The sequence below is a fragment of the Schistocerca serialis genome, unplaced genomic scaffold (genome assembly GCF_023864345.2).
Source record: "Schistocerca serialis cubense isolate TAMUIC-IGC-003099 unplaced genomic scaffold, iqSchSeri2.2 HiC_scaffold_1362, whole genome shotgun sequence".
NCBI lineage: Eukaryota > Metazoa > Arthropoda > Insecta > Orthoptera > Acrididae > Schistocerca > Schistocerca serialis.
The window spans coordinates 8736370-8808458 of NW_026047583.1; the positions used below are offsets into that span (position 1 = coordinate 8736370).

The 72089-nt window shown below is 45.5% G+C and overlaps 1 protein-coding gene across 1 annotated transcript; it reads right to left on the minus strand.

Moving 5' to 3' along the window:
- Nucleotides 1-574: 574 nt before the first annotated feature.
- LOC126440356 (translation initiation factor IF-2-like) lies at nt 575-56657 on the minus strand. The gene is made up of 2 exons (XM_050090646.1): nt 56610-56657; nt 575-1120 (listed from the first exon to the last, which is right to left on the minus strand). Exons 1-2 carry the CDS (start codon nt 56655-56657, stop codon nt 575-577), a joined length of 594 nt encoding a protein of 197 aa, XP_049946603.1.
- Nucleotides 56658-72089: the final 15432 nt, after the last annotated feature.

Genomic DNA, 72089 nt, shown 5'->3' on the forward strand with positions numbered 1-72089 from the left:
ATGACATGGCGCATCTAACAGTTGCAGACGTGATATGCCCGACACCTTTCACTACGGCGACGTGGAGCACGTCAGGCTGGCCGCGATGGGAGAGGACGGTGAGGTCGTAGGGCCCCAGTACTATCGCGTCATGCCGTTGTGTGGCGCAAAGGAGGCGGTGGCCGCTGGCGTTGGTGATGCGGCAGTTCCAATGCGTGTGCTTCGCTTTCAAGTCGACCGCAATGAAGATCTTGGCGCGCAACGCCAGCAGGGCGTCGAAGTCAGCCTCCTGGAGCAGTCCCCTCGGCGGCGTATAGGCCGCAACGAAGGTGATAACCCCCGCCGCAGTGGTGACAGCCACCCCAGTGGCCTCCACTATGGTAAGGGGTGGCAGCTGGACTTCGTCATGTTTGAGGGACGCCTCGACGTAGATGGCCGTCCCGCCACGGTGGGTCAGCCTGTCGGATTCAGGAATGTCTCGCAGACGAGGCAAATGTCAATTGCTTCGTCCCTCAAGAACGCCCTGAATTCCCCTTGCTGGGGTACCGAGCTGTTCGCGTTGAAGGCGCAAACGGTGAAGTCGTGGATGTGACGGTTATCCGTGGCGGGGAGAAGCAGCAACGCCGGCCCGCAGGGCCGTCGTGACCGCGGTGACTAGCACCGGGAGTTGCTTGAGCAGCTGGCTCGACGACCGCAAAAGCGATCGGAGCTCAGCTGCGTCGGGAGCCGAGGGGGCGGCGGGGGCCGCTGGGGCGGTCTCCGCTACGGGGGCGGCTCGTTGCGACCGCTTCGTAGAAGGCGACTGCCGTGGAACATCGGCATCCAGTTCCAGTGGCGGCGCAGCACGAGTTGCCGGCTGCTGCCGCGGCAGAGTGTCGGCGGCAGTCGGTTGCGCAGCGGCAGGGGAAACCCGGCCCCCGCGACGGCGACGCCTGCGTGGGGCAGCATCCCGCGCCTCAGGCGTGGTTGCCGGGGTTGCCACCCGACCGGGCGGAGCCGTGGACGGCGCAGTCGGCTGCTGCCGGTCACCAGCGGCCTGCTGCAGTCGCTGGGTGGAGGAGGCAGACGGTCCCCCCTCGGTGGTGGCAGCAAAGCTGGTGGACGGGTGCACTTTACGAGAAGGAGCAGACACGTCCCGGTGCTGGTTTTGGCCCCGTTTGAAGGCCGAACAGCCTCTGTAACTTTAACGTGCGGCCCGCCGCAGTTGCAGCACGTCGATTTTTCTTCTTGGGAGAGCCCACAGGATTTGCTCTCGTGCCGTCCCGCGCACTTTACGCAGCGGGGCAGCACAGAGCAGTAGCGGGAGACGTGGTCCAGCCTCTGGCACGAGAAACACTGGGCCCTCTTGCCCTTGCCCCGAGCGATTCCACAGCGACCTCGACAAGGCCGACCCGCTGCACCTGGAAAAACTTCCGGTTTTCCAGGTTGTCAACGAGCATAACCTGGTACAGCGGCATGTCTCGGCGAGTTCTAGGGGACTTCATCGGGCCTGCACCTGATGGTAAACCGTGGTCCTCGAGATCCTCTCGGAGGTAGTCCGTGCCAAACTTGAGAGGAAGGTGGCGGAAAACCACCTTCAGAAGTTTGAGTGGCTCGGAAGGGCGCGTGTAGTACGGGAGGCCATCCATCCAGGGGGTGTCCATCACCGGGCGGTACTCTTCATTGGACGTCACTCTCACCTTGTGCAGGTCACGGCCGACAGCCTTGACAGTAGTGGACGTTGCCACCCTCTCAAGTTTCTGCTGGAAATGCTTATAGACGCCGTCCCATTGGACGACGATGGGCGGCGGGGTCGGCGGGTTCTTCTGGGGCGGCGCCAGAGGTGCGTCCCCGTCCCCCGGCGCGTCTACGCTGGCGCCCGCAAACGTGTTGGCGTTCGCCAGCGGCTGCGTTTGCTGCAGCGCAGATGCCGTGGCGGTGCGCCACCTGGGTGGGGCAACAAAGCCGTCCGCATCAGGCTGCCGGCAGGCAGCAGGCGAACGATGGGGTCGCTGCGTCCTAATACCCGCCTAACGGACCCCAAAAGGAACTGTAGATTGGGACAAACTGACAAATGAGCTGTAGCGGAACATGTTTTCAAAGACGGTGTTCAAGAAATAAAATTTCGTGAGACAAACGTGATAGCTAGTACCTTACATTATTATACCCGCATGAATAGAGAGGCTATAGAGATCTACAAGCACGATAATAATTTTAATAAAAAAGAAGAAGGATTAAAACTAGACAAGATATGGCGGTCGACTTTGCACCAACGAAGTGACAATCGATTACCTGTAATCGAGAGAGATGGCACTAGCCGGAGATAGCTTTAAGTCGAAAGCACGTGATGAGTGGTGGTGCTATCTAAGCGCTCTATACAAGCGGGACCTCCAGCAGCCAGCAGCCAGTCGCCGACTCGCCTCGGAAGATGTTGCCCGCACTAGGCAACGAAACGTCAGGAAGGAGATGAAGTTTTATATATGGACCACGGTAATTCAGCCCGGAAGCTTTAATTAATGCAGACGCCGGCCGTGAAAGCTTACATGTTATGATTAATTCCCATTTGATTTACCGAAACATCTCCGTAATACTTGGGTGTTTTTCGTACCTATCGATAACAAATCTAGCAGCGTGCCTCCTAATTGCTTATATGTATTCCTTTAATGTGACCTGGTACGTATCCAAAACACTCCAGCAGTATTCAAAAATACGAATCACTAGTGCCCTATATGCGGTTTCCTTTACAAATGAATCACACTTCCCAAAATTCTCCCAATTAACCGAATTTCTTCATTCATCTTCCCTATCACGCTCCTCAAACAATCATTCTGTGGTGTCACCGCCAGACACCACACTTGCTAGGTGGTAGCCTTTAAATCGGCCGCGGTCCGCTAGTATACGTCGGACCCGCGTGTCACCACTATCAGTGATTGCAGACCGAGCGCCGCTACACGGCAGGTCTAGACAGACTTCCTAGCACCCGCCCCAGTTGTACAGCCGACTTTGCTAGCGATGGTTCACTGACAAATTACGCTCTCATTTGCCGAGACGATAGTTAGCATAGCCTTCAGCTACGTCATTTGCTACGACCTAGCAAGGCGCCATTACCAGCGACTATTGATTGTAATACATGTACCGTCAAAAGCGATGTTCACCAATTATAGATTAAAGTTAAGGATTCCAGAAGCTACGTACCTTTCTTGATAGTATAATTACTTTCCCTGTTCCAGACCTCACGTCAGACTACGTGAGCTTAAACGCGTGCCTTTCGGTCTCCTCTCATTGTGGGTTGGCACTCTGGCCAATCCACAACACATTCCATTTCATGTCGCTTTGTAACTTTACTCCTGTATATTTAAACAATGTGATTGGGTCAAGCAGTACACTACTAATGCTGTATCCGAACACTGCATGTACACTTTCCTTTCACCCGCATTAACTTACATTTTTCCTCATTTAGAGCCAGCTGCCTTCCATCACACTAGCTAGAAATTTTGTCTTATTCATTTTGTATCCTCTTACAATCAATTGACTTCGACAGCTTCTCAGAATCTGTACTAACCTTTACCGTCAAAAAAAAAAAAAAAAAAAAAAAAGGTTCAAACGGCTCTGAGCACTATGGGACTTAACTTCTAAGGTCATCAGTCCCCTAGAACTTAGAACTACTTAAACCTAACTAACCTAAGGGCATCACACACATCCATGCCCGTGGCAGGATTCGAACCCGCGACCGTAGCGGTCGCGCGGTTCCAGACTGTAGCGCCTTTAACCGCTTGGCCACCCCGGCCGGCCCTGTACTGTCGTCACTGCGCATTCCATTTTGGACCCAGAGTGCAACAGCCTCTGCCTCTACATCATTTTCAGAAGTTTGTTGTTAAAAAATCATTAGTCTTTTCCGTCCTTAATCCACCTACTACGTTCATAGTTCTCCAGACCACGATTTACAGTCCGCTTACACTTTCTCCATAAAAACTTCACATCCATCTTACTGGAACTACGTGATGTCATATCACTGACTAAGTGAGATGCTAACGACTGTTTATCTGCTCTTTGTAGCAGAAATACTCTCCTAGCCTTCTTGACTGATTGAATAACTTCCGTAACCATAGTCGTTATGATGTCATCATGATCCCCGTCTCTATACTAACGCTATCGGCAAGGTCCGGCCTGTTTTTACCTACTGGATCTGAGAGACCTCCATCGCGTGTGGTCTGCCGAAGTAGGCGCTCAAGACAGTTTTCAGAAATCATATTCAATAGCCTGAGATTTGGTAGTCTCGGCACACTCTTGACACTGAGGGTTACGGAATATTAAATTCCATAACGATTTCCGAAATGGAATTCTAGCTCCAACTACAATTCCGCGTTCAGAGTCTGTTAATTCCTGTCGCGCAGCCATAATCACGGCGGAAGCCTTTTCATGTGAATCAAGTGACTAAAACTGACAGCTCCGTCAAAGGATTGCCCTTTTATACCCTGTGTATTTGATATTACGGCCATCTGTGTATGTGTACATCGCTACGCCATCTTTGTCACCTCAGTGTAAACGAGTCTGAGGTGAGAATACTTTTTAAATGACTGTAATATGATTTTTATTATTGAACCCAGGACCTGTAGTTGTACAGAAGTAACTGAAACATCGAGAACCAGATGGATCAGCAGAGCACAGTGTGTTGGTAGAAACACCTGAAAACCAGTCCTCCATTTGTTTCATACAGACGTAACATAATTACTACACTGCACATTGTCTTGTATTGAAATGGAGAGCTTTTGTCTTAAAGAGAGAGTTGTAATGGTGGGCTGTACTGATAATATACATTGGTAGCTTAAAATGTTTGTCAAGTTCCGTGTTTTGCTTGCGCTTAGAAAAGTTGTCATATACTTCTTACATTTGTTTTCAGTTTGAATTTAATGTTGGATCATGAAAACATAACCTATTTCCATACATGCAGCGTTTCGTTCTTAATAAAAAAAAAAGCTTAGAAATAAATAAGCAATCAATATGTTGCGGCGGCTCCGGTACTAGTTGACTTTTCCGATATTATCGAGGTATCGAGAGAATTTCCGATATTTGTACTGATACCAAATATCGCATCGCTTCTGGTTCCGAACACCTATAACTGTGAATCAGGGCTGGCCCGAATCACAGTGCCGAATCAACAATAATTTGACGTTCACATTACATTATCCCTACTCCGTTGACACCACGGGGAAGGTTCTGGGACCTGCAAATAAGTCATGAAATTTCATTTTGTGTAATTGTAATACAATGAAATTACTAAACATTGCGGAACAATGCATATTCCAGGCTCACAATGGCGAGTTTATTTATGTCGTGGTCTTTTTAGCCCCACATTGTTATGATGTGTAGTGGCACAGTTGTTAATCACTTTTGGAAGCTATTTCTGTCGTGACGTATTTATGGAAAGCGTAACTGCAGCCTTTGGAATCAGTAACATAACGGCTGCACTCGCTCCACTAGCTACACCAATGCTATACACGAACATTATCACTGCATTTATTTCCTCGAGATGTATATATTTCGGCCGTAACTGTATTGACTGTGGTTATCCTTTAGACGCCTACTAAGTGATTCTGATGGTTTCCCCAGTTTTAGTGAGTGCCTCGAACCATTTTTAATTTATTTATTGCTACGTTGTCAGGACCTGCCCCCTTGAATCTCTATTTCAAATCATTTAACACGCAAGTGGCACAGTACTGCAGCGCAACTAATAGCATTGAGTGCTGTAGATAGCAAGTTCAAACACAGCCACTAACATTGATTTGCTATTAAGTATCTATAAGTTGAGGAAGGTTCTTGAAATGTCTAATGTTCGTGATGTCTATGTATTGCGGAATATTCAATGTATATGTAAATACCAGCATTTTGAAGTAGTCGCTGTTTATATCAACACCAGCGTTCTTCAATGCTTGATGTCTGTATAAGTAGCTACACTCTCCGTCCAGGAGGTCACTTCTGTTGTAGCTCCACGCTGACGTCAGTAATAGAAATTGTTTCACTTCTAAGTGGTCTATTTCGCTGATGACCCTGCCGTCGGATTTGGACTTGACTATGGTTTCGACGTGACAATATTGCAAAAAATTTGTGTTCAAATTGCAGCCGTAAAGTAATCTGCAGCGAAGCGACTTGTTAGTAGAACATCGCTCTGTCATTATTCCGGATTACTAATATGTGGGGTTTTACTAGTCACGCAAGATGCTATCACATCCAGTTTGCAAGTATCGGGACTTACGGACTTCCGGGGAAAAAATGTCTTTGAGACAAGGCTCTAAGAATCGGAACATAAGAAGCACGTAAATTAATATTTTCTTATAACTTATTATGAACAAAGTTTTACACTGATACAGCTACACTTACATGCAAAATATAGGTTTTTTATAGTATATATATATATATATATATATATATATATATATATATATATATATATATATATAAAAAATCAGTCATTACCTTTCACCACAGACAACGCTGTGGCCGATATCCTTCACTGAATGACCGACAGCAGCGGCGTTTCCGTAGAGTTGTCAATGCTGACAGACACGCAACACTGCGTGAAATAACCGCATAAATGAATGTGGGACGCACGACGAGCGTACCCGCTAGGACAATACGGCGAAATTTGGCGTTAATGGGCTATGTGCAGCAGACGACCGAGGCGAGTGCCTTTGTTAATAACACGACATCGCCTACTGTGCCTCTCCTGGGCTCTTGACCGTATGTACACGCATACCAAGTAACAGGCCACGCAACACAGTAACAGGTACATTATTGACCCAGCAGAGGTATACCGATTCTTATATTATTCGTTTCTTGCCCGTTTCTGTCGGTATTGTTATTAAGATAGAACTAATTGTTTTTCCCATTTTCTATTATAATACAATATTTCAAACCAATGCTAATTTTACTAATAAAAACACTCGTTCCTTAAAAAAGGTGTTATTTAAAGACAGTCGGTTTCAACATTGCTGCAATGGCTAATTGATATTTCGATTACTTCCACCCGGTTATTAGTAAAAAAATAAAAGCACCTAATATGACCAAGGCCAAATAAATACCGAAAAATACCCGTATCGGTTTTAGCCAATCAACGAAGCAAATTAGCTTTTTGGAAAAACTTTTACTCATCGGAAAAAAATATAACATCACATATTTCGGATTCGCATGTTTTCTTCGCAATGCAATTATTCTCAAATGATAGGAGGAGATTTATTGGTTAAAAGTACTTCATTATTTCAAACTGTAAGTGTCTCATCACAGCCTGATGATGAAGTGGTTATCTTTTCGCCATTGCCCATATTTATTATGATACTTCAGGTTTGAGTGACTGACTGCCCATTGTTCTAGGAATTTGCTGTGAATTGAGTGTGCGAACTGCGATTGCTAATCTGGAGAAAGCAGGCATTAGCAGATTGAAATTGTAGCCATATTTCGAAAGGCGTATCGCCAGTCGGATATCAGTTGTATTACAGAATGGAACCATTCCTCGTCTGGGGTATTTTACGAAGTCCATTTGCTTTAAAAGATTAAAAATGGGAGAAGCTACAACAAACTTGCGATATCATGTAACGAGAAAACTTGGAATTTAACAGTTCACTCATAGTTTAAAATAAAACCACAAACCAAATCATTTACTGCCTGTGTACACAAAACGCCTTTATCTCATTTTAACAATTGAAAACGGACAAATTAACACGAAAAATAGAGTTCTTCAACCTCAGTTTTCACTCTATAGCGCTGACTGTTTGCAATGCCCAAGTAGTGGTACGATCCGCTATTACAACACGATTTTTGAGCAGAGTTACAAAAATTTCCAATCAATAGGAGAACACTGGGGATTTTTTGTAGTAGTCAACCACGTTTCACTGTTCGAGAAAAGCGGCGAACCGTACATGGACTGAGTCTTTTTCTGTTTGCCTATTAGTTCAATATTTTAATTCTTTGTGTTTTGAAACTGAGAGAGAAAAAAATATTTCAATCTTTGTTCGATTTCCATCCTTATTTACAGAACATAATAGGAACAAAAAACCGAAAATCGGTTATTTCTTAAACCAGTTATTTTGAGTGGTTTTCACAGTCCAGTTAAACTGAACTTGAAAAAAAAAACGATATAACCGAAAACCAGTCGTTTCAGCCATAATCGCCATCGTTACTGTCGGCCTTCTGCCTTTCTTGAATCAAACCCGTACATGGACGCAGTTATCTATGCGGTAGAGAGAGTCCTCGCCAAAGAACTGCAGCAATGAGCCTCGACAATTCATCACAGTGGGTGCTAAGCTTCACAAGGGAAGTACTGTTAACACAAAATAAACAACTCCATTTCGCCAGTTCCTCATCTCCTTCCTTCCAAACTTCACAGACGTTCTCCTGCGTAACTTGCAGGGCTAGCACTCTTGGAAGAAAGTATACTGCGGAGACATTGCTAAGTCACAGCCTGGAGGATGTTTACAGAATGAATTTTCACTCTGCAGCGGAGTGTGCGCCGATATGTAACTTTGTGGCAGGTTAAAACTGTGTGCCTGAACGAGGCTCGAACCTGGGATCTTCGCCCTTCACGCAAAACCGCTCTACCAACTGAGCTACCCAAGTACGAGTCATGACCAATTGTCTCAGGCTCCAGTCTCACTCCAGCACACAGTCTTAACCTGCCAGGAAGTTTCATATCAGCGCACACTCCACCTCAGGGTGAAAATTCATTCCATAAACGAGCTAAACTTGTATTATCATGCGTGGTTATTATTATTATTTATTTGCGTCACCTCTGCCAGCCTCTGACACAAATTTATTCATTCACACACACATGCACCCATGATTCGCATACAGTTTTTGCATTCGTTGTAAACATATTTCTAACATCACGTTGTGCTCCCATTATTGCCATGAGATATCACTCCAACCGCCAGTTCAATACAGAACACGTAGCACTCATGCCTCCAGTCAACTTTTCTGTCGTGTGCCACTTACATCGCATAAGTTATACGGAAGTGACGATATTCAGTTAGTCAACGATGTTCTCTGAAATTTGTTCATAACTCCACGCAGTACCCCGCTAGCAAAATACGCTACGCCACACAAGCTGTCTGACTGTACATACTTAATGCTACCTGTGCGTAGTCGGGCTGGGTCACTGGTGTACGAAGGCAAATCAGAAAGTCTTTGCCCCTATTTTCTATTAGCCAAAGTAAGGTACATACAGGTAATGACAAACATACATCTAAATCTACATACCTTACACTCTTTTTCCACATAGTCTCCACACCGACATATTTTCCCATTGCAGCTCTAAATTTGATGTGCCTCTGCAACAGAATTCGTCTGGCCGATTATGGAACCACCTTCAGATTGCTGTATTGGTTCATGGTTATTTGTGAATCGCTCTCTTGCCAGAAACTTCTTCCGTGGTGCTAAAACGTGGAAATCAGTAGGGGCGAGGTCTGGATTGTATGGTGGGTGGTCCGGAATGGCTGGAGCTTTTTGCCAGTTCTGAGTGCCACATGTAGTCTCGCATTGTCGTGCAGCAGAATCACGTTCACCGCATCGAGGATCCCTCGGCCGTCGCCTGACGGCAGCCCTCGGATGTGACAGTGTGGAACAATAACTGTCGACATTGACGGTTGCACCTTGTGGCGTGAAATCCAGCAGGAGCAGTCCACGGCTAAGTCAAAAGGCCGTTAACATCGCTTTCCCAATAGATGGCGCTGAAAGGAATTTTTTGTCACAGGCGAACCCGGATGTTTCCACAACATGCCCCGCTGCTTGAATTCCGGTATGAAATGCAGTATCCGCATTTTATCGCCAGTAATATGGGGGTCCAGGAAACTTTGACCCTCCTTGGAGTACCATCGCAGATGATTCAGTGAAGACGTCATTCGCTTGCCTTCCATCATCTCGTCCAACTGCTTAGGCTCCCACTGACATGGAACCTTAAGGGACCATAAGGGCCCTTGAACGATGTCGTAAGCACTCCCATACAATATGCCAAGCTCCCGGGAAATGGCCGTGATGTGCACGCACCGATCTGCTTTCAGCATTGCATCCGCGCGGAATTATGGTCATCAGTCAGCGGCGAACGTGGCCTCCACGATCGCCCATTGTGATGAAATGGCCTTTGTCGAACTCACAACACCACCACGACCTCACAGTTCTCAAAGCGAGTCAGTTTTCCCCACATGTGGGCTGCATTTCCCTGTAGATCTCGATGGGTGTTCGTCCCTTGCTCCACAGAAAACGAGTCAAGCTTCGTTGCTCTAACGCCGCGGACGTGTGAACCACAACCGCCCCCTTTAAGAACTCATAGCAGTGTCGTGCGGTGGAGCTACTGAAAGGTAAGGCCGGAACGAACCAAGATGGGTCGAACGCTGGGAATGGATATGTTGACTTCGCATTTACAACCGTAACATGGCTACAAAAAGTAGGGGCTAGGACTTGCTGATTTGGTGTCACACATGTTGTGTCCCCTGCAGCGTTTTTCAATCTGTATCTGAAGGATAATTTCGAGAACCATTGTAGGGATTTTGATACGGTTCTCATTCATAGACAGACTGATTTATTTACGAGGAAGGCTTGTGTCTAAAATTTATTACGACTATGCAGGACAACTCGTCCGGCTGTAGGTACAAGGGGAACTCGCCGTATGTGGTTCTCTGACACAGTGGAAACTTGGTAGGTTGAAAGAGGAGCGAAAATAAAGGGACTCGTACTTCGACATACACTCAATAATTTTCGAGAAAATCACACTCCAGCTTTCGACGCGACTTCATCAGTTCACTCGCGCATCGTATATCCAAGTGAGTACGTAGCGCACTATCTACGTGGAGAGTTTCAAACTTCCACGCCCCGCGTTCAAATGGAGTTATATGTTTTGTTTTTATTTTGTTGTCACGAAAACATGTCACATCAATATTTTTCGTGAGAACGTAAAATAAAGTCGAATTATTGACAAAACAAAAAGGCATTTTAAATCTTATTACAATAGACTGCATCACCCCAACTCTCATATAATCATACATGACTAACAATAATTTAAATTTAAAGACATAAAAATTCTAGTATTTCGACTTTTCTTTGTACTTCACATTTACGATTTAACAGAACCAATGCATCAATGCATTCGTAGCAACATTCCAGGCGAACAAAAATCGGAATTGCACGAGCAACGTGCCAAGGCACATGTACCATAGTCACATTATTTTGTGTGAATCTCATTAGGAAATCAACCTCGGGATCTGGCGATAATTTCGTGGTAAGCCAGGCGTAACGTAGCACTTTCTCTAAAGCTGGTGTCTGCTGTTGATTATGGATCAAAGTGTGTATTTTAATTGCTTCGCTTCCACTTGTGATTTCCCTTTACTGTGCGATGAGAGCAGAGCACTTTCATAATCGGAGAATGTAGTCCTTCAACCGTTAATAAAAGTAAACCTCGCAGGGTTTACGTAACTGTATACACTTTGACGGAATTACTTTCAATGAACATGTCGGTATTCCGAGCAAATCGACAAACAGTCCACCGAATAAGGAAGGATCGTTTTACCCACCCCAAGAGTCAATAACGTAGTGAAGCTGCTACATTTTTACATAAAGTCGAAAAACTTTGTGTAGGAACTGATGATAAGTTTCTTTTGTGAGCTTTCCAGATTTCGTAGCTTTTGCGTACACATTCCGAGGTTCCATTAATTTCTGATGTCATTCAATTAACTGTTTTACTTCTTGATGGACTCTAGGGACCAATTTGTCACTTAGTTCTTCGAGACAACTGAAAACTGTTGGTACCACTTTCACGGAATATTTTAATCCGTGTCAACTGTGATGATAAAATGTACTTTTAGTAAGATTTCAAATCTTTATTTCCTTTGCCATTGCTTCCACTACATTTGACGAAAAACATAGGGACGTCACATATTCCCACAAAAACAAAATAAAAAGAAAGCACAAGACTGGATCTGAACACGGGACGCAAAATCTCGACTCTTTGTCCCTACTCAGTGCTCTACCAACGCCGTTGCAGTTGTGTCACGCGAGTAGCCTGACGAAGAGCACCGAAACTTTGACCGTCACATACTTGGAAGCTATTGCATGCTGAAATAGCCGAAATAGATGCCCCTTTATTTTTATCTTTCCACCATGCTGTCAAGTTTCTACTGTATCAGAGACCGACCAACATCGGCTTTCCCTCGTCAGTGCTACTCGTGCATAATTGGGGCAGGTCGCTGGTATTACACAGCACTAACTCAGCGGCCGCTGCTTCGCTTGCGTCGACTGTATGGCTGGTAGAGGGTCTTTTGCTTTTGTTCTTATTTAATCGAGTTTTTATGTTGTTCACAAACTGCAACACCTTCTAAGCTTTTCACGCTAATGAACGCCACATGAAAATCATCTTTCCCGAATGTACTTCAGCCAAAAAAGCGATTCTGGTAGCTGGAGTCCAAAGTTTTCGTTAATCATGCCTTTTGCGTTTTTGTAGAGATATTTCTATATAGTTTTCATCCCACAACAAGTATTTCTTTATATCTAAACGAGAAGTGAAATATTAACTGTCATAAATTTAGCCTTAAGATATTTTAAAGTAACAAATATTTTCTTAAATATTCTCATCCCTATTTCACTCCCTTAGGGGATGAATTCCCAAAAACTGTGACTTCACCCCCTTAGGTATTCAGTTTCCAAAAACAAAGAAATACGTATTCTCTTATTTGTAACCGAGAAGTCAAACACCAATGTTCGTAGACACAGCTTTAAAAATACTTTAGTAATTCTTTAATAATGATATATTTTCAAAAAAATTCACCTTCTATTTCACCACAATAGGATTAAATTCCCAATAATACTGAAAAATTTATTTCTTTATTTCTTACCGAGAAACCGAATACCAATTTTCGTATCTCTAGCCTCAAAATTGCCTTAACAGCGACATTTTTGAAGAAAACCCTTCATCTGCTGTTTCCCCTCCTTGTGGTCCCGCATAACGTTGGATATGAACCTGCTGATCCTATCAGTTCCATAGCCTCATGACGGTCGAGGGATTCGGAATAGCTCAAACAGCAATTACCTGGAACGATAAGATGCAATTTCGATGAATCATATCGTGATGGTCTCGACGTTCAGCAGCAAAAGAGACATTTCTACTTCTTACACGACGCATAACTCAGTCATCTCAGAAACAAACAACTTGTGAATTCTGTTTGCGAATGAGAAACCCCCTGCGTGCTCGTCAGTTATATTCAGTACTTAGCTGATGTTATTCCCACCTGCGTACGTGCGTTTGTGCTGATATGACGACCGTCTCCAAGAAAAAGCATGCAGTGCACTTCAGCCAGTTTGCCGTTTGTTGCTTGCCACCTTCGTGGTCGAGATCCTGCAGTTTTTAATAGCGACCAGTGTACATTTGTTTCTTCCGTATTAAATTACAACCTACGTGGTAGACTGACATTCATCATTGAATATTATTACGTGCGAAACTAGTAACGTCCTCCCCAAGAGGACGTAGTCGCTTTGCGTTGGCGGTTACGGCTGAGGCTTCTTACCACACCTTCCTCGGCAGTTGCGATCGCAGAAATAATAACTGGCTGGTGACAGCTAGTACACAATATGATTTAAAGTATACTGACACCTGGCTGAAAATGACTTAAAAATTCGTGGCGCCCTCCATCCGTAATGCTGAAATTCAATATGGTGTTGGCTCACCCTTAGCCTTGATGACAGCTTCCACTCTCGCAGGCATACGTTCAGTCTGGTGCTGGATGGTTTCCCGGGGAATGGCAGCCCATTCTTCACGGAGTGCTGCACTCAGAGGAGGTATCGATGTCGGTCGTTGAGGCCTGTCACAAAGTCGGCGTTCCAAAACATCCCGAAAGTGTTTTATAGGATTCAGGTCAGGACTCTGTGCAGACCAGTCCATTACAGGGATGTTGTTGTTGTGTAACCACTCGGCCACAGGCCGTGAAGTATGAACAGGTGCTCGATCGTGTTGAAAGATGCAGTCACCTTCCCCGAATTGTGCTTCAAAAGTGGGAAGCAAGAAGGTGCTTAAAACATCAATGTAGGCCTGTGCTGTAATGGTACCACGCAAAACAACAAGGGTTGCAAGCCCACTCCATGAAAAACACGACCGCACCATAACACCACCGCCTCCGAATTTTACTGTTGGCGCTACAGACGCTAGCAGATGACGTTCACCGGGCATTCGCCATATCCATACCCTGCCATCTGATCGCACTTTGTGTACTGTGATTCGTCACTCCACACAACGTTTTTCCACTGTTCAATCGTCCAATATTTATGCCCCTTACATCAAGCGAGGCGTCGTTTCGCATTTATCGGCGTGACGTGTAGCTTATGAGCAACCGCTCAACAACGAAAACCAAGTTTTCTCACCTCCCGCCTGACTGTCATAGTACTTGCAGTGGATCCTGATGCAGTTTGGAATTCCTGTGTGATGATGTGGTTAGTAGTGTGCCTATTACACATTACGACCGCTTCATCTGTCGGCGGTCTCTGTCAGTTAACAGACGAGGTCGGTCTGTGCGCTTTTGTGCTGTACAAGCCCCTTCACATTTCCACTTCACTATCACGTCGGAAAGAGTGGAGCTAGGGATGTTGTGGAGTGTGGAAATCTCGCTTACAGACATATGACACAAGTGACACCCAATCACCTGACGACGTTCGAAGTCCGTGAGTTCTACGGAGCGCCCCATTCTGCTCTCTCACGATGTGTAATGACTAATGAGATCGCTGATATTGAGTACCTGGCAGTAGGTGGCAGCACAATGCACCTAATATGAAAAACTTATGTTTTGGGGGGTGTCCGGACACTTTTGATCACATAGTGTATGTTGGCTCCGTGAGAAAGGACGCAGGTGGTTTGGGCAATCTCTAAATTGTGCCTTCGTAAAGGACATGACAGATAATGTTTAATACACGAAAAATCAAGTGGTCTGAAATTGGCATAGTACCGGAAGGAAGTAATATTTTTTAAGGTGGCCATCATTTAGAAAGACACTGCAAGAACTCTGGAGTCAGTAGAGGTGGTTAAAAGCAAACACTTTTCTTTTATTTTCTAAATAATTTCTTGGTTTGTGTACTTCAATATTTCGTGTTTATTTACTTATTGAGTATTTTTGTCACTTAGCTGTAAAATAGCATATACATTGTATCTGAAGATTCTCATGTAACACGTAGTATGTTAGTATATTCTATAAAAGTGGTAAAAGATGCTGAAGATGTTTTATACATGAGAGATTGATTCTTTAACTGGTCTGGATTTTTTAGATTGGTGTTGGGTGGGGGAGAGGGATGAAGGGGCGTTACTTGGTTCCTTCTATGAAAAAAGGAAAAGTATCTAGAAACTAAGAGTGTCAAGGGGAATAACCTAAATTACTTGTTGTCGGAGTAGATTACTATGCTTACTGTGGATTGATCCTCTGACGCACAGTCATTCACATCCAGAACTCAGAGAGCACACTACGTGCTAGTGCGCTGCACTACTTTCCCCCATTGCTACGCCACATATTCTTAAATTTAGAATTCGGCATCAAACTAAACGTCACTGCTGCAGTGAATAATTTAATATCTCTTGAAGTAGACGTATTTTAAAGTGTTTGATATAGTGTCTCGGCAGGTTCAAAACAATTTTTACCTTTTGTGTATTTATCTAAACCTTTTATATTACATAAACATATCGACGATTTGATAGATTTGGCTGAGAATAACCTTTCAAATGTGCCACGCTAGTGCGTGAGTGTTATTGGCACTGATTAAATCTTCTCGGGTTTCTGTCCGTGTGGCTTCGTCGGAAGTCCCCAACGTTTCGATGAATTTCCCTCTCTTCATCTTTTGGCGAAATGCAGAGATTGCGTGGGTGTCCCATATATAGAGTATAAAGGGTATTCGTGCACATACTTTTACACGTGGTACCTTAATATCCACGTTCGTCAGCGTGTCGGTTGTTTCTCGTCTGCGTAGAACAGTCCTCTCACAAACACGTCATAAACTTTGCGACCTGATGTTTTCTGCAGGGTCGTAACTGCACCATTGAGTGCACCACGCTTTTCGGTATACAGTGACTATTCTGCGTCCCACCGAGAGAGGTGGCGCAGTGGTTAGCACACTGGACTCGCATTCGGGAGGACGTCGGTTCAATCCCGTCTCCGGCCATCCTGATTTAGGTTTTCCGTGATTTCCCTAAATCGTTTCAGGCAAATGCCGGGATGGTTCCTTTCAAAGGGCACGGCCGATTTCCTTCCCAATCCTTCCCTAACCCGAGCTTGTACTCCGTCTCTAATGACCTCGTTGTCGACGGGACGTTCAACACTAAGCACCACCACCACCACCATATTCTGGGTCCAAGCGTCCACACTTCAAAACCTGACCTGCTACGAAGGGGAAAAAGCATTAATGGCTCGCTCTTGCTACCCATGCTTCGAGGTACTAACCAACCTACGAACGTATCACTTGTAATACGAATAATTTTTAGCCTGCAAATGAGGTAATTACTGATCTAATGTCGCTAAATACACCGTCCTCATTCGGCAACAGAAATATCTGCACGACTATTTATTTGGAAGCAGCTTTAGAACAATCTAATCCTGTTAATGTACTGTGAGAACGTCTCATAATCCTTCAGGATATAGCTTATTAATCAATGTCTGTGCAAAACTATCGTATTTTATTAAACACATTGCCACTAACTAGAGTGGCGAACCATTACTTCAAATTAGAGAAGAACTGATTACCTGTCATCCTTGCACTGCCATGTTCCAGATATTTTCCAAGTATCAAGTCATTTTATCCTTCGCCGTGAATTCTGTAACATATTAGACAGCATTAGATATACATTACTCCATAGACCTATATTCAGGATGTCCTAAAGGATATATAATATCTCAGGAAAACAAGAATACACAATACATATTTACAAGGAAAAAAAATGTAATCTCCCCTCCACATTTCCCAATCGATATGGTGGACAAAGTCGAAAATTTTTAAACGTATTTTCGTTTATGAGGTAATGCCTAACTTTTCACAAAGCATGTAAATATATTATAAACAGGGGTGCAAATAATAGTTCATAGACTATTTTAACTGTTGAAAAAAGTATAAAAAGTGGTATAGCGTGATGTAAAAGATATGTTAAAGAAAGTAATAAATACATAAAAGATTATGATACCAGGAAGATATCGAATTGTTTAGCATATTAAAATGCAAATAATTTATATAGTTGTGCTATCAGTCAATACTGATCATAAGGTGGATATGAAGGGAATGAATGAAATAATTTTGATATTACAAAAATATGTAAGATTTAGAATATTTCTAAAATTGAGTATATGTTTGAACCAGATCTGTAATGTCCAAAAGAATTGTGTGGAATACTTCCACAGTAGAGGTAGGTGACCATTCAGATTTGGCACAATTCTTTATTAAGCATCATGCGCTTAAATATTTTATCGTCAGACTGAAGCTGTGGAATGAACTGTACAAAAAATTAATGACAGAAAATATTCATAAGTGTGTATCTATGTACGTATTCCAGTACATAGATATTCCAAATTGTATCGTACTTACATAAATGACAAATTTTAGTACAAGTTCACGAAAGCGAGCACATGAAATGAATACACTATAAATCTCATGTCATGGAGGCTATTTTTCAGTCCCATCGTCTATCGAATAGAAGCAGTGCCAAACAGTGTGTATGGCGATTGAACTTACAAGAGGTAAACGATGGCCAGTAGGTGGTGCTAGCATTGACTGAAGAATACAAATCAAACGGTAAATTTACTGGTTAGTGTACACTGCGATTAAATACATGTCAGCACCGTGTGATCAAATTTGACAAAAAAATTGTTACCCTTATGGAAGAGATACTCGTACTAACACCATGAAAAGTGCGTCGTTAGGTAACATTGTAAAAAACGTTGCAGAGGTAGTCTTTAGTCAGTAATCAAAACAGAAGACAATTTTAGGCAGTAACTGGTGTGGTACAATGTAAACGTAAAATCAATATGGGCAATAAGTAAGATGTGAGTGTGAAGGAATAAGTTCGCAAGCATCACAAAATAAATATAGATAATTATCACAAAATGACATAACAGAATCATTTAGGTGAGCGAAGTTGGTGGTTACAACTTGAAATGAAAGAAGTGTTACACAATACATGTTTTTTTTTAATATTCTTTAACTTAGTGTTAGATCGTGCAGCTATTATCAGGTTACAACTATCTTACTGAGAAATGGTACATAAGTATGACCAACTTTAATCACTACATTAGTCGAACAAACTATGAATGACGTTCAATGTAACCATTTAGGTAAGCCTAGATGAATGTCAACAATTTGTGTGTGTGTGTGTGTGTGTGTGTGTGTGTGTGTGTGTGTGTGTGTGTGTGTGTGTGTGTGTGTGGTTTGAGGTTTTCTGGCGCTAAACAGCGTGACAACAATTTGAAATGAAATATTACAATTTTCCTTTATTTTATAAGTATATTAAAACATAAAGGTACAATATCAAACATGTATAATAACTCTCTTTAAGCAGATGCATGAGGACGTCCAAAACGTCCTAGAATACGAGTATTGCGACCAAAGATGTAAGGTTAGGATCATTCGGTGACAAAAATGGATGCCTAGGCAATCGTAATAGCGCTCATACTATTTCGGACTTATACGGAATGCGTTGCGAACGTGTATAACAGTATGGGACTGTAGAGCTATACATAACAAAATAAGCTCTTTGAATCGCTAGCGAAACCCGAACTTCCATCTTTCGTTTTTTTTTCTGTATTGTTATTTCAGTCTCTCAGTCCCATTGGGTAGGGGAGGGCTAGTACGGCACAATCCGCCGCTCTTCAGCAGAATGATGCGTTACTAAAAAGATAAAACCTATAAAAGGCGATAAAATGGAAGACATAAGAACATAATAAGGAGAGACAATGGGGGTTAAAATATAGACGTACACAGAGACGTTCATTGTAGGACATCTAAGAAAGTCCACATAAAGATAAAAAAACACAGTTGGCGATTTGTGTAGCACATAAAAATACACTGAAGTCGCACAAACAAGTCAAAAGTTGGCCACAGTATTACAAAACACCAGAACGACGACACTTTAAAACCACAGCACGAGATGAAGTACACATGACAAAGATTAAAAAGTGCCAGGCGGGTTCTGCAGAGGGAGGGGAGGCCTGAGAGGCGGGAAAAGATGGGACAGAAGACGGCAGTGGCGGAAGGGGTCTAGAGAAGGTGGTGGAAAGGGAAGTTGATCGTAGGGCGTACCAAGGGATGGGAAAGGGAGAGAGAAGGCAAGCGAGCAGGGAGTGCAGAGATGCAGAAGAGATGCACTAGAAAGGGAGGGGGCATGAGAGGGAGGAAAAAAAACACTCAGGGGAAGGGAAAAGGAAGAGAATAGGAGCCCTGAGGAAGGGGTGGATGGTGAAGTTAGTGTTCCTAGGAGGAGTAGACATAAGGGCGAAGCTCATCATCTGGGAGGGGTAAGCACTAGAAGGCATGTCGGTAAAGGAGTTTGAGAATGTGGAGATGGAGAGAGGGTGGCACACAACAGTAAAAAGGCACAGCAATGGGCTGTGGGTAGGGAGGATAGGAGACAACAGGGGGTGGTGATGGTCAAGTCTGCGTACAGTGTACATGGTGTGGATGTGTTTGACGAAAAGGATAAGATATGGGATGGGGTTGATGTGATAGATGATATATATGGGAAACGGGAGACTGATATGAAAAGCAGGGCGGAGTTCATGGCGTTCAGGGATTTGGAAGGCTTTATTGAATACGGGTGGGGAGGATATCCAGGTGACGCTGGTATAACAAAGGATGGGTTGGATCAAGTATTCGTAAGTGTGAAGGATAGTAGAAGGATGCAGGCCCCATGTCCAGCAAGTCAAGAGTTTCATAATGTGGAGTCTGTTGTGGTCTTTGTGTTGGAGCATAAGAAGTTGGGGAGTCCAGGTGAGGTGACGGTCGAGGGTGAGCCCTGGGTGCATCATGGTAGGAGCGAGGTGGACAGGGCAACCATAAACGTATTGCAAATATCGTGGTGCCTGAAAGTGCAGGTGGCATGACCCGCGACTTGGAAGGGTTGGTGTGAAGAGCCACTGGCTGCACCAGGCAGTGAACTGGTTGAGGTGGATTTGAAGGGTACGTTGGCACTGTTGAAGGGGAGGATACAGAGCCAGAAATACGGTGTCATCAGAAAATTGGAGGAGGTTAACAGACAGGGGAGGTTTGGGTGTATCTGCAGTATAAAGGAGATAGAGGAGATGGTAAAAGATGGAGCCTTGGGGCATGCTCATGGATGGATAGAATGCATGGGTGTTGGTATTGTGGATAGTGACATAAGAGGGGCGCCAGGAGAGGGAGGAAGCAACAAGACACAAAATTGTTGGGAAGAGTGTAGCTCTGGAGTTTAAGGAGAAGCCCAGGATGCCAGACATGGTCATAGGAGTTCTGGAGGACGAAGGAGACATAGATAGTGGAACAACGGGAGTTATGTTGGAGGGAAAGAATATTTATGAGATTAAATAGCTGGTCATTGGCTGAGGAGGGGGGGTCAGAAGCCACACTGAGTAAGGGGAAGGAGGTGGTACCGGTTAAAGTGGTGATGAATATGACAGGAGAGGATGGACTCAAAGCCCTTACTGAACATGTAGGCGAGGGAGGAGAGACGATAGGAAGAGGTGTAAGAGGGTGGTTTGACAGATCTAGGGAACAGCAGGATATGGAAAGTTTTCCAGTGGAGAGGATGACATTGTCAAGGAAGTAAGGACAGCCAGGAAAGAGGGGTGGGATTTCTTGAGGTGGTGGTAGGTGACACTGTTGTGACCAGGGACAGTATTGCATTTGGAGTGGAGTATGAGTTTTATGTCATTTGCTGTAATGGGAATGTTTATGTATGAGGAGACTAACTGATCCAAATACTGGAAACCATGGGCGAGTGGCAGAATGGAGGTATCAGAGTGCTCGTGGATGGTGGGGAAGAGGGAGTAATCAAAGTGCAGATCGTTGGGAAAGGAGAAGAACTTGGAGAGGTGTGAAGCAGAATGATTAGCCTTACTGAGGTTTTCAGGGAAAGGGTGGTCATCATGGAGAAGGGCATAACGTGAGTCCGGATGGCTACCAGTAAGGTGGTGGAAGGCACGGGAGGAGTTGACAGGAATGCCGGAGTTGAGTCATATTCATGCCTGGTAATAGTCCTGCTGTTTCTTCACTGTACTTGGCAGTGTCAGAGGAGCGTATCTCGGCCACACGTACAGAGGAAGGATTGGTAGAGCCTGTGGGATTCATGGATGAGAAGGACAACCTGTGGAGGAAGATTAGGGCAGAGGGTGGATAAGTTTCTGAGAAACTTGAATCTCTACAGTGTCAGTGATGGTCTACTGAAGAAAGGAAGAGGCATGGGTGATGTAAGCAGGACGGTGGTAGGTAAGTGGGTGGTTTTCGATTTGTGAGGCAATGGATTATTAGTATACCCCCCAGTCGGTTTGGCAGTAGTCATGGACTTGGCAGGGCAGTTGTCAGGGGGCTGGTTTTGGGCAATGTGCTGAGGAGATGGTGAGAACCATGGCGAGATGATCAGTACCAAAGGGGTCGAGGACATCCATGGTGATATGACCAAGGGTGTTGGGGCAAGTGATGACAACACACAGGGTGGAGTTACTTTCGGGATGGGTCATCTGTGAGAGTGGAACAAAATCACCATGGAGGATAGCGAGGAATTGATGCCACCACCAACGGTAGCAGGGTCGAAGCTGTCGATGCTGAGGTATGTGGTAATAACATAGTTTGTGTGGCCAACGTGGGCCATGAATTCATAGGGAAGAGAAGCTGTGGGTCAGTGTAGATAGTGGCACAGGTGGTGATGGGAGGGGGGAGAAGAAATATGCTGAGGATGAGGTGTTTCGCTGTGTCATTGCGCAGGGGTTGTGGCAGGACAAGGATATAGAGATATGCTTCAGGTGGCCAGTAGTGACCCTACCTCTTCTAGCAGAAGGGGATTGTCAGTGCAGCGACGGAGCAGAGGCAGGTGAAGACAACATTATGAGTTTGGAGGAATGTTTCTTTAAGGATGAAGGAATTGACCTGGTGCTGGGACAGGGTATGCATGAAGAGTTATTCGTTGGGAGGGAGGGGGCGAATGTTGATGTATAGGAGATGGTAAGTATGAGGTGTAGGTATTGAAGTGGAAGATGGAACAGATGGCAGGGGAGATCTGCTGGATGGTGGGTGGGTGTTGGTAGGGATGGATATTCTGGAGTATGATGATCAGGAAACAGATGATGTTGTCAGCCATGTGGAATGGGCGGAGGGAGTTGGATTCGATGGGTTGATTGACGGGGCGAATGGGAACTTAGTTTGGGTTTGGTGGGAAGGGCTTTGGCCTTGCGTATGGAGGAGTAGATCACGTGGGATTCGTGGCAGGTGTCGCAGGAAGGAAAGGAGGCGAGGTTAGGACATTGTTTGAGGAAGTGGGAGGCTTCACATTAGGGGCAGGTGGGGGTAGGGCAGGCTTCACAGGTTTGGGTGAGGTGGCCATCATAGATGAGACGGCATTGGCTGAGATAGCATTGAGGAGGAGAATGGAAGAGATGAATGTGGTGGCGATGGTTGAAAATCAGAGCTCCCTGAGTGAGGAGGAATGTATGGAGGAGACTGACTCTGTGAACACATGCTCCAGAAAGGTAGGGCTGGAGTCATTATACATACATCAGGCTGAGCGGATTTCCAGGGCAGGATGGGCATTCAGTTCTATCAACAATTTCACCTTCATTGCCACAGGGCTGAGCTTTGTGATCACAGCAGTGAGGGTTGTGGACGATGAGGGAGATAGGGCTGACACGAAGAGGAGATAAGTAAAGATGTGAGAAACATGTGGGCTAAAGGTGATTTGGGGAGGTTTCTGGAAGAGGTCAGTGTGGAAAAAGAGAGAGGGGGATTGGGTAAGGACAGAGTATCTGTGGGAGACAATCTGAGCAATGGGGGCACTGTGGACATCCTTGCAGATTTCTAATGTGAAGGTGTGGGAATTGAGGAATTCAGGATTGGGCTCGGAAATGATAGATGTATGCAGGGTGGGGGCAGGGGATGCGAGAGGAGGGTTGTTGCCCATGGCAGGGTCACAAGGTAGAGGGGTGGGCAGTGTTATTGTAGAGGAATGGGTGGAGGCAGGGTCAGTACTTGGGAATTTGGGTTTTTCTTTCGGCAGGGATGGCCTGGAAGGAGGGTGAAGGACAGAGAGAGGTGGTGGCAAGCAGAATAGAAATAAGGGGAGACTATGGAGGTTAAAATATACACTGACTTGGAGACATTCATTGAGGGACAGGTAAAAAATTTCGCATAAAGTTAAAAAGAACCAGTTGGCATTTTGTAGAGCACATAAAATACACTGAAGTCACACACACAAGTTAAAAATTGGTCACTCCAGAACGAAAACACTTAAAAAACCACTGTAAGCGATTGGGCACACATAACGAAGGATGGAATCTGTCGGAAGGGATCTGCCAAGGGGGAGGAGGCCTGAGAAGAGGGACAATGAGGGGAGGTGGAAGGGGGAGATGGGCTAGATGGAGTGGGATGAAAAGAAAAAGAGGGGTCAGGGGTGCACCAAGGGGCAGGTGACAGGCAGGATGGGAGATGGGGAGGGAAGGAAAGTCAGCAGGGGACACAGAGACACAGAATGGCAGCTCAGTAAAGGGAGGAGAACCGCTCAGGGGAAGGGGTAAGGAGGGGAGAGGAAGCTCTGTGGAGTAGGAAGGGGGAAGGTAGAGTTAGAGTTGGTAGAGGGGGGGGTAGAGATCAGGGTGATGCTCATCATCTGGAAGGGATAAGTGCTGGACGTTGCATTGGGAAAGGAGGTGGAGGGTGTGGACATGGAGAGAGCGGGTGGGACAAAACAGTAAAGGCGCGGCAACAGATTGAGGGTAAAGAGGATAGGAGGCAACAGGGGATATGGGGGATCGAGTCAGCGGATGATATACACAGTGCGGATGTTTTCAAGGAAAAGGAGAAGGTGTGGGAAGAGAATGAGGTCGCAGAGGATCCATGTGGGGGACAGGAGGTGGATACAAAAGGCAAGCTTGTTGATACCAGTGCCTACCAATTTTAATTGTATATTACAGCACTGAGGATGGTCACTAAGTGACCGAAAATCGATTTTGTGGATAATAAAACAAGAAAAATACGACCAATGTTGATTCTCCTTCCAATTATATCCACTATTTGGTCGTGGTGCACAGAACACTCCATGGAGTCGCCAATCAATTTATTGTATATATCTCACTTTCTTAAACACACATGGCTCTATTCTGATAGCTGGCTGGCTCTGAGCACTATGGGACGTAACAGCTGTGGTCATCAGTCCCCTAGAACTTAGAACTACTTAAACCTAACTAACATAAGGACATCACACACATCCATGCCCGAGGCAGGATTCGAACCTGCGGCCGTAGCAGTCGCGCGGTTCCGGACTGCGCGCCTAGAACCGCGAGACCACCGCGGCCGGCATTCTGATAGCTATTAACGTTTAACTTGAGAGATTACTTCCCACTGACCTGTTGGTATTTAATTAAACATTTAATGAGCACCATGGCGCGTTTTGATCTTAAATACTTTGTAACCTGAGTTGCTATCAATTAAAGACTTAGTAAGCGCTGTGGAGCATGTTCCTTAATTTCATGTATTAATTGGGAGGTTATTAATTGTTTGCTAAGCGCGAAGCGCAATTTTTTCTAAAATTGCAAATATTATTCAAATTGAAACTTCCTGGCAGATTAAAACTGTGTGCCGGACCGAGACTCCAACTCGGGACCTTTGCTTTTCGCGGGCAAGTGCTCTACCAACTGAGCTACCCAAACACGACTCACGCCCCGTCCTCACAGCTTTACTTCTGCCAGTATCTCGTCACCTACCTTCCAAACTTTACAGAAGCTCTCCTGCGAACCCTGCAGCACTAGCACTCCTGAAAGAAAGGATATAGCGGAGACATGGCTTAGCCACACCCTGGGTGATGTTTCAGGAGTGCTAGGTCTGCAGGGTTCGCAGGAGAGCTTCTGTAAAGTTTGCAAGATAGGAGACGAGATACTGGCTGAAGTAAAGATGTGAGAACGTGGCGTGAGTTGACGATTACCGTTGTTATTCATTTTCTTTTTTCTCGTAACTTCGAAATAATATTCGGAAGATTGCAGCCTATAGTGTAGACGTCGATCTACTCGCTAAACAATTATTGTAACCCACTAAACATGCGTAATAATATTTTAAAATACGACGATTCTCTATCTACAAGAAGAACAATTTTTGTGAAGAACGTATCTCAGAACATATCCCGTTTATTCGATGCAATACATAGTTTATCATATAGCGTTTCTCTAACAGTGCATTCTTTTTTCATCTGATGTTTGAATTTCATACACTTGTGGAAATTGAAATAAGAACACCGTGAATTCATTGTCCCAGGAAGGGGAAACTTTATTGACACATTCCTGGGGTCAGATACAGCACACGATCACACTGACAGAACCACAGGCACATAGACACTGGCAACAGAGCATGCACAATGTCGGCACTAGTACAGTGTGTATCCACCTTTCGCAGCAATGCAGGCTACTATTCTCCCATGGAGACGATCGTAGAGATGCTGGATGTAGTCCTGTGGAACGGCTTGCCATGCCATTTCCACCTGGCGCCTCAGTTGGACCAGCGTTCGTGCTGGACGTGCAGACCGCGTGAGACGACGCTTCATCCTGTCCCAAACATGCTCAATGGGGGACAGATCCGGAGATCTTGCTGGCCAGGGTAGTTGACTTACACCTTCTAGAGCACGTTGGGTGGCACGGGATACATGCGGACGTGCATTGTTCTGTTGGAACAGCAAGTTCCCTTTCCGGTCTAGGAATGGTAGAACGATGGGTTCGATGACGGTTTGGATGTACCGTGCACTATTCAGTGTCCCCTCGGCGATCACCAGTGGTGTACGGCCAGTGTAGGAGATCGCTCCCCACACCATGATGCCGGGTGTTAGCCCTGTGTGCCCCGGTCGTATGCAGTCCTGATTGTGGCGCTCACCTGCACGGCGCCAAACACGCATACGACCATCATTGGCACCAAAGGCAGAAGCGACTCTCATCGCTGAAGACGACACGTCTCCATTCGTCCCTCCATTCACGCCTGTCGCGACACCACTGGAGGCGGGCTGCATGATGTTGGGGCGTGAGCGGAAGACGGCCTAACGGTGTGCGGGACCGTAGCCCAGCTTCATGGTGACGGTTGCGAATGGTCCTCGCCGATACCCCAGGAGCAACAGTGTCCCTAATTTGCTGGGAAGTGGCTGTGCGGTCCCCTACGGCACTGCGTAGGATCCTACAGTCTTGGCGTGCATCCGTGCGTCGCTGCGGTCCGGTCCCAGGTCGACGGGCACGTGCACCTTCCGCCGACCACTGGCGACAACATCGATGTACTGTGGAGACCTCACGCCCCACGTGTTGAGCAATTCGGCGGTACGTCCACCCGGCCTCCCGCATGCCCACTATACGCCCTCGCTCAAAGTCCGTCAACTGCACATACGGTTCACGTCCACGCTGTCGCGGCATGCTACCAGTGTTAAAGACTGCGATGGAGCTCCGTATGTCACGGCAAACTGGCTGACACTGACGGCGGCGGTGCACAAATGCTGCGCAGCTAGCGCCATTCGACGGCCAACACCGCAGTTCCTGGTGTGTCCGCTGTGCCGTGCGTGTGATCATTGCTTGTACAGCCCTCTCGCAGTGTCCGGAGCAAGTATGGTGGGTCTGACACACCGGTGTCAATGTGTTCTTTTTTCTATTTCCAGGAGTGTATTAGTTGGTCTGTGTTAATGAAAGGTAATTTATACATTTTGAAATATACCCAACTGTTACATTCAAGCATCTTAATTCGATCCTTACACAGCTTCTCATGTTAGTTATATCTTCGTTGCTATGTTGCTTATTAAACACTGACACAATAAGTGATACTCATGTGACCCCTGTTCTCAAACTGTTAGAGGAGTCTTTTGACTGCACGCTAAGGGGAATGTTACATTCACATCTGACGAAGTGCAATTACGTTGCATATTGATAAAGTACTGTCTTTCTCTTCCTTTACGATACCATATTACTTATGTGTAAAGAAATTACTATCCAATAGGGCTGACATATTAATATGTTAGGTTGATTTCATGAAACGAAGGTTGTGCACAACAGTACTGAAGTGGTAAGTGTGTACTGGTATGTTTTTATACTTTCTACTTGCGTTCCGTTGGGATGGGCAAATGTTCCTGTGCCTTGCTGCAAAAGGAACTTGTAGTTGCACTGAATGGTCAGATGTGAGTTGCTAGCTCACTACGTCCTGCAGAGACTCTTTGTTAGGTTGGTGGGATTTTATATTTTTTTAATGTTTAGTACGGAAGTTATAATTTGGAACTGTGAATGGCTCAAGAAATTTATCAGCAAAGAGCAAAGTTAGTGATATTGGTAGGTGAAGTTTGTCAGATAATGATGTTTCCGTAGGTCGAACTTGCTGAGTGATACTACTGACATAGGAGTTTACTTTCTGAACTTGTGAAATCATTACTAACTTAGTTTCCCATTAAGAAAAAGTTTCTGGTAAATATTTCTGGAACTGCACGCTTCATTGAATATCTATTTTATGTTCTGAGTGTAAAAACTTGTTTCCGGAAATTATATGAAATATTTCTGTCTTTGAAATGTACCCAACTGTATGGGCTCCTATCCTAAAAAGTTTCCAAACTAATATACTGGAACTGTGTCTTTGCCACTGAACATTCTTACAGACCTGCAGTTCATCTGTTGCCTATTGGTGATTTTAGTACATGTAACGAAATTTATTACTAGCTTTCTGTTGGCCGTTGCAACACACCAGTTTAATTAGAATCGAGCAGTAGGAGTCAGTTTGACTGCCATTTCATCGTTTTACTTTGCAGTGGTAAAAGTTCCACAATAGTAGAGTGGAGAGTTGGACCAGTCCCCACCCTTCAATCCTTTGGCTCTTCCGCCTCCCCACCCTCACGATGGTATTATGGTATTAACTGTGAAATTGAAGAGTTGAGTTCATAATTTTCAAATTTCTTAAGAATGCTAAATGCGTACATTGCGATACATGGATTTAATGACTTCACTAAATTTACTTCCCCGCAGGAATTGTATTCTGGACTTTGTAAGTGTTGTCAAATGAGCAAGTAAATGTCAGAAATCCAAAGCGTCTCAGACTACTTACTGCATACTCCTTGTGTCTGATATTAACACGTATCTGATTTATTACTCTGTCTTTTACTGCGCACCTGCGGAGAGACTAATATTGTTTTGTTTTGGGTAGGTGGACTGGATTCAGCTTAGTGTGGTTTATGTTACTTCACTCCCTGAATTATACCTCTTCTAAAGTTTGTTTCGAAATTTTTATGGTATGAAAGTTCCATGTTACAACAACAGACTGCACTGGACTACAGAGAAATGATAAAACTAAACAGATTCATAGCACTTGAGGAGGGAACTCTTAGACAATTATAACCTTCTGTAACTAGTCGAAAAGAAATGCAAGAACAGGAGAATAATGTCTGTGGAAAAAGGGAAAAATCTGAGTTACATGATAGGCTAGGAGCTGCTCCAGGTCAGAGTATAGCGAGTCAGGTTAACAAACAAGTAGCCAAGCAACAGCTTGAACATGAAGTAGGTGTACTGAAGCTCAATATAGAAAACAGCATTTCAAGAAACAGAGAATTTTGATGAACTTTCTACTGCTGTAGCCAAACTGGCTGCTAGTTGTAAGCAGAGCTCAGTTATACAGGGTGGTCCATTGATAGTGACTGGGCCAAATATCTCACGAAATAAGCATCAAACGAAAAAATTACATTCAACAAAACTCGTCTAGCTTGAAGGGGGAAACCAGACGGCGCTATGGTCGGCCCGCTAGATGGCGCTGCCATAGGTCAAATGGATATCAACGGCGTTTTTTTTTTTAAATAGAAACCACATTTTTTATTACATATTCGTGTAGTACGTAAAGGAATATGAATGTTTTAGTTGGACCACTTTTTTCGCTTTGTGATAGATGGCGCTGTAATAGTCACAACCGTATATGTACGTGGTATCACGATACATTCCACCAGTGCGGACGGTATTTGCTTCGTGATACATTACCCGTGTTAAAATGGACCGTTTACCAATTGCGGAAAAGGTTGATATCGTGTTGATGTATGGCTATTGTGATCAAAATGCCCAACAGCCGTGTGCTACGTATGCTGTTCGGTATCCTGGACGACATCATCGAAGTGTCCAGACCGTTCGCCAGATACGACATTGCCAATGCCTCCTACCTGACGTGTCCGTCGCTGCCGCAAGCTCAACCTTCCGGCCATGGCTGACCAAAATTTTGAATAACTCCCTAGATACATGACTAAACTTATTCGTGGCGCAACATTCCTCGTCCTTTACACAAAGATTAGTTCCAAGTCTTTAGTAAATGGCTCTCGCTAAACTACCTAAAAACTAATTAGTTACATGTTGGGACAACCCCCCCCCCCCCCCTCCAATTCACAGTGTAGTGTCCCCCACACTCAACGTCTCCCCACCCATTTATTTCAGCCTTAACTAACTGCGACGTAGCCCTATTATGCCCTTACATACTAATTAAGCGCTTAAAACTAATTGCTTCCCCAGCCAACGCTGGTAAACAATTCTTCACGTAACTGGTGTGTTGACGTGTCTTCAGAGTATGCCTTCTTGCGTATTATCCGGGAATGCAGTATTCCACAAATGTCAGTCGAAACGCTTACTACTAACACTTCGTGCTTCTGTTGTCCTGGAAAATGGCGTAATACGCTGCCACATTTGTTCCATCGAAATTCTCCCATGCTGGGACTCTCTTAATTTTTCTGACGAGTGCATGAGTTGTGGAGTGAGTGTGCTATTTAAATACGTTAAATTTAGAATTGGGAGCTGCTTGAACCTGAATCGCGTTCCCAGCTTCTAACTCACAACAAAGTTCGAATTTTCTCTGCCTCTCGGTCTCCATTTCCTCTCTTAACGTGTGCACTCGCTCAGTTAAGACAGCAACTGCTTTCGTGTTAGTGATAGCTCGTATTTCCACCATTTTTTGTACTGTATTTCTACCCTTATTCAAGTATTTACAAAAACACACACATTCTCGTTTAACCATCCCAGACACAAGAATCTAACCGCAAATTAATTCTTCCAGCGAATCATGTACGACTTGCACTTAGTACAGTTGCTACCGAGAGACAAATTCGCCTACGCTCAGAACACGTAGCTGCTACAACTGTGGTATATGGCTATTTGTGCCCAGAGAAATTACAAAATGTACACCTTAATGGCACTAAATTACCATGCCCACCATTACCCCTAAACAAAGATAAGTAAATGGGGTTCTGAGGTTTCACAAAAGGAACTCTGAACGTGGTGTACCCTAGCTCACACAATCAACTCTGACATCGAAAGCAAACACCAAAAATAACATACATAAAACTTGGTAGTAATGCAAGTTTAATGAGTTTTTTACTTTTGGTTTGAAAGGGCTGCTTTCATATCTATTTTTGGTTGGGTCCACAGTTTAAGTGAAGATGGATTCAACATGTTCCTTTAAGTTCCTTTTTCAAATAAAATTGAATCGACTTTCTGGGTATCTTTTCATGTAAATGATGTTTTTTGCCAAATAACCTTAGCGTTCTTTTCATACAGTCCTTTTTGGACATGCCCCTGCCATATTCCATTTGTTAGTTCTACTAATTTGTCATTTAAAGTTCCTATTTTTTGTCAACCAGTGAAAATATTTCCTATGTTAAGGAAAAGTAGCAGCGTAAATTAAACTTACAGCTCAACAAAACAAGTCTGAGATAAAACACCATTATACACAACATAATGTGATCACAAATTTGCTATTCTCTAGGTCAGTCCCGTAAATTTACTTGACAGAGTGTTTGTAAGTTAACATATGGGGGCTAAAAGCAAATATACATTAGAATAGACATAAGGAATTTTCAAAACAATATTTATACCACATCTGAATCTCATGAAATTATCTTCATTGGCTCACAGTTAAAACAAAAAGTTTAGTAAAATTACACAATGCTTGTCAGATCCACCCACCAATAAAAAAAGATACGTGCTAAATATTTTACATGAATTAGGAAGTTTCATAAATATGATGAAAGATCCAGACATTATTTTGAACGAACAGGTCAAACCAGAAATATTCATTGTAAATTTCACCTATGTTATTCTACATGCGCCATGTTGAAATACTTTCCTTTCTCTAGATAGTGTGTTAACATAGATAGCATTGTTTGGGATAGAAATTATATAGTCTGTGATATAGCAAAGTTAATCATTATCATTGTATGTAAAGCACGCCGCCATTCAGAATTATACATTAACCAATTCTATGTGCTACTTACATCAAGATTATATATGTTACTGTCTAATGTACCTGACATGTGCTAAGAATTCAGTGTATGTAAGTTGTGTGAAAAAATAGTTGTCATGTTAACTAATAAGAAACATTAGTCACTTGTTAATCTGTCTGGAAAGATGTTTTCTCTAATGCCAGTAGGGCTAATGGACATTTGCGCTTGCTACTTTCCCAGCAATGTGTAAACAAAGTAATTCTCTGTTGTTCAGTTTATGTCATTCTACCCCAGTACCAACAACCCTGATGCTACATACCTGTCAGAACTTAATACAAAACCTCCTTCTTCTGACTGACTTCTAATAATCACTATGTCCCAATGCACAAAATAGTCCCAGAAACCTATCCATATTTTAAACTTTAATGTAACACACTCATCACATCACATGTGAAGCTTCAAAGTGATTCTCTTCCTGCAGAACTGAAATATTACATAAATACCTCCCAGTTCTTATACACTAAAAATTTGTTTCCTCCCTCATAAGTATGGAAAATCTTTTTTCTTCTAACTTTATTCCCAATGCTGTCCGTATCATGATTCCTTATTTAGAGCTACAAGCAGTCCCCAGTATCATCAAAATCATTCACTACATACATGACTGGAATAACTAGAAGAAGAAACGAAGGTGTACAAAATTTGAAGGCAATCACATCAAAGGTGTGGTCAGGACAAAATCATTCTATTAGTATAACAGACGTTATCTATGAACCACCTAATGGTACTAACAAATCGGAAGTGTTATAGCAACCAATCATAGCCTCCCGATGCTGGTCGCACAGGAAGAGGGAGGCAATTCACAAAACATGATGCTAGTGGTTAGATAGATGCCGGCGAGAAGATTGAAGACGATTAGGTAATGAGTCTATTGAGGATAAATCTGATAATAACACAATCCAAGCTGTAATTGAAGTTCATATATATGATATGACTGTTGATATTACTGTTCATACCGGTGTGCCACTATGTCCATGATAGATTATAAGCTATAGAAACTATTGAACAAGCTAAGAAATATTGCCTATTCAGAAATGTAATGCTACCAGTGCGTTTGGGGTTCAAATTCAATTAATTAACTTCCAGATCATGGTCAATATTAAAGTCTAGAAGTATCAAATACAGTGAAACTTCCTGATCATGAAGAAATTATCAGTACAGTGTATCTGGGGATCAGAATTCTCACATAAAATTAAAGCGATGACAGACCTATATTTAGATACTATTACCTTAGATAATAGTGGTAACATGATTACATTAAATCTGGTAAGCAATGTGGATCATCTTTTAAAGTATGGCATTGGTATAAATATAAGATATATCATACCTAATAGTGTAGATTGGTGTGATGAAATGCATACTCAGCCCATTAATGCAATGAACACAGAGCTGAGTGATCATATTAATGAAAAAGTAGCTAAGTCTACTTACCTTACAGAATACCAACAGATCTAGTTAAGTCATTTACTAATGAGGTATATCAGGATTTTGTATAGTAAATCATGTTTAATAAAAGGTTATGTTTGTCATCTAGAAATAGATCATAAAACCTTTTGTAGGTCATCATATTCCATAACTTGGTCTAAGGAAGAAGCCGTATCCACAGAAATTCGCAAGATCTTTGAATGGAATATTGTAGAACCATCAAATTCCTCCTACAACCGTCATTTGTGTAGGAAACCAGACAGTAGCATTAGACTCATGATGGATGTTTGAGATATAAATAACATTTGCCTGCCAGAGCATTACTAGAGAAAATTAGAAGAGTTGTTAGAAAGATTTTATACTATAAAATGTTTAAGTTCCACGCACTTAAGCCATCGTTCGGCAAATAAAGCTTCATGAAGAATTCAGAAAATGTACAGCTTTTATATTTTCTGGAACAAGCTACCAGTTTCAGGTAATGCCTTTTGTGCTAAACATAAGTGGTGTAGTGTTCATAGCACTCTTGGATACAGTGCTAGGACCTGAGTCACCAAATTCAATTACATTATATGTAGATGATATTCTACTCGCTACAGAACCTTAGGAAGAACAATTCGAAGTCTTAGAAAAGGTATTTAAGAAATTCAATGATTATCATGTAACACCAAATTTAAAAAAAGTCTGTGTTTGGTAAGAATCGAATGAAATGTTTTAAGTCTCATTATATCACCTATGGGAATCAAACCCAATCCAAAAACACTGGATGCATTAAGAAACATACAACATGCGACAAACAAATGGCAATTGAAATCATTTCTAGGTTTCGCCTCGTTTCTTAGAAACGATAATTTATTAAATTTGTTTCGGAAAAATACTCCTTGGTACTGGTCAACAAACTGTGCAGAAGTATATAAACAGATCAAAAACGTTTTGGCTAACCCTTGTATTTTGTACCACCCTAATATAACTGAGGACTTTAGTTTATTCACTGATGCAACTTTAGCTAGGTTAGGCGCATCTTTATTCCAGGTAACAGGGGGTGAAAAAGAAATTAGAGTAATTGAATTTGTGAGTCAAGTTCTATCATCCAGCGAACATAATTCTATCGCAACAGAGCTGGAGGTGTTGGCTGTAAAATGGTCACTGGAAAAGGGGAATTATTTCATTTATAGAAAACACTTTAAAGTATATACACACCACCAGTCGGTATGCTTTCTATTGACCTGCAAATTACTATATGCTAGACTTGCAAGATGGGCGTTAGTGCTTCAGAGTTATGATACAGAATCAATACATATTAGCGGAAAAGATAATAAGTAATATACTACATGAAGTTTGCTATTTATTACAACACACTGAAACTAGAAAGGTGAAGGGTTTATATCATCATAAGGACCTGAAAAAGTTCTATGAGTGATGCCTTATATTCAGTAATAATATTGTAGATTTTTGTGTGAATATCTTTACGTGGGGGGCTTAATTACTTAAATGTTTACCTGTGGTTATAATTTCAAATATTTTCAAAGAGCAGCATTTTTAGGGTCATATAGTTTAGAGCGCTTGGCGATATTCATTTTTTGTGTCCGTCTTGAACTAAGTGTGGTAATGTAATTCGCAACACTTACTTCAAGGGGCCTATTGAAGCACGCTTTAATAGTATAGTAATTGAAATACTCATTTTTGTTTAATTTGAGTAACTTATATGATTTATTTTGTCAATTTTTGTTTGAAATTTATAAGTTTATTAATATAATAAAATAATTTAGATTTTTCAAAGAAGCTAATGACTTCAGAATAACAAATAGGTGTTACATCGTTTGGTGTTTTGATTTTAGTAGAATAAGCGTATGTTTTAGACTGTAGTGATATCTTCTGTTCTGTTAGCTCTCAGTTAGAATCTCGGTTACATTTATGTTTGTTGTTGAAAAGTGTTATTTGTGAAAATTTCGTTACGTATGACTTACAAACAAAACAGAATCAAAAGTAATCTCTGGTTCAGCTTCGTTGTTTATGGATTTTAATATGTGCTCTCATTGAAGTGCTACGATTTTACATATGAGGCTTTTTGGTTTAAAAATACTAGACGTCACCTACAATAAATTGGATGTCATTCTCAATTCAACAGCAGTTAAACAAGTTTCACGAAAAAGTTAACCTCCGGTGGCAGCACAGAGCGATCGGCTGACTGTCATTTATTTGAGCTACGTTACGTCTGCTATTACTGTTTCAAGAGATTATTATGAAATTTCTGACACGTACTCCCAGTTTTAAATAAAAATAAACTGAACATGACCATGGAGATCGAAGACATTGTGGGAGTCGCCAAAAGAACATCTGTGAATGCACAATGAAACGCAGCATTATCCTGTGGCGACGACTACACTGACAATCTGCTTTACTCTTTGATTATTATAAGTATTCTTTGTATTGAGTAATGTGCTTTGAGTTGATTGGTGTTCGAGCTTTAGTAACTGAAAAAAAAATTTGTTTGACTCCTACGTTGTATCTCTTCAGCAGATGGAGATAAGCTGTAGTTGACGAAAACATCGTCGCCCGCCAACTTAATAAACTCAAATTTAGCACCTGCGAAAGACTACAAAAAGAGGAGAAGCCACATTTCTCGTAATTGAATATTGTTATCCATGGAAGCAATAACCTATTTCACAAGAACACTTAGTCCATTTGCCTCAGCAGTTACGGCTGAAAGTTCTTATTGCGCCTTGATCGGCATTCGTGATCACTAGAAAGACATCTCGGAGGTGACAGATATGTAAATTGCGATTGTGAGAAACGACGCAGAATGTTTGGCGTGTCTCCCAATTGTAGGTTCGTAATGAACAAGAAAAACATTGATTAAAACATAAAAAATTAAACGGTCTGAAATTGATGTAGCGTAGGATGGAAGTAACAGTATTCCCAGGCGTGATCGGGTGATCTGTTTCCCATTGACTGTGATGTACCATGTGGATCGGACGGTTGTGTCCAGTGTAACCGCTTGAATCGTCTTCCACACCACCTTCCAATTAACCTGACGGCTTTTGGTCTCCACGATGTTCGGTGGGCGCCTCTGCTGTAGGACATGATATATATCCCGCACCGACGCCTGTTTCGTCGGTAGTACTGCGATACGGACATAGCTGTGTTCAATGTAAAAGTTCCCGAAGTAGTAGAAGGGTGGGGGTATGTCTTGCGTCGTCAGTGGGGGCATAAGGGAGGGCGGAGATAAGGACTCCAACAGTAAACTTGTCAAACTTTCCGGGTGGTGTCGCCACAGCTTGAAGTGTGAGCTGACATACAGGGCCACAGCTCTGTCGTGGACATGGACTAGACCAAGACCCCCCCCTTTCTGGGGGAAGGGTCAGTGACTCATAACTGACTTTGAAGAGTATGCCTGTACTGACGTAGGCTCCGAATGCTGCTAATAGACGTCGAGCCATCAGTAACGGTATTGGAAGAACACGTGCTATGTGTGGAAGACGCGATGCGAGGTAAACATTGACGAAGTGCGTCCTTTGAAGAATGTCGAGGGTCCGCAGACGAAGGTTGAAGATCTGGACCCGAATATGTTGTAATAAGCGGCGGTAGTTAAGAGCCGCAGCGCGCCGTATGTCGTCGTGAAACTCTATTCCGAGACATTTGATAGTGCCACGAAGCTGTAGAGGTTCGACACACGCTGGGGTCAACCCGTCTCCTACGGCCATGGCGACCGATTTGGCGACGTTGAGACAGCTGCCGGAAGCCACACCGTACGTGGTAATCCAGTCGAGTGCTCTGTTGACATCGTCGGGATTGCGGAACACGAGAACCAGGTCGCCTGCATATGCTGTACAGCGAAATGTGACGTCACGTAGGGTAAGACCGGTGAGGCGTTGACGGAGGCCACAGAGGAGCGGTTCCAGTGCCAGAGCATATAGTAACGTCGACAAGGGGCAGCCTTGACGCACGGAGCGGAAAATCGGGAGGGACTGCGAGAGACGCCCGTTAACGAGCACTTTGGAAGTCGCCCCTCGGAGGAGGCGCATCACGACGTCTGTGAATTGCTGTGGGTACTGCATGTGCTGGAGAACGGACGTTAGGTACGCGTGATCCACTCGATCAAAAGCTTGGCTAAAATCTAGTGATGCCAGCTCTCCCGGGATGCGGTGTGCCCTGGCTAGGGCTATTAAGTCACGGTATCGACACAGTGCTGTGTGGATGTTGTTGATACCCCCTAGGGAAGTCTGATCTGGCGAGATGACGTAAGGTAGGGTCGGTCATAGACGGTTTGCTAATAGTCTGGTGAATATCTTCATGTCGCAGTTGACGAGTGTTAGCGGGCGGTAATCTTGTATTCGAGCCCCACCTTTAGGTTTGTGAACCGGTATAATTATTCCTTCTACGAAGGTCGCGGGGAGCGGCACCGCGGGGGACATAAGCTCCCGACAGATGTCTGTTAACTTGGGAGCCAGTAAATACTGGAAAGTTCGATAAAATTCCACAGGGAGCCAGTCGGGGCCAGGAGATTTATTCGCCGCTCCTTTACCGATGGCGTCGATAACTTCGTCTTCCGTAATGTCGTTCAATAATTCAGTTTGTAAATCCTGTGGGACAGTACCGTAAACCAGTTGTGAGACTGCTGTCACCGTCGTCGGGTCGGAACATTGAGCAGAATAAAGTCGTGCGTAATGGTCGAAGAAGGCTGCAGCAATATCGCGTTGTGTGGTGTGGTGTGATGACGGCCGTCCTCAGTGGTGATGGCATGTATCAGCGCCCGTCTTCGCAGTGTACGTTCTCGGATGACGTGGTACATGGTGGGTCGTTCCGTTGCGAGTCTGCCTTGTGTTCGCACTCGGACGATCGTCCCTTCGAGGTGTCGGCGCATATGGGCTACGATCTGTGCTTTCGCACGCTGAACTGTCAACTGTCGTTCCGGTGTGGGTGGCAAGGAGGCGCATTCGCGGACGGTGAAATAAAAATCAAGCGTCTGCCGCCTCCAAGCAGCAGTCTCACGACCATACGTAATAAAGGTTCGCCGTAGGGCCGGCTTGGCGCAGGTTAACCACCAACTAATCGACGTAGGATACGTTGGAAGGCGGTGGACGCACAAACTCCACGTGTCTTCGATGGCGCGTCGACAATCCGGAGAAGCGAGATGAGCAAGGTTTAATTTCCAGGGATGTCGGCTGCGCCACACCCGTTGGTGACGAAGGGTGACGGTACATATATAGGCCTCGTGATTAGAAAAGGCTACTGGCCACACCTCCGCTTCACTCACTGTTGCCGCGAGAGAACGGGATACGTAAATCCTATCGGGGCGACTAGACGAGTGACTCGTGAAATGGGTGTATCCCAGTCTATTTCCTCGGACATGTTCCGATGTATCTACCAGCTGGAGATCGCCGATGAGTGTCCCAAGTTCGGGGCACGGTGAATGGCGTGGCAGCTGATATTTAGGTGCTTGGGTGCAATTGAAATCGCCCCCTAATATCAAGTCATCGTGCCTGCCCTGAGAAAGCGGTGCTATTCCTTCTGCGTAGAAGAGCGATCGGTCACGACGGCGAGTCGTTCCGGAAGAGGCGTACACATTGATAAACCGGACGCCTTGCACCGTTACGGCCATTCCTCTAGCGTCGGGGAGATATCGGACTTCGTCCGCCTCGAGGCCCTCTCTGAGGAGAATTGCGACTCCGCTGTTAGTTGGCGAAGCGTGGGACACATGAGCCGTATAACCATACATACCCGGGAAATCGGCGACGAGGACTTCTTGGAGAAATGCTCAGTGCAGCAGACGTTGACATTGTCTGTCTTGGAGCAGCGACAACTTCGTACGTGTCCGAATGCTGATAATGTTGATGGTCGTTAAGCGATAGGTCTGTAGATCGTCTCCTGCGGTGGGGGCCGCCGTCAGTGTCGCCGTAAAAGGTGGGGCCTGTGATCTGCTGGCCGTGTCCGCGCCGTCATCTGTTGCTACTCGGGAGGAGCCGAGGTGTGTGAGGAGAGACCCCTCTCCTCATCCACCACAGCGGCAGTAGAATCGTCTGCAATGTCATCCGCCCAAGGTCCGTAAGTTAACGGTGGCTGCGGTAGAACACTTGTGGGCTGAGTGACTAAGAGTGAATCCGCAGTTGTTTCCGGTTGTGTACCAACGGCGCGCGCTGTGCTGGCCATCCGTTTGTCCGAGAGAGCGGAATCGGGTTTGTCAAAATCAGACAAAGTGACAGGTGAGGGCGATCTCGTGTCATCCATTTTCCTCGTCGTTTCGTCGGCCGTCCGGTCGTCAACTGGAGAAGACGTCCGCTGGAGGCAGTCGTCTGAGGGTGTGCGACGTCGCTTTTTATGTTTTCTCGGTGACCTTTGTTTGCGGACGTGGGTTTCTGTGTCCGAAAGAGTTTGTAGTTCCCGTATAGCATCCCCCTCAGGTAGAAAGGCAGAGGTCGGTACAACCCAAGCGTCGAGTTCCATTCTCTCGTCCGAATCTTCATGTGGAGTCGGTGGGCGGCGGTCTTCTACCTCTGCAGACACCGTAAAGGTGTTGGTCAATCCAGGACCGGCGACAGGTGCGCATTCTAACACTTCCTGTCTTCCGGGGGGGGGGGGGGGGGGAGTTCGTCTGTCATGACGGTCGATCGTGTCACCACTGCGTAATTTAGTGGGAGGGCCGTGAGCGTAGGAGGTGGTGTCGTGCCATGCAATGGAAGTTGTGTAACCCGACGTTGAATACACGCCGAGCGCACATGACCCTCCTGGCCGCAACCAGAACAAGTACGAGGTTGTCCGTCGTACATTACTATTGCTCGACAGCCACCTATGACTAAGTAGGACGGCACATGTTTCTTTAATTCAATTTTCACTTGTCGGACACCGTTGAGGACCTGGTACGTCTCGAAGGTGTTCCATTTTTCGGCCACGTGGCTAATTACCGTCCCATAAGGGCGGAAAGCTGAGGTAACGACGTCCGGTGGTACTTCGAAAGGGAGTTCGAAGACTCTTAGCGTGCGTAATCCTAGTCCAGCATGGTCAACAGTAACCTCTCCGATGTGACCATCGGAGTGTTTGAACTTGAGAGTGTTCGCGCATCGTCCGCAGCTCGTGGTCGTGCGGTAGCGTTCTCGCTTCCCGCGCCCGGGTTCCCGGGTTCGATTCCCGGCGGGGTCAGGGATTTTCTCTGCCTCGTGATGACTGGGTGTTGTGTGATGTCCTTAGGTTAGTTAGGCTTAAGTAGTTCTAAGTTCTAGGGGACTGATGACCATAGATGTTAAGTCCCATAGTGCTCAGAGCCATTTTTTTGTTCGCGCATGTGTTCACAACTGCGTGACGTAACTAGTCATCGACCATCTTGACTTAAACGACGCTACTTGTGATGGATAGGTGGATACCGATGATGTGCTGTGTCGGTATTTGAACTTCGTCACGGATGAATCGTTCGACTTCAAAGGCTCTTGGTCGTGCGTAGTCGGGCTGGAAGCTGATCTTGATGCTAGCTTTTCTGTAGAATGAGCCATGGCGACTCAGTGTTAACGGACGCGAGTATTAGCTGCGACGAGGAAGTAAACAAACTACGCGCGCTCGCGACTCTGCGGACGGGACGTAAACAAGACGTCCTCGCCGCTCACCGGCCGAAAGCAGACTGCTTCTTAGACACTTACGCACACCACTGCGCCACCGGAACACAGTACTTATGGCGGCTGCTCTAACTATTTCTGTACGCCTCCCGGAGACCAGCATGTCCATGTCCCCATGCTCACTACTTTGTAATTTCACTCAGGATGCCGAACGTCATTGTAAATCCGTCTCTGAAGGTGGTTGGATTCATTGCCCATTGAGGTGAATAGTTGTATTAATGTGCGGTGTCTCTTTTCGTCCTGCACGTATTTTCGGCAGTAACCGGACTTGGCACGCTGACAACGCTGTTATCACACGTGGGTTAATTGCCCTCTCAGCAGACGTTAACACTTCTGTGCAGGTGGTGCAGTGGATAGCGTTTCGGGTTAACATGTAGGAGGTCAAGGGTTCGATTCTGGGTTGAAGCGTATTTGTTTTTATTTGCTAAATGTAGTCTCCGTGGTACGGTGTCTGGCGTGTTGATCGTCATAAAGCTATTACAGTGGGTCTTCTACAAAACATTTGCACTTACATAATACGAACACAGAAGTAGGACGTACAACCGTTTTCATTGGTAAGCCTCTTGCACGTCATGTTCGCGAATTGTTTCACACCACTGCATCTACTAGATTCCGAGCCTGTTTACTGTGTACCACACCACTATGATCCCATCGATTGGTACCAACTATTATTCTTGCCACGTTCAGGTGCATTACATTTCGTTAAGGCCTTACGTGACCAATAGGGCTAGCAACATGATTTTCATAATTTCCAAACGTGTGCTATGTAAATGTCGGATGCATGTGGTTTAAGAAACGGTCTATACCACAGTATTATATGGCAGAATGAAACTGGCAAATAAAATCAAATATGCCTCGACCCAGTGTCGAACCATTTACCTGCTGCATGCCCGACTATCCGTTCTTTTAATCAGGTACTGCTTTAAAGCTCTCTTCTCGCCCATTAGACTGATTATCTGACATATCCCTCATTCTTTTGCAACACCACATTTCAAAAGCTTCTTTTCACTTCACGCCTGCACTGTTAGTCGTTCATGTTTACTCGCAAACATGGCTACAGTCCCGACAAATACTTTCGGAAGCTACTTCCCAACTTTTAAGTTTAATTTTAAGAAAAGCTTCTCTTTCTATTGCAAGTCCGCATTTTATATCTCCTCTTCCGCTCTCCTTAATTGCCATGGTACCTAGATAGCAAAAATCGCCAGCTGCTCTCAGTGTCTCATTTGCTAACCTAATTCACTCAATATCACCAGCTTCATTTCAACTACACTCCATTAACCTTGTTTTACATTTATTGATATTCTTCTTATAACTTTTTTTCATGATACTGTCATCCTTTCCGTTCCACAAATCTTCTAAGTCGTCTAATGAGGAAATGTCGTCAATTTGACGTCATATTTTAATGAAAAAAATGCACACTTGTATGATATTGACCCCAGCAATCGACACCGCGTGAAAATTTGGGGCGTAACTGTTAGAGTGCGTAGTTACGACCTTCTGAAAGTACGGGTCTGAAACTTTCGCGCGCACAGGTAGTTTGTCACTCGTTCCGCCCCACAGCAGCCGCCTAATGCCCGGCCGCGATGTGCGGTACGTCGTGGTGACAACCATAGCATTCGTATTCGCATGATGTTGAAGACGAGGGAAGTGGAGGAGGGAACTGGACTCATCTGCCCAGCGAGTTTTAAAATAATGTAACACAACACATATCACTCTTATTCATATGTTCAAATGTGTGTGAAATCTTATGGGACTTAACTGCTAAGGCCATCAGTCCCTAAGCTTACACACTACTTAAACTAAATTATCCTAAGGACAAACACAGACACACCCATGCCCGAGGGAGGACTCGAACCTCCGCCGGGACCAGCCGCACAGTCCATGACTGCAGCGCCTTAGACCGTATATCACTCTGCCCGAAACATAGCAAATAATACGAGTTCATTATATGTCAGCCTCATGCACATTCAATATTAACAGTATTCTAGTACTGAAATGCTGCAGTTACATACACGCCACAAAATCAAAATGAATAAACTGGAGCGAGTGAAGATTTATTGTAAATTGAAGTTAGTGATTTTCGATTTACAATTTAATCACGGTTGAAGAATGGCGCATCTGCTGCAAATATACTTCATTTTTACAGTGCTAGCTTCAACCTCGAAAGATAATAACGTACCACAGCGATGTCAATATTGAAACAGCGCTTCACTACTTCCTTAATGGTACACTCAGTTGTCTCATTAAATTACACTGCATTTGTGTGAATCGCAACATAAAAATGTTCGAAGCAAAGACATCTGTGGCACCAGATACAGGTTACAAATCGAGCTCTCTGACACAGCCAAAGCAACAGCAGTGGGGCGGCAACGAATGACAAAAAAATTGTAAGCGCGCAGGTTTAAAAGCTGTACTTCCAGAAGTTCATAACTGCTTACAGTCTACATTTACATCTACATAGACAATCCGCAAGCCACCGTACGGTGCGTGGCGCAGGGTATGCTGTACCACTACCTGTCATTTCCTTTCCTGGTCCACACGCAAATAGAGCGGGGAAGAGCCAAAGAAACTGGTACACCTGCCTAATATCGTGCAGGGCCCCCGCGAGCACACAGAAGTGCCGGAACAAGACGTGGCATGGACTCGACTAATATCTGAAGTAGTGCTGGAGGAAACTGATACCATGAATCCTTCAGGGCTGTCCATAAATCCGTAAGAGTTCGAGGGGGTGGAGATCTGTTCTGAAAAGCACGTTGCAAGGCATCCCAGATATGCTCAATAATGTTCATGTCTGGGGAGTCTGGTGGCCAACGGAAGTGTTTAAAGTCAAAAGAATGCTCCTGGAGCCACTATGTAGCAATTCTGGATGTGTGGGGTGTCACATTGTCTTTCTGGAATTTTCCAAGTCTGTCGGAATGCACAAATAACATGAATGAATGTAGGTGTAATAGTAGTAGTAGTAGAGGGGTTTTTGGGCGCCCGACAGCAAGGTCTTCAGCGCCCGTTCAGTAACTTAGTGAGACGGTTGTCAATAAGAAAACTCAGAACATTTATATAAAACGGAACATAAAACACGGGGAACAATAATTGAAAAATATGTGCTCACCCACACCGAAGCGTGGGATGAAGCAGGGCGTCAGCAGTAAAACATGGACAACACAGGAAGAAAATGAGAGAGGGAGCTAAAACAATGTAGCAGATGGAAGTGGCTGGCTGACCACAAGGAAAAAAGGGGAGGAGTCAGCCACTCTGCAATACACTAAAACCTCCAGCCTAAAAGTTTAGGCCAGAGTCCAGACACGTCACAAAACTTAAAAACCCTAGACACACACGTCTCATCATTAGCTAAAACAGAAGGCAGATCCCCATCAACTTGTGCTTCTGCCCTTGCATCACTGTATAAAATGCAGTCTGTTAAAATGCGCCGGACAGAGATGTGCGCACCACAAGCATCACAAAACGGACGATCCTCCAGCCGTAATAAAAAGCTGTGTGTGAGAGGACAGTGCCCGATGCGAAGTCGGGCCTGAGCAACCAGCAGGAGGAACGCCACGGCCGAGTGGTTGACTTGACCGACCGCAGTTTATTGGTCGTCACCGCCAGCCATTCGTCCTCCCACAACTCCATGCACTTCCTGTGAAGTGCAGCGATGACTGACTGCGAGGGGATAGGACACTGGACCACATACTGCTCTCTGCAGGCCTCCTTGGCAGCCCGATCGGCCTGTACATTGCTCCAAATTCCGACATGACCAGGCACCCAGCAGAAGGATACCTCTTTACCTCGCCGTTGGAGCAAGTACAGTTGGTCATATAGCAGCTGGACCATCTGCTCAGTCGGGTATAGGTTTTGCAGTGATTGTAAGGCACTAAGAGAATCGGAGCAGAGAAGAAACCGATCGCCCCTAACATGATGCATCTGCTCCAGTGCCTTCAGGACCGCGTGGAGCTCCGCTGCGAAAACGGTATATTCAGCAAGGAGGCGAATCCGGGTAATATGATCAGCGAACACCACAGAACAGCCAAGGAAATTCTCCTGTTTGGAGCCATCAGTGTAAACGACAGTGAAACCGTGATGCACATCTAAAATGTTAAAAAACAGAGACTGGAATGTAAAATCTGGTGTGCCATCTTTCTGAAAATGAGTCAAATCTAAAATAAGTTTGGGTCGCCGGAGGAGCCGAGGTGGAGATCTGCTCCAATCGCGACGTAAAACACGAAGACCAGCCGTAGACATCGAAGCGAGGCAATCCTGTGCGCGAATCCCATAGGGCTGCGTCCCACGTTGCCGGATATGAAATAAAGGTGCCAGAGGAGGCTGAGCAACGGTATGGTATGCAGGTGTGTATGGTGTGGACAAAGTTTTATACGTCTGGCGGACCGTAAGTAGCCGTCGCCGCATATGAAGTGGCGGTTCACCAGCCTCTGCCCAGAGGCTTGGTATGGGGCTAGTTCGGAATGCCCCAGTGGCCAACCGAAGCCCTTCATGGTGCACAACGTCCAACATCTTTAAGTAAGAAGGCCTCGCAGACCCATACACCGTGCACCCATAATCGAGCCGAGATCACACAAACGCCCTGTAAAACTGGAGCAGACAAGTCTTGTCAGCTCCCCATGTACTGTGGCTAAGACATTTTAAAATACTTAAAGCCTGAAGGGACCGCCTTTTCAGGTCTTTAAGATGAGGTAACCACGTGAGCTTCGAGTCAAAAATGAGCACCAGAAATCTCACCGTGTCTTTAAAAGTAAGAATAGTGTCCCTCATCCTCAACTCAGGAAAGGTTAAAATCGAACGAGAACGGTTAAAAAGAACACATACAGACTTCTCGGTGGAAAACTTAAAACCACTCTTCCGCGCCCATTCATCCAAACGCCTAATCGTAAGTTGCAACTGACGAGTTGTCGTTGCTAGGCTTGAAGAAGAGCGGAACAAAGAGAAATCATCCACAAACAAAGAACACTGGACAGGACTTTTCACTATGGACGTAATGCTATTAATAGCGATGGCAAAGAGAGTCACACTTAAAACGCTACCCTGAGGGACACCGTTTTCCTGCTCAAAGCGATCAGACAGGACGTCACCAATTCTGTATCTAAAATATCGTGGCGAGAGGAAAGACTGAATAAAAAGAGGAAGACAACCACGAAAACCCCATTCGTGAAGATGCTCCAGGATGAGACGCCTCCAAGTGGTATCGTAGGTCTTCTCGATGTCGAAAAATACACCTAGAAGGTGACGACGGCGTAGGAAAGCTTGTTGTATAGCCGCCTCCAGGAGGGCAAGGTTATCGAAGGTGGAACGAAACCTCCTGAACCCACACTGAAAGCGACTAAGGAGTTGCCAGGATTCTAACATCCAGACAAGGCGGTGGTTGACCATCCACTCCAAGGTCTTCCTTATGCAACTAGTGAGGGCAATACTACGGTAGCTACTTGGGCTCGTGCGGTCTTTCACAGGTCTCAAAAAAGGGATTAAAACTGCCTCATGCCACGCGTCAGGAAAGTGACCCGACGCCCAAATGGCATTAAAAAGTGCGAGGAGGATTTCTCTGTTGCGCATTGTGAGGTGCCATAGCATACTGTAATGGATCCTGTCGTGACCAGGGGATGTGTCACGAGCTCCAGACAATGCAGAATCCTGCTCCCACATAGAAAATGGGCAGTAGTAAACTTCATGAGAGGTGGACTGGAAGTTCAGACTACATCTCTCAGCAACCGCTCTATGGCGCTGGAAACCTGGATCCTCACTGGTTGTTGCAGTAACTGTCGCAAAATACGCTGCCATAGTCTGGGCAATGTCTCGCGGATCCGTGTGAAGAGTGCCGTTATTCATTACAACAGCTATGGAGCGCCTCCCTCCTCTGCCAGAAATTCTCCTGATGGTCTCCCACACAATGGAACTTTTGGTGGAACAATTAATGGTGTTCAGGAATTGTTGCCATGTCCTCTTCTTGCTCTCACGAATAATGCGGCGACATCGTGCCCTCGCCACCCGAAAAGCTGCAAGATTCTCAGCAGTCGGCCAACACTTGAACCGACGCAGAGCCGCACGCCTGGTCCTGATTGCACAGCGGCATTCGGCACTCCACCAAGGCACAGGTGGCCTCTTCCGGTGGCCTGTGGACTGTGGAATGGATGCTGCAGCGGCGTGGTGGACCGTTTTGGTATTGTGAACCACCCACACCTCAACATTCGCACAGTGTTCGCATTGGGCCAACTGGATATAAAGTGTCCAGTCAGCTCCACTGAGCACCCATCGTGGTTGTCTCCTTTCGGGGCCCACGCCATCTGGCAGGTGAATCGAGTTTGGGAAATGATCACTGCCGTGCAAGTCAGCGACCACTTCCTAGTGAGCACTGGCGGCAAGAACTGGAGAGCAAAGCGAGAGGTCAATGGCAGAGAACGACCCAGTCGCTTTGCAGAAATGAGTACTCTGTCCTCCATTGAGCAAGTAGGCACAGGATGACAGGAGTAGCCTCTCAATTGCTCTACCCCTGGGGCAGGTAATGGCAGAGCCCCAAAGCACATTGTGGGCATTAAAATCACCACAAATAATGAATGGCTGGGGGAGCTGTGTAAGAAGGTCGGTGAGGGCCGCTTCATCAAGTGCGTCATGTGGGGGCAAGTAAAGGGAACAGACAGTCAATGGATGACGCACGTGCACGGACACAGCGACGGCCTGTAAAGTCGTCGTAAGTGACAGAGGCGAGGAGTGGTAGTCCGTCCTGACGAAAATACCTACGCCTTCTCTAGCTCTCTCTCCACGCAGGTCGTCCTTTTTGTGGAGTGTATAGCCTCGTATCTCAGGGGAGTATGATGGATGGAAATACGTCTCCTGGAGACAGAGACACAGTGGTCTACCCTGAGAGAGTAGACGAAGTTCCTCCACATGCGTCCTGAACCCTTGCAAGTTCCACTGGAGTATGGGAGCCATCTATGTTGGGGGTAGCACCTTCATCCTGTCTCTCCGATGGGGCGGAGAGACCGCAGCAGGTTGAGGGGCAGGCGTGGGGCGAGATGATTGCCCCACACATACATCGTATTCCATACCTCTGGGGAAGAGTCAGATGAAGCCTCACGTAAAACAACATCCTCATGGTCAGATGGTTTACCACGGTGTTGCTGCTGTACAGGAGTTTTCTGTGGTTTGGTGGCCTTTGGGGGAGCTGATGTGGGAGTGGTAATTGGCGCACTGGGCTTGGGAACAGCCAGGGGCTGGCCCAAGTTCGCCACTGTACCTTTGTCTGCCATTCGAGTAGGGGCTACAGGCTCTGAAACACTGGCTGCGTTGCAAGTGCACTGACAGCTGCAGGTGTTAGTGCCAACACTCACCACCTCGGTCTGCGTTGAGGCATCGACTTTTGGAGTAGGCTTCTGAACCAGGGATGCAAAGGATGTAGCAAATGTGGGAGGTTGCATCGACTTATAGATCTACCTGGCCTCACCATATGGGATACGCTGGGATGTTTTTATTTCCTGGACTTTACGTTCCTCTAAAAATATTCGGCAGTCCCTACTTCAAACAAGGTGGTTTCCAGAGCTATTGATACATTTGGCTGGAGACGAGCAACCACCTCCTTCATGAGCAGCCTTGCCACAGTTGACACAAGTCGCTTCCCCTTTACACCCTAAGGTGGTATGCCCAAAACGCTGGCATTTAAAACAGTGCATGGGAGAAGGGAAATAAGGCCGCACACTAAGGCGAAGGAAGCCAGCTTTAATATGTTCTGGAAGTTTCGTGCTACTGAAGGTCAGAATGAAAGAGTCGGATTTCACAAGATTGCCATCAACCCTCTTCATGATATGTTGAACATCAACGATACCTTCCAAAGCCCACTCACGTTGCAGTTCGTCTTTGAGAATGTTGACTAGATCCCGGCATTTCACAACACCCTTGCTATAATTCAAAGTGCTGTGCAGTTCAGTGTCTATGGCATACTCCCCAAGGCATTTGGCAGCTTGCAGGTTAGTGGCTTGCTGGGAAGTGGAAGTTTCCACGAGCAAGGTCCCATTACGCAAACGCTTCACTGATTTTAAGGAGCCACAGATGCCCTCCAGACCCTTTTGTATATAGAAGGGCGAAACCTTCTCAAAACTACCCTCCTTCCGTTTTACAATGAGAAACATATTCGGATTACCAGAATGCATTCTGTTACCTACGCCTGGACTTTTCAAAGAAGCGCCGGAGTCAGGGGAACTGACTGCACGGGCCCTCTTAGGAGACAGGGTGTTAGAACCTTCCAGCGGCCCACCCTTTCCGCTGGGAGGAAGAAAAGAGGATTTCGAAGGATCCATCTCGGTCCCACGAGCAGCTAGGGAACTAGAAGTCCACCTAGACAGAGCCCCGCGTGCCTAGGTAAGCCTTATACAACTGAGGTGCGGCAGGTTCCCCAGAGGTTGCCCGCTATCGACTGTTCCACCTCAACAGCCATGCATCTCATCAGCGCGCAGCACACCTTGAGATTGAGGGCTTTTTTATAGAGGTTTATTCCATCCTCGCGATTTGGGCGGTCAAGCCAAGATCCCCATTCCCTGAGACACACAACATTCCACCGCCGCGCCGCACGGTGGTCGTTGAAGTATGCTTAGAGGTTACGGTGACAGGGGACTGGCGGCGCTTACCAGTCCCCAGCTCAGGAACCCCGGGGTCGCCAAGCCCGTACCCAGCAAATGAATGCTGAGCTTCTGGGGGCGAATGTAGGTGATCAGACAGGATGCTTACATACGTGTCTCCTGTCAGTGTCGTATCTAGACGTCTCAGGCGACCCATACAACTCTAACTGCACAGGGCCCACACCATTACAGAGCCTCCACCACTTGAACTGCCCCCTGCTGATATGCAGGGTCCTTGTATTCATGAGGTTGTCTCCATACCCGTACACGTTCATCCGCTCGATACAATATGAAACGAGACTCGTCCGACTAGCTAACATGTTTCCAGTCATCAACAGTCCAATATCGGTGATGACTGTCCCAGGCGAGCCGTAAAGCTTTGTGTTGTGCAGTCATCAAGGGTACACGAGTAGGCCGTCGGCTCCGAAAGCCCATATCGATGATGTTTCGTGGAATGGTTTGCCCAGCACTGAAATCTGCAGCAGTCTGTGGAAGGGTTGCACTTCTGTCACGTTGAACGATTCTCTTCAGTAGTCGTTGTCTCCGTTCTTGCAGCATCTTGCTCCGGCCGCAGGGATGTCGGTGATCAGATGTTTTACCGAATTCCTGACGTTCACGGTACACTCGTGGGGATTGCCCCGTACGACCATTTCACTTCACCGCTACCTCAGAGATGCTGTGTTCCATCACTAGCGCTCCGACTATAACAACACGTTCAGTCTCACTTAAATCTTGATAACGTGCCATTGTAGCAGCAGTAATCGATCTAACAACTATGTCAGACACATTGCCGACCGCAGCGCCGTATTCTGCCTGTTTTCATACCACTTTATTTGAATACGCATGCCTATACCAGTTTCTTTGGCGTTCCAGTGTACATGCCTCCGTGTGAGCCCTAAATACTCGTGTCTTATCTTCGTGGTCGTTACGCACAATGTATGTTGGCGGCAGTAGTATCGTTCGGCAGTCAGCTTCAAATGCCGATTCTCTAAAGTTTCCCAATAGCGTTTCTCGAAAATAACGTCGCCTCCCCTCTGGGGATTCCCATTTGAGTTCCCGAAGCATCTCCGTAAAACTTATATATTGTTCAAACCTAACGGTAAGAAATCTAGCAGCCTGCCTCTGAACTGCTTCGATGCCTTCCTTCATTCCGACTTCGTACGGATCCGAGGCACACGAGCAGTACTCAAGAATATGTCGCACTTTTACAGGTGAACCACTCTTTCCTAAAATTCTCCCAGTAAGCCGAAATCGACAATCTGCGTTCCCTGCCACAGTTCTCATATGCTCGTTCCATGTCATATGGCTTTGCAAAGTTACACCCAGATTTTTAAAGGACGTGACCGTATCAGGCAGGAATCTAGTAATACTGTATCCGAATATTACAGATTTGATCTTCCTACTCATCCACATTAACTTACATTTTTCCAAATTTAGGACTAGCTGCCATTTATCTTCCTATAGTCACCCAACATCGACACCTTACCTCACACCACGGCATCATCAGCAAACAACCGCAGATTGCTACCCACTCTGTCCACCGAATCAGCCTATCACACTTCCCTGGGTCACTCCTGACGATACCGTTGTCTCTGATCGACACTCACCGCTGAGGACAGCACAATGGGTTCCATTATTTATGAATTCTTCGAAGCGCTCGCGTATCTGTGACCTTCTCCCTTATGATCGTACTTCCGTTAACAGCATGCTGTGGGGCACCATGCCAAATACTTTCCGGAAATATAGAAATATGGAGTCTGCCTGTTGCCCTTACCGTGTGAGAAAAGGGCAAACTGAGTTTCGCACGAGCGACGCTTTCTAAAACCATGCTCATTCGTGGACATAAGCTTCACAGTCCCAAGAAAGCTTTTTATATGGGAACTGAGAATATTCAAGGATTCTGCAGCAAATAGAAGTTAGGGATATTGGCGTGTAATTTTGCGGATATGTTCTCTTACCCTTCTTATGCACTGGAGGCACCTGCGCTGTTTTGCACTCGTTTGGGACATTGTCCTGGCAAGAGATTCACGATAAATGCAAGTTAGGTAAGGGGCAAATGAAATAGAGCACTCTTCCAAAAATCGAATTGGATTTCCATCCGGGACTGATGATTTACCTGCTTTCAAATTTTTTAGTTGTTTCTTTACGCCAGGTATGCTTACTGTATGATGATGGCGTCCTCTTGGGTAAAATATTCCGGAGGTAAAATAGTCCCCCATTCGGATCTCCGGGCGGGGACTACTCAAGAGGACGTCGTTAGCAGGAGAAAGAAAACTGGCATTCTACGGATCGGAGCGTGGAATGTCAGATCCCTTAATCGGGCAGGTAGGTTAGAAAATTTAAAAAGGGAAATGGATAGGTTAAAGTTAGATATAGTGCGAATTAGTGAAGTTCGGTGGCAGGAGGAACAAGACTTTTGGTCAGGTGATCACAGAGTTATAAATACAAAACCAAATAGGGGTAATGCAGGAGTAGGTTTAATAATGAATAAAAAAATAGGAGTGCGGGTTAGCTACTACAAACACCATAGTGAACGCATTATTGTGGCCAAGATAGACACAAAGCCCATGCCTACTACAGTAGTACAAGTTTATATGCCAACTAGCTCTGCAGATGATGAAGAAATTGATGAAATGTATGACGAGATAAAAGAAATTATTCAGGTAGCGAAGGGAGACGAAAATTTAATAGTCATGGGTGACTGGAGTTCGTCAGTAGGAAAAGGGAGAGAAGGAAACATAGTAGGTGAATATGGATTGGGGGGAAGAAATGAAAGAGGAAGCCGCCTTGTAGAATTTTGCACAGAGCATAACTTAATCATAGCTAACACTTGGTTTAAGAATCATAAAAGAAGGTTGTATACCTGGAAGAATCCTGGAGATACTAGAAGGTATCAGATAGATTATATAATGGTAAGGCAGAGATTCAGGAACCAGGTTTTAAATTGTAAGACATTTCCAGGGGCAGATGTGGATTCTGACCATAATCTATTGGTTATGAACTGCAGATTGAAACTGAAGAAACTGCAAAAAGGTGGGAACTTAAGGAGATGGGACCTGGATAAACTGAAAGAACCAGAGGTTGTAGAGAGTTTCAGGGAGAGCATAAGGGAACAATTGACAGGAATGGGGGAAAGAAATACAGTAGAAGGGGAATGGGTAGCTCTGAGGGACGAAGTAATGAAGGCAGCAGAGGATCAAGTAGGTAAAAAGACGAGGGCTAATAGAAATCCTTGGGTAACAGAAGAAATATTGAATTTAATTGATGAAAGGAGAAAATATAAAAATGCAGTAAATGAAGCAGGCAAAAAGGAATACAAACGTCTCAAAAATGAGATCGACAGGAAGTGCAAAATGGCTAAGCAGGGATGGCTAGAGGACAAATGTAAGGATGAAGAGGCTTGTCTCACTAGGGGTAAGATAGATACTGCCTACAGGAAAATTATAGGGACCTTTGGAGAGAAGAGAACCACTTGTATGAATATCAAGAGCTCAGATGGCAACCCAGTTCTAAGCAAAGAAGGGAAGGCAGAAAGGTGGAAGGAGTGTATAGAGGGTTTATACAAGGGCGATGTACTTGAGGACAATATTATAGAAATGGAAGAGGATGTAGATGAAGATGAAATGGGAGATAAGATACTGCGTGAAGAGTTTTACAGAGCACTGAAAGCCCTGAGTCGAAACAAGGCCCCGGGAGTAGACAACATTCCATTAGAACTACTGATGGTCTTGGGAGAGCCAGTCATGACAAAACTCTACCATCTGGTGAGCAAGATGTATGAGACAGGCGAAATACCCTCAGACTTCAAGAAGAATATAATAATTCCAATCCCAAAGAACGCAGGTGTTGACAGATGTGAAAATTACCGAACTATCAGTTTAATAAATCAGAGCTGCAAAATACTAACGCGAATTCTTTACAGACGAATGGAAAAACTGGTAGAAGCGGACCTCGGGGAAGACCAGTTTGGATTCCGTAGAAATGTAGGAACACGTGAGGCAATACTAATCTTACGACTTATCTTAGAAGAAAGATTATGAAAAGGCAAACCTACGTTTCTAGCATTTGTAGACTTAGAGAAAGCTTTTGACAACGTTAACTGGAATACTCTCTTCCAAATTCTGAAGGTGGAGGGGGGGGGGGGGGAGAGGGGGTGGCAAAATACAGCGAGCGAAAGGCTATTTACAATTTGTACAGAAACCAGATGGCAGTTATAAGAGTCGAGGGACATGAAAGGGAAGCAGTGGTTGGGAAAGGAGTGAGGCAGGGTTGTAGCCTCTCCCCGATGTTATTCAATCTGTATATTGAGCAAGCAGTAAAGGAAACAAAAGAAAAATTCGGAGTAGGTATTAAAATTCATGGAGAAGAAGTAAAAACTTTGAGGTTCGCCGATGACATTGTAATTCTGTCAGAGACAGCAAAGGACTTGGAAGAGCAGTTGAACGGAATGGACAGTGCTTGAAAGGAGGATATAAAATGAACATCAACAAAAGCAAAACGAGGATAATGGAATGTAGTCAAATTATATCGGGTGATGCTGAGGGGATTAGATTAGGAAATGAGACACTTAAAGTAGTAAAGGAGTTTTGCTATTTAGGGAGCAAAATAACTGATGATGGTCGAAGTAGAGAGGATATAAAATGTAGACTGGCAATGGCAAGGAAATCGTTTCTGAAGAAGAGAAATTTGTTAACATCGAGTATAGATTTAAGTGTCAGGATGTCTTTTCTGAAAGTATTTGTATGGAATGTAGCCATGTATGGAAGTGAAACATGGACGATAGAAGCTTTCGAAATGTGGTGCTACAGAAGAATGCTGAAGATAAGGTGGGTAGATCACGTAACTAATGAGGAGGTATTGAATAGGATTGGGGAGAAGAGAAGTTTGTGGCACAACTTGACTAGAAGAAGGGATCGGTTGGTAGGACATGTTTTGAGGCATCAAGGGATCACAAATTTAGCATTGGAGGGCAGCGTGGAGGGTAAAAATCGTAGAGGGAGACCAAGAGATCAATACACTAAGCAGATTCAGAAGGATGTAGGTTGCAGTAGGTACTGGGAGATGAAGAAGCTTGCACAGGATAGAGTAGCATGGAGAGCTGCATCAAACCAGTCTCAGGACTGAAGACCACAACAACAACAAATGTCGTCCATATTGGAGTCTGTCCAATGGTCAAGTGACGGTATGTTCGTACGATTCCCCTGTGCGAATTGTTCCTTGAAAGTGAAATATAAAACTACGGCTTTCGTTTTGCTATCTTGAATCAAAATTATGGCTAAATTTTCACTCGGGTTTGATTGATGTGGCTGATATCTTGCAAGGGTGCTTTTTTCTCCTTAAAATATGACGTCAAGTTGGTGATGTTCCCTTGTAAGAAAAGTTGTAGAGTCAATTTTGCCTCACAAGTTCGCACATATCCTCGAAATCCATACTGGTCCTCCCCGAGGTTTGGTTCTCTTGGCCTCCGTTCTTCTGCATCTAACTGGTCCCTGTGTTTTGCAACCGTGACTTACTAAACTGATGTTCCGGTAGTAGTCTCACCTTCCAGCATCTCCTTAGTACTCGTATAGGAATTGTAATGTTTCACTTCAAATGTGACGGTCTTTCTCATGCGCCTTGCATATCATGTGAAATGCTTTTCTCGTTATCCGTTCTCCTAAAGATCTTAACAACCTCGAGGGAATCATGTCCACTAGAGGTACCTTCTTTCAACTTATGTCTTTAAATCCTGTGACAAATTATTCTCGCAGTATCACATTACTCATATCATGTTCACTCACTTAGCCCTTCCCTTTCCGTAATACTATCTTCATTTTTATCATTCTTATATAACACTACCACACTGTTCATTAAACTTCCAGACTGCCATTAGTGCAGGCTTTATAAATGAACTTTCGATGTTCTAACAACTTCGCTCTTTTCTAAAAAAATATTCTAAATTTTCCCATACGCGACATTTACCTATCCTACAGTCGTAAGTACTACCGCATAACTCCCGGTCTGACGGTAAAGGTGTCCTTAAAATAACGCGACGAAGGTCGACTGTTGGTTCTTTCTTAATAAGAACATTCTAGTATATTGGTCGAAATTTTCCACAAACTGTTACAATACAATAGGCTCCGAAGTTCTTGATTGCCTTAAACAGCTGTAACACTGTCCCGTTTGAATTTGCTTTCTCTTTGGAACTGTTGAACCGATGAGAGGACCAGAGGAAGTAATCGTAATGGCATGGCTCGACGAATGTGCCAGAAAACGTTTGGGATCATTTTCGAGTGTGAAGAGATGCATCGAGTGTAGTGGAAATCAATTTAATAAAGTACAAGGCACACACTTGTCCTGCAAAACTGCTAACTAGTTGTCCTACTTGAAGTATGGGCAAATCGGTGATGATATTAGTGCCAGTGGGCCAGTTGCGGTGTTTGGATCCAGTTAATGAATAGCAGTTTCCCCTTCCCTTCCTTCTCTCTCTCTCGCTCTCGCTCTCTCTCTCTCTCTCTCTCTCTCTCTCTGTCTCTCTGTCTCTCTCCGTTTCTCTCTCTTTTCCAGTCTTTTGTTTCATTTCGATAATGTAGAAATCAATGAATTAGCACATAATACCAAGCCACGTAAACTTAAACTTCAAAAATACAAGGACTAAATATACTCCGCATAACAAATTGAAAAAGAAATACCAAGAACGTAAGAATGTTTGTGATACGTTCTAAATGGTTGAGAAGACATTCAGTGCATTTTTGTAAATGTGACGATAACCGATGTTAGTGTTAATTTGCTTGGATGCCAATCCAAACGCAATGCACTTTCCTTAAGTCCACTGAGTATTTTTACCAATTATCAATAAGATAATTCAACCCTGCTGCTGTATACCTGTAGTTATAAAATGTCCCAGTACGACGTACAACGAAAAATTAAAGTAAACAACAGTAACGTACCTTCTGATAGCTTCTTACGTAACACCTTCCGTTATCGATACGATTATCGTAGCGAGGTTATCAGCTTTTGTGTATCTCAATGTAGAAATCTGCAGCCAGTGATGACGACTGTTCCGTGTATCAACTCCCTCTAGTAACATGGACGTCATTCCTTCGTGTCTTAACAAATGTCCTATCATCCTGTCTCTTCTCCTTGTCAGTGTTTTCCACAGTTCCTTTCCTCTCCGATTCTGCGCAGAACCTCCTCATTCCTTGCCTTATCAGACCACCTAATTTTCTACATTCATCTGTAGCACCACATCTCAAATTCTTCCATTCCGTTGTGTTCCGGTATTCCCACAGTGCATGTTTCACTGTTATTCACTGCTGTGCCCCAGGACAGCTGATGAAATCTGAAGTGGCAGTGGAACGTCTGTTGTCTCCAATCACTACACCAACTCACTCCATTAATCTTGACTCACTTCCCGTAGTCACCTGATTCACAAGCCCTGAGATTAACGTTGTCGCTCCCCTACAAGCAGCAACTGATTCTTTTTTAGAATCCATAGGTAGTCGTAAATACACCTGGGCAAAAAATTAGTTCTTTAGGATTCAATGAACGTGCAGCCACTACCTTCACAAGTCTTGGCGAGGGAGAGGGCGAGGAGCGAGATACAGCCATCGTCACGCGCTTCGAGAACTACGCTTCTAGAAGTGCACTAAAAGCTAAACTTAATTATTGGAGTGAAGATTAGTTGATATTTCATAGTTTCTGAAATGGTTAAGTATGGAGTTAGTTAACAGTAACTTAGTTCTGCGGATCTTCTGTATATTTTATGCCTGATTCGCTGCGAAAACTCAGTTTTTTGATATATGGCTAAACATTTCGTATCTATCTCCTCAGCGTCTTTCTCACGCAGGAGAGCCAGGAGGAAAGCGGTGAGGAGTCGTAAGAAGACGAGGGCCGAGAACAAGAGGAACTGGAGGTCTAGGACGGCGTGCAGAAGCGGGAGGAGGGTGAGGAAGAGGTCGAGGAAGAAGACGAGGAGGAGGAGGAGGCGTCCACGACGACCACGCGCAGCCGCTCCAGCGCGCAGCCAGACTCTGGGTTGGAGCCGTCGCCTCGGCGGGAGCACGAGCAGCCGGGCGAGGCCGAGGGCAGTGATGGGGGCAGCAGAGGCGGCGGGGGCGGCTGGGTGCCGCGGCCCTACAGGCAGGACGGCCGGCCGCCGCTCAGCACCGTCTCCGTCACGCAGGCCGTGCAGAACAGCATGCGCAAGTTAGTGCACGCCACGCTTTATAGAACCCAGTTCGCTAACGATACTTATAGTGTCACATTACTACTAGCCCTCATCCTGCGGCTTCGCCCACATCTGCTTTCGACACATATACTGAACACATCTCTTCCTCCTTCTGTCTGGCTGTTTATGTTTACTTGTCTATTCCCTCCTTCCTTTGTCCATTTCCTCTACCACTCTCTCATTAATCTCCCCCTCCTCCCCTGTCCATTTACTCTCCCCCTCAGTCTGTTCATCCGCTCCTCTACCCATCTCAAACTATCCCATGCCATGCTCATTGCCACCTGTAGCCACTGCAATACAGTTCAATAAAGGAGGCAAGAACTACTCATACAATTTGCCTGCCATGAAGGGCAGGCCACATATCAGGTGCTTCAAAACCATGTATTTGCCCCTGACATACAGCTGTAAAGCAGGCTAACACTACTCCAACAAAACATGCCTGTTATGCAAGGAAGCCTATAAATCAGGGCCCAGAAAGTCATTTCTTGCCCCTGACACGTAGGCTGCCTTGCAAAGCAAGTTGGTTGGACAGGATGACACTGTTCCCACAAAACACACCTGTTGCATAGGGCAGCCTATACACCAGAGGTGAGGAAAACACGTTTTTCCCATATCTCCACTCCTATTCGAGCTAGGAAGTTATAAACCCCACAGTGCTGATACTGACGAAATCTGGTGTTTCTGCGCCAAATTTGGCTGTAGTAGTCTCTTTGGAAATTGATTATCGACATACTGGAAAACTATCCATGTATTGGGAGGTGTAGCACCATTGTGCGTAAACCACATTCGTTGACTGACTTCTACAGATACGTAATCAGCTAAATGAAACAAATCATCTCTGAGAAACAGCAGATTCGTTTAACCAGTAAGACATAGAAGCCAGTTACATGATCATTAACGGTTCCACAGCACACACTCAGGCTGAACCTCTGTTGATATCTGTCTTTTTGCAATTCGCGAAGATTTTCATAAGCCCAGACGCGACTGATATGATAATTGAAGATCCCTGCCCATGATGTTAAAAGCCAGCCTCATCAGTGAATCAGGTGCATGCTAAGAAATGCAGAAACTCAGCACACTGCCTTAACTTGCTTAGCCTCACTTAATCCTTGCACCTGTTGAAGGCGACACGAGTACATAAGTTTCCATACTAACTGTTTCACATCGGCATGTCACTGAGGCCCTCCCTTCCGGTATTCTCCTTGTACTAGCTGCTCGAGCTCCATCCACAGGAAGAAGAACATATTCTTCAAGCTCGCGCATTCGTACATCGCGTCGTCTTCATCTGAAATTTTCTTCTCAAATGAGCCTGCCTCTCACAAGCATTGATGGTGTCCTACAAACGTTCCTGCACAGGTAACTGCCTACCGGAGCTACATTCAGCCATAAGGTTGACGTGCTGAATCCGCATTCCCATCTGCTAGGCTGTAGATGTAGTGCATCTGCGTCATTTCAGTCACAGGATACACCGTTATGATATGTTGTGATGATAGTTACACTGAAACAGAACAAATGCAAATAAGACAGTATTGTTTCCAGTTGGTCATGGAATTTTTTTGTCAGCAAAAAGTCACGTTTGAGGTAAATTACACAACCAAGAGACACAACTGGGAATTCATTATACACCTCTTTAACGAAACATTTTCTTACCCCTGTTCATCTTCTGTTTCTCCACTATGAGGTATATCAATCTGTGTCATTTTTATGGTTATTTTTGTTGATATCCAGCAGCATTTCCTCGATAAGTCTGGTTTTTCCCGGTTTATCAATAAAAATTTCAGTAGTGAATACCGTCTGGCTTCTTTTGGCAACTCGCTAGATTTAATCATATGAAGATGTCGTTTAGATCGTAAAATGAAAATGGTAGCATACATTTTCGCATTAAAAATGTAAAAACGTCTAGTTTGCATATGCTAATGTAATGCGCTTATATTTTAGGTGTCAAATCAATCTACCTTTGACAAATGTGACTTGTCGATAACAATCAATCCTCGACTATACAATGAAATTTACGTACATTCTGTCACATACTATTCTTAAACTCACCGAACGGATTACACCAAAATAAGCAATTTTAAAATCTTGCTCCCTTTCGCATAGATTTCTGCGGAGCCTGTGCTCGCGACCGACCATGTGGTTCACCACCTTGCACAAGGAAAACTTGAGAATGCAGCTATTTCGAAACAGAGTCTGCGGTGCTACTGAGACGCTGCCTGTAGAGGCGGGTCGCTGACTATCGCGGCACCGCCGCGCCGACCGCTGCCACAGGTACCACATGGAGCGGCGCATCTTCCAGCAGCTGCTGGAGCTCAAGAGGCTCCAGATCCGCGCGGGCCGCGCCAACGAGCAGGTGCTCGTCAAGAGGCTCGTCGACGACTACCGCCGCGCCGGCCTCATCGTCGGCCTCGAGGGCTTCCACGGACCCTTCACCTTCCGCGCCGTCGAGAAGTACCTCTACGGTAAGAAGGATCAGCCGCCAAGCCTCCTTCGTGCCAAGCACAGCGGTCTCATGCCACAGCCGAGAGACGAAAAACAGTTGCCGCATGGTTCATATAATCCACATTACTGCAAGCTACCATTTCCAACGGATCTTTGTATGCATTTAATTACAGGGACTGTTCGGAAAGAATGGTCCCATCGGTCGCGAAATGGAAACCACAGTGAAACTCAAAATTTTTTTATTTGCAACAGTTAGCCACACCTTTTAGCTATCTCTCTAAATAGTCGCCGCTCCGACTCAGACATTTGTCTTGCCGTTGTACAAACTTTCCACTGTCCTCGTCACAGAAAGCAGCCACCTGTGGTTTCCGCCGATTCTCTACGCTGGTCTGCCTTTCGTTGTTTGTGCCAAAATGTGAGCTTCGTAGACAGCGGTTCATGTGAGCAGAGATGAACATCAGAGAGAGCCAATTAAGGTCTGTACTGTGGGTGATCAAGCACTTCCTATCGAAAACGCTGCAGGAGCGTCTTCATTGCCCCTACAAATTGCGGCTGAGAATTGTCTTGAAGAAAGAAATGCATGACATTTATGTCACGTGGGCTGCATAGCTTCAGGCGAATCTCTCACTAGGAATTTCTACGTGATCACTTTGCACTCCGAACTGAAACGAGTGGCGTGAAGCGATCGACAGGCACAGTAAAGACACTGACCAACACATCTGATCGAAGCTACATCGGATTTTCACAGTGGTTCCCATTTCGCGCCAAATCCGACATTAGTTTTTGAATGCGTCTCGTATATAATCGTTTCGCCCCTTTAGAATCACACGAGACTTCTTCATTCTCTCGCTCCCCCTAGTTCTCTCTGCTTCTGTGATCTTAATTTTGATTCTGATAGCTGTCCACCTGTATTCCTACAGCTGCACCTTCCTGCACTGCTAGGTACGAAGTTTTTCACTTATTCCAAATCCTTTGCAGTCCTCCCTGATTTCTTTTGCCCAGTTGTTCCTTGTTAGGAGTGCTATGTTCCATATCTTCTTTGTCAACGTGTTGTTCCCCATTCTCATGATGCCTCTGGCAGATGTCAGCCTTCTCTTTCGTATCATGCTTTAAACTGGTTCAACGCTCTCACACAGCTCCTGCGTTTGCCTGTGTATCCAGGCTTCAGCGTGTTCTTTCGTGCCCCAGATCTTGAAAGATCTTTCGTTCATCTTTCTGCAGCCGGATACAAGCTCTCTTGTCCAAGGGGGCCCCCTCAGTTGCATACGTGCGGTGTTTCTAATTGAAGACATACACTCATGTTTAGAAATGACAGAACACCTTGAGCGACTAGTGATAGGACGTTCACACGATTAGTATTTTAGTCACCTCGGTTCAGCATGTGTCCTGTGATAGGCAACTAGTCTAGTGATCTGCCATGCCAGGGCTAAAGGCTGATAACCTGTGAGAGTACGATGGCACATGTTCGTGCAGCAACGTGTGGTCTTGCATTGTCTTGCTGAAAAATGACGGCGGCCGGAGCGGCCGAGCGCTTCTAGGCGCTACAGTCTGGAACTGCGCGACCGCTACGGTCGCAGGTTAGAATCCTGCCTCGGGCATGGACGTCATTTTTGAAAAATGGCGTCTGAAGTGCTGTGGAGCAAGGCTGTGGCTACGGGTCACAGGATGTCATCCACGTAGTTCACACTGGTCATAGTGGTCTGGACACGCGCCAACTGTGACCTGTGGCCGTGCCCAGTAGCACCCAACACCATAAGGCCTCGAGATGGCGCCGTGTGTGTTGTGTGAATACAGCCACTGTGATGACGCTCCCCCTGTCTGTGGCGAACCAAAATGTGAACTGCCGTCTAGCATGTTTCTGCACATTCCTCGAAGATAGGCGGAGAAGTGGACGATGCACGTAACCCATGCCGTAATTAACGGCGAAGGACAGTCACCCCTGACAGAGTAGGACGGGTTACACTGTTCCGCTGCTGGGCCACAACCGAGGAGGACGCAGGTCTGTCCTCTCTGTCCTGGAGTGTCATTCAGATGAGGTGTCGATCTTCTCGGGAGGGGGGGGGGGGCTGGATGGTGTTCGTCTCACACAGGCTGCAATTTCCCAGATGGCTGCGTCAAACCCTCTCAGGCCAGTAACGCGCCCTCTTTCAAACTCATTTATTTGACGCCACCATTCTAGCATACGTTTACGAGGTATCCTGCACGTCTGCTCAGGTCACACTGGTCCACTACCTTCGGTTTACAGCGACCACGAGAGCCGCAGGCACATTTTACAGGTAGGTGGTGTTGCGCCGCGATATCCATGTTGGCGTTGAAACCGCGATCCGACACGGTTCAAATACAGAACGTACTAGGCTAAATTTTATTTCCGAGTTGTCTTTGCATCATAGCGTAGTTTCTGTGACGTTTGGTACCTGTCTGTCACGCTCTTGGTGATCTGTAACACGTCTGTTCGGTTTCCCCCCAGATAACGGAAGCTTTTCACATTCTCCATCACCTGAACTTCAACCTTCCACTTAGTTTTTGCATTCAGGACATAGCAAATCTGTGTTGCTGCACTATGAATGTGAATCTAGTCGAACTGGAGTGGGAACGTTAAATATTGTAATGCAAAGAAACTCCAAAAGGTGGCCTTAACTCACCTCTCTATTCGTTTCTTCGTAGTTAACCTTTAGAGTTAAACAATTTATTTTGACTGCTTACAATGGCATCGGACGCGTTGCCAGTAGAAGTGCAATCTTCTCATCGCTGTGACGCGTATTTACATTCCTTTTCTTGTGACATATGAAACTGAGGCGGGAGCAGAGATGTAAATGCTCAAGCGAGAATCTAATCGACGACAACATACACCAAGATGAAGAACTATTAACGTCACTGTCAACCCCTAAACTAATTTACGTCGCAGTTAGGGGAGGTGTAACACTAAGACGTATTACCGTTTTTAACTTTGTGCGTCCATCACGACGATGTCCGTCTTTGCTGCTCCTACAAACCTTCCATTAAGTCCTCGTTTGGAATTTACATATTTTCTGATCACGATAAATCCACCGTTTTCGGTCAAATTTTTCAGCAGAGCAAACGCATGACACCGCAGAAATTAAATAACGGATTTTTCCCAACATTTTCATAGCCAAACGAAGAGTGGGAAACGGACAAGTGGGATATCAAGCACTCCAGTGTCAGGTCTAATTTTGCAAAAAATGATTCAATTTCTCGAAAGTAATCAAATTAATTAAAAATATCTTAATTAGTAATTTGAGGGAAAATTGAAACTATGACGAACAGCTGCTGCAGTATATAAAATATCAAATAACAGCATAAATTTAAACTTCTCTAATTTCTCTTGATGCATATACTCTAATAATAATGGGCTATTCATTGATATTCAAATACGTTTCACGCTTTCTGAACAAAACTTGAAAATAAAAAATATTGAAGAAAAGAACGCTCAAATGTTTTGTGAAATCACTTGTCTAAAAGTAAGAAATAAAATAGATTAGAGAAACATTTGGAACCCCTTTGAACGATGCTCGAAACCATGCACTCCAAGTGAATATTTAAATCTCAATGTTTAACGTAGAGTCTAATAAGTTTAAAGAACCCTTCAGGATATTTGTGGCGGAATTTCATACAGTCGGCGCCTTGTGTCACTAATGTACGAGAGTCTCAGCTACTTGTACATGATTTCGAGCACCATTCAAAGGCCCATCAGAACGATTCTCTAATCTGTTTCATTTGTTTCCTCTAGACAAATCATTTCACAAAATATTTCGCTCGTTTCTTTTCTAGTTTCTTGTTTCTTTAATAAATAAAATAAAATAAAATAAACGTGCGTTAGCTCATTCTTTGTTACCTCGTTTGGCTGCATGCACCTCCTACCTCACTTTCAACTTCCAAACGATCCAAATTCCTCCTCTTTCGTCTTACTCGTTTATTCATCATCCTGTCATTTCTCGTTATCCTTATTTTTCGTTGTGTAATACAGTGTGTCAGTAGAAACATTATTACACATATTTAGTTTTGAGTTATTTGTCTCCCGGGACGACTGCTGAACTGCTGAAGAATCTCAGCACAGTTACGTAAATCTAAACTGATTCAAATAAACGACAGGATCAGAATATCGACTAAGTATATCTTAATATTTATCCAGTCTAATTTTAAGTTAATGACTCGTAAGTGAGTAGATTTATTATTGTCAACTTTTCCTGCTCCACAAAGATCCAAATAAACACCACACTAGGAAAAAAAAAAGGTTTTAGATCATCTGTATGCCTTTTGTAATGCAATTAAAGGCGCTGAAATTTTAATAGTCTTCTTTTTACGTGCTAATGGCCTAGGACTGCTAATTCAGCTTATTACTTCAGTTAATGCATTGCAGATACTATTGATAAAAACTATTATCTAGTATCGAATTTAATTTGAATTGGTTCTCCATTTGAGTAATAGTTGAACCAAAATTCCATATGAGTGCAATTTGTTTCTTTTTCTTCCTTACGACTACGTCGTATCAATTTGGTTATATATAGCATATCTTAGTATACTGAACTCTACATTAGCACGAAATTTGATAACCACGCTTCAAGTTTAATCTCTTACTCATTGGTAAAGTTGCTAATTAGCCTTACAAGCATTAAGTAGGTCGACGTGATTACCCACTTCTTACGGAAGTGTTCCACTAGGTAACACATGATTTGATGCGTCGGACTAGTACACACTTTGAGAGATGGCGATAAAGTGAAGACGGAAGTGCTTCTCTTGCAGTGATAGGACATAAGTTACCAAATAGTGTATAGCTCTTTCGACCGTTTTATCGATGACTGCCACTGTGGATTGGAAATGAAAATGAGAGTTTGGCGTCACTGGCCCGGAGGCCCCTAACGGGGCAGGTCCGGCTGTCTTTGTGCAGGTCTTATTATATTCGAAGCCACATTGGGCGACCTGCATCCCTTATGGGGATGAAATGATGATGAAGACAACACAACACCCAGTTGCTGAGCGGAGAAAATCCCCGACACAGCCGGGAAACGAACCCGGACCCCTTAGGACGACAGTCCGTCACGCTGACCATTTTTTTTTTTTTTTTTTTTTTTTTAAGGAACCGCTGCAGGAGCAGGGCGACGGGTAGGGCAGGGGTCGACATCCGAAGCCTGGCCATCCCACCGCCACGCCCAAGCAACGTGTTCGAGTTCGAGGGTCGAAGGATCAGGAAATCAGAAAGTGGGTGTAGTGGGTTTGTCGATGTTGTTTTATTTATTTCTTTCTTTAATTTTTAGAACATTTTTAATTTTTTTAATTTTTTCATTTTGTATTGTATTTATAGATTTATTTTTGTTTCATTACAAAGAAAGATCCTACAACTGCGGTAGCCGAGCGTCCGAGTCGTCTTCTCGTCTGTTGGGAGGGGTTCCGCCCTATTCCGTCCGTAGAGGATCAATATGCTCCAGGATTCTTCTTCATTTTCAGCGTCTGATACCCTGAACGCCCCAGTGAGCAGGAGGATCCGCAAATAATGAACCTAAATAATTTGCGAAACGAGTTCTGTACTTCGGGTGGCGGCTGAAAGCTGCATGTGTCGTCATCAGTAGGGACCAAAAGTCCGTTGGGGCGCAATATATCATCAGGGGAGATAGACTCCGGCAATCGCCGCAAGAGTAACGCCAGCATGCGCTACGTCAGTAGCCAGCACTCGCTGGTCGCGGCACAAGTCAGACAGTGTGCATCCGAGTCAACGACTGAGCATGTCGGACACAAGGGGTTGTCCGTCAGATGGATGGAATGTAGCCTCTGACGAGTAGCGAACTTCCCATTCACAACCACGTACCACAATGAACGCACCGTCGTAAGTAGAAAAGGCGTGTGTACCGCTCGCCACACCGTGTTCCAGGCAACGTCAGGATGTCTGTGGGCGACCGTATTTATAGGTTGCTGCTGCTGATAGAGGCGATAATAGTCTTTCGTGCTGGGCTTCCGTGTCGTCGGAAGTTCTGACCGTAAGTAGCTGAAGTCAATCAAGAACTCTCTGATGTGGGGGAGTGCCGGTGAAATGTGTCCTACAGAAACCGGGGGATGCAGAGAGTGTGGTGCCACTTCCGCTATCAGGGTGCCCGTCAGAGTGGCGTGGGCAGAGGTCCACGTGCGACGCATAGTGTTGAGATAAGGCGATCGCGCACGATTATACACATGAATTAAACCGATACCGCCCGCCCGCTGCAGCAGTGTCAGGGTGGCGTATCGGACTTTAAAAACCAGATCGGTGGTTACGAAATGTCCATATGCTGCTTGCAATCTGTCGGCCATCGTAACCGTCAATGGAAGGATATGCGCAAAATAGTTCAGTTTGGAGACAAGATAGGTGTTGACATAAAGTGTTCCGAGGAGCATATCCAAGCGACGCAGTTTGTTGTCCTGCAGCAGAGCACGCGTCTGGTGTAGGAGCCGGCGGTACGTAGCCGCCGCCGTGCGGTGGACATTTCTATAGAATTGCATTCCTAAACACTTGAGTACGGGCACCTTGTCAAAGGGCACCGCCGTTGTGTGGGAAAGCCCCCCTCCGACAATCATGTATTTTGTCTTCTTCACGTTGATGACGCTCCCTGCGACCGCCCCGTACTGGCGTAACCACTGTAGCGCCATATGCATTTCAACCTCTGATCTGGCCAGGAACACCACGTCATCGGCGAATGCACCAAAACGAAAGGTCACGTCCCGCAAGGAAATACCAGTTAATCGCTGCCGTAGACCATGTAAATCTGGTTAAAGCGCTGCAGCAAGTAATATACCCGACAGGGGGCACCCTTGTCTCACTGACCGTCCAACAACAATGTGACCAGATTGATAACCGTTGAACATCATGCGGGAGCGCGCTCCGTGGACCAGTCGAAGGACCACCTGTGCAGACTCTGGAGAGAGGCCCATGTGTTGCAAAACTGCGCGTAAGAAGCCGTGGTCGACGCGGTCGAATGCGTGGTCAAAAACTACGGCGACAAGGGCTCCTCGTATTTTGCAGGCCGCCATCAAAGCAATTACGTCGCGGTCTGCTCCTAACGCCGTATGAATGTTGCTGACACTACCTAAACATGTCTGATCGGTGTGGATGGCTTTCCCGATAGCGGTGTGGAGACGCGCGCGGAGGATACGGGCGAAGATCTTGTAGTCGTTGTTGAGGAGTTTGAGTGGGCGAAAGTCTTGAAACCTGCAACCACCATTCGGTTTCGGTACTGCGATCAAGATGCCTTCTATGAATTCTGTGGGGACAGTGAAATCAGGACGGATCAGGTCTTGAAACATATCGAGCCACTTGTCGCCCACAAGGTCGTAAAAAGTGCGGTAGGATTCCAGGGGTAAACCGTCCGGTCCAGGCGACTTGTTCGGTGCTCCACGTGCCAAGGCAGTTATCAGCTCGTCGGATGTAATGGGCAACAGCAGACTATCATCGGGTGCCACGTCTCAAGGGGCGGGAAAATTCGTGCAACAGCTCGTCATAATCACGTACGTTTCGCGGATCTTCCATGTACAAGGTCCCATAGTGTCTGGCGAACGTGTGCGCGATGTCCGTTTGTGTCACTGCACGACCGCCCTCCTCCGTGTTTACCGCCGTAATGAGCTGACGTTTGCGGTGGCGCCTCTCGCGCACAATGTGATACACTGACGCCGTTTCATTCGGGAGACAGTCTGCACTCGCGCACGGATGCGGACACCATCTAGCTGCTCTGTCCTGATGCGAAGTAGACGAGCTTTGATGCGTTGTACGGACATCTGACGTTCGGGAGACGGCGGTTGCGTCGCCATCTCACGCAACGCGGTATAGTAAAAGTCCGATGTTGCCCTTTGTCAGTTCGACCTGTCACGCCCGTAGGCCATCAGGGTCTTTCGGAGTGCAGGTTTGACACACCCCAGCCACCACAGCAACGTGGAAGCACACATGGGCAGGCGCCTGATACATCGACGCGATGTGTCAGTGACTGCTCGCCGACACGCTTCCTCGCGAAGGAGGGACACGTTCAGCGTCCACGGGCCCTTTTGCGTCTTGTGAGTTGTCGGGGCAAGATGACAGTGCGGATGTACGCGAGATGATCCGTGAAGGCCGTCGGCCAGAGTTCTGCATTACGGGTTGCTGCGCGGAGGGCACGCGAGACGTATATCCGGTCTAGACGACTGGCAGAATGGCTGGTAAAGTGCGTATATCCACTCTGGGTCCCATGATGTAAGAGCCATGTGTCGTGGAGCGCGAGGTCACGTATTAATGCTCGTAGAGCCGGGCATGGGACGTAATGCGGTATCTGGTCCTCGGGCCGCAGAACACTGTTAAAATCGCCGCCCACTATGTAATGGTCCATATTTCCTTGCAAAAGTGGGGCTACCTCCTCCGAATAGAAGACATGCCTGTCACCACGGTGCAAATTACCTCAGGGAGCGTAGACGTTAATGAGGCGGACTGCGCCAAGTGTGAGAGCGATGCCTCGCCCGTTCGGCAAGTACGTCACGTCCGTCGCGTCTATGCCATCTCGGAGAAGGATGGCCGTTCCTCCTGCGCCATCACCTGAGGGTAGGCTGTAGGAGGTGTAGCCATATAGGTCTAAACGCAGCTCGGGTCGGACCTCCTGGAGAAGGGCAATGTCCAAGTCTGCCGCTCTGATCATGTCGTGTAACATGCGGGTCTTGGCAGTGGAGTGGACACAATTTACATTGACTGTTCCCACACGGTATGACTGAGACATATCAAGTGATGGAGGTAGTGTGCTGGTGCAAGCCCACAGTGATCTCACTCAGCACACAGCCATCCATCTGCACGCTGTGCATTACTGTGCCGTATGAGTCCCTGACTGGCAGAGTCCTGTGGGCTCGATGTCAGCCATGGGCTCTGGCGGAGATATCGATGTTTGCTGTACATCATCTGCCTCCATATCGCCTGCCCAATCACCAAGAGAGGATTGTGACGTCATTGGTGGCTCGTCGCTTTCACAGGAGCCCACATTTTGGGAAGACGCAATGCGCCTCGTTTTCTAGGCCACCAGATTCAGGAGAGTGTTCCTTGTCTTCAGGCACCTTCTGGTGAATGATGCCACTGGAGTCCGTTGCAACTGTGGACGAGTCAACTAAGTCGATGTCTTCCGCCGGCTTCACATCCCTGTCCTGTTCTTCAACTGACAATCGCCTCTTCTTGTGTCGCTTGGGTGATTTTTGCTTTCGGGGCCGAGATTCGACATCCACTGGAGGGCGGGGCTCGACACAGTCTCGGTCACCAGGAACCCCTGTGTCCGATCCCGACAGTGACGGTGGCTAGGTGCCCACGACGCTGCGGTGGGCAGAGGCTGTAGGAACCTCTGCACCGTTGGGATTGCGGCGTCGTCGACGGCGCTGTCCCTCCAACGGAGCTGGCAGGGGCTTGAGGAGGTAGCAGGTTTTGATCATCCATCACATCATGTCGTGCCGCTTCCACATATGTTAGCGGGAGAGAGGTCATAGTGGATGGTTGGGGAAGTTCATTGCGGGGCACCTGAACGAGGCGGCGCTGCAGACACTCAGTTCTAACATGGCCCTTCTGGCCGCAGCCCGAGCAGGTCCTCGGTTGTCCATCGTATATAACAATTGCGCGGCAGCCACCAACGAAAATATATGATGGAACGTGCTTCTTAAGTTCTATGCTCACTTGTCGTACCCCGTTAAGGACAGGGTACGTTTCGAATGTGTTCCATTTCTCCTCTGTGTGGCTCAGAACAGTGCCGTATGGCCGCAGCGGATCGACGGCAAGGTTGGCAGGAACTGTGAACGGTAGTTCAAAGGTGCGCACAGTATGCACCCCCAGACCAGCATGGTCAACTCCTACCACGCTCACATTACCGTCTGCGAGACAGAAGCGAAAGCCGTTTGCAGTCCGTTGGAGTAGTGTGTCGCAGGCCGCTTCGTCAATCAGTTTGAGGTACACTGTTCTCGATACAATAGACAAATGAATGCCTATCAGTTCTTGTGGTTCTATGTATATGATGTCTCGAAGAAACCGTTCAATTTCATGGGCCTTCGGTCTCGTGTACGATGCGTTGAACGTTAGTTTTATTGTAGCTTTTCTATATGAGAATGCCATGGTGGGTCGGTACATGTACTATACGGCAAGACAACGACGCGACCGCACGCTAGCGGGTAAGCAACAACACCTGCGGAGCACTGCCCGGAGCGCCGCGCCCGTCCGCACGGTAACACGGCTGAAAGCCGACTGGCAGTCCGTCACGCTGACCACTCAGCTATCGGTAATTATTATGAACAGCAACAGCAAACGAAAAGTGGATAATATGGTGAAACCAATACGATCGGATCGTTACCATAAAATCAATGTTTGTGTGATGTTCTAGGAGATTTGATACCACGAACGAATCAATGAGGCATTCGTTTTCTCTTGTATCGCTCTGCCTGCAAGTTGTTTGGATTTAAGTGCACTGCCCTTTAGAACTCATTTCAGCACTGACAGTCAGCTGCATCCGTGTCATGTTTTGATCGTCGACGCCTCAGACTAGAAAAGGAAAGTACTGACGTCACGTAGGCGTGTCCGAAAGGCTTCGTTGGCTTGGGCTACATCGCAATGACGATCACATGCTGATTATGTAACTTCTCTTTCTGCAAAACACTGGATCAAATACAGATGCAATGTCGCGGTGCCCGCCGGATATTGACATTGATCATACGCAGTATTACGTATGGTTGATGTATCCAACAGTGAATATCAGGGTAGCTGTATAAGGTAAAGTCATACCCTTCCTTCAACAGAGTCCTGGACCTGTACTTACCTACATTTATTTCTACATATACAGAGAGATTCAAAAGGCATGTCTCATAGGACAAGAGCTGCATGTTATTCAATAGGGTTGGTCCAAGTGGTATGCGGGGCTACGAGAGGAACCATCTTCCGAAGCAAAAAATTTTAGAAAGCTTGAGCACTGAAATGCATACCTTAAGAGCTGTGAGCACTTATTCATCTTCGATACTGAGAAACGAATGTCTTCTACTACAAGCTCTTTGCTTTCCATATATTGGGTGGATGTAGTATGAATCAGATAGAGAAAAAATTATCCAGTAAACATGGGATCTAAAATGCATACCCTAGAGGCCATGACCATTTGTTCGGTAGAAGATGAAGGAGTGCTCATAGCTCTTAATGTGGGCATTTTAGTGCAAATGTTTACTGGATAATTCTTTCTTGTTTCGGTGAGTACTACCTGCTCCCAAAACATGGAAAGCAAAGAGCTTGTAGCAGAAGATACTCGCTTCTCAGTATCGAAGATGAATAAGTGCTCACAGTTCTTAATGTATGCATTTAGAGCCCATGTTTACTACACTTTTTTGCTTGAAATGTTCGTTCCTGTCACATCCCCGAATAAGACTTTGTCCTGTGGGTCAATACTACCAATCACCAATGTAGACTTTGTCCTGTTGGACATGACTTTTGAATCACCACGACTATACTCTGCAAACCACTTCGAAGTGCATGACAGAGGATACGTCATGTTATGGTTTCTCACCATTGCTGGAAGAATGAATGCTTAACGTCCCTGTGCGTGTTGTAATTAGTTTAATTTTGCATTCACAGTCTCTGCGGGAGTGCTACTTGGAGGTATGAAAGTATCTCCTGACTGTTCACTTAACACTGCCTCCTGAGACTCAGTAAGCAAGCTTCGCAGAACATTTGGCGTCTATCTTCCAGCGTCTGCGAGTTCTCGTTTTTCAACTTTCCGTGACGGTCTAGTGTGTTCAAATAAAACTGTGACCACTCACGTATCCCTTCTTTGTAAACGTTCACTATTCTTGTTAGCCTCAGTTCCGTTCCATATCAGCACACACGTGAACAGCACTCTAAAGGTTGGACGCACTAGTTGTTGTACGCGGTGTACTGTGTAGACTGTGTCCTTTTCTCCCGGTACCCCGTGAATAAACTAAAGTCTGCCACTGCCCTCCTTACGACGGAGACTGTGCGGTAGTTCCATTTCATGTCCCTGCTTTCAGGTATGTGTCTCAGTTGACTGATTCCAATTGTGACTCATTTATGTTGTAGTCGCAGGATACTGCTTATGCACCATTACATATTGCCTAGAATGTCGAAGAATTATTAATAGTCGGCCACAGTGGCCGGGCGGCTCTAGGCGCTTCAGTCTGGAACCGCGCGACCGCTACGGTCGCAGGTTCGAATCCTGCCTCGGGCATGGATGTGTGTGATGTCCTTAGGCTAGTTAGGTTTAAGTAGTTCTAAGTTCTAGGGGACTGATGACCACAGATATTAAGTCCCATAGTGCTCAGTGCCATTTGAACCATTTGAACCAATTATTAATGGCATGGTACATATTCGCTGGGCCACCTATTGTCCTGACATTTAACGAGTAAGGGACTTA

Excerpts from the sequence above, each read along its gene's own strand:
- LOC126440356 (XM_050090646.1), bottom strand. The coding sequence starts at position 56,657 with ATGGCTGTATCTCGCTCCTCGCCCTCTCCCTCGCCAAGACTTGTGAAG. Across the intron at positions 1,121-56,609 it reads CCTCGCCAAGACTTGTGAAG|CACCGGGACGTGTCTGCTCC; the intron begins GTAGTGGCTGCA and ends GGCCAAAACCAG.